This window comes from Notamacropus eugenii, chromosome 5 (genome assembly GCF_028372415.1).
Source record: "Notamacropus eugenii isolate mMacEug1 chromosome 5, mMacEug1.pri_v2, whole genome shotgun sequence".
Lineage (NCBI taxonomy): Eukaryota > Metazoa > Chordata > Mammalia > Diprotodontia > Macropodidae > Notamacropus > Notamacropus eugenii.
The window spans coordinates 262,434,682-262,506,770 of NC_092876.1; positions in this window are offsets into that span (position 1 = coordinate 262,434,682).

Below are 72,089 nucleotides of genomic sequence, written 5' to 3' on the forward strand. Positions count from 1 at the left end.
TCCTGTATTGATCTCATTATGTCTATATAACTGTGAATAATAATTTTCATCCTATAGTGTGTCTATTTTTGAAAAACCTCCTCATTACTTTTTTAAAAAAAATTTTCTCCCCTGAGCACATCAGAGGCTGGTGGGGGTGAGTGGAATAGTAATCTATTAAAAGTTTCATATTTTGAATAATAAAGAAACATGAAAAGTATCATTATAGTGGGTCAGAGTCCTCAAACATCTGACATTAGAATGTCTACTAGAATAAGGAAATATTAGGAAGATGTTATAAGTGAATTGACTAACATTGACCTTGTGACAACAATTCATCACTGCCCAAGCTCTCTGTTGTTCTCTTTGTCCAAGACTTTGACTAGGCCATTATGCAGCTTGGGTGACAAAGTTCATAAATTTGATAACTATATAACCTATTTACCTTAAACATCACTGAATCCAAACCCCAACATGACTCGTTTGTTTTCTCATAGCTAACCAGTGAGAAATCTAGGATTCTAAACCAGGTCTGATTCCAAGGCTGGTATTTTATTGTTTTATTTATTTCCTGATTAGTATTTAGGATGCATACCAAGATAGACATAGAAAGCCATTGAGGAACAAAGTCTGGAATTCCACTGTGCCATCACAAACAAGTCTTAATTAAGTGGTTTACTATCTGTTCATTATTTCATGATTATTACCTCTTCAACTGTGGTATAATGGGCTAATCTAAAATAATACCCAGACATCCTGCTTTTGCCTAAAGGCAGATTCAGGGAGGGAAAGAGACTGAAACTGAATTTAGGGATATTGACTACAACTGCTGTTAATCTGTTAGCTCTGAAGTTTGGTTTAGCTGGCTCCTAATGTGGTGACTATCTTGGCATTGTAAGGTCTGTCCTGTCATTCCCCCTCATAAGAGGAGGGTAGGGTTTGGCCATCCAAGCTCCTTAACAGGAATTAGATTAAATCTTCAAAAGGCTTTCTTGCTCCTCATTAGTCACCTCTTCCTGGGCTAGCAGTGCTACAGAACTAAAGAAAGTATTGCATCTTCAATCTCAATGATTCCCCTCCCTCCAAACTGAGTCTTTTTGTTTGTTTATTTGTTTGTTTTTTTGATATACCTTCCTTGCTAACTTTCTGTTGGACTACTGAGTGAGGTGTGCTAAGGACAAATTTTATTATTCACTACAAATATTCTCTCTTTCTATACCTTCTGAGTCCTGCACAGTGGAATGAGCAGTTGGTTCTTTTGTATTATTTTTCTAGAGTCTCTCCCCTTCAAGTAAAGGCTAAATTGTAAAAGTCTTATGCTTCAGACTTTTATCCTCATTGTTACAATACATACGTATTGACTGGAGAATCACATGATATGGAGAATCCTGGTCAATTTAAATGATTTCCTAGACCTCATCTAGGTCTTTTACTTTTATTTATTCAAACAATATTTACTCATCAACTTGATGGAATTTTAGAACAAGCCTTTCTTTTGCAGCATTGTAGGGACTTATTGCAATAATTTGTGAGTACAGTGAGGTTATAGGAAACTCTTGATGACTAGTTGGCTGAGAAGCCAGAATATAGAATCTTGTCAGAGGAGTTACTACTCTCCATGATTTAGAAATAATTTAGAAACTTGACAGACCAGGACACATACAATATTTATATCACTGTCTTTCTGTGTCTCTATTTTTCTATGTCTCTCTCTCTCTCTGTTTTTCTCTCTTTCTCTCTCTGTCTCTATCACTCTTTCTCTCTTTCTCTGTCTCTCTCTGTGTCTGTGTGTGTGTATTCCTCCTCCCATTTTGAGAAGATGGACCAGCATAAAACTGGATGGACTTGACCTGTATACCACGTGGGGTGTGATCTGCTTTTGCCCATACAAGGTATCCTCTGCAAGAAACTAGAAAAAATAGCTGTAGCTATCTTGGTTTAGGAGAAAAACAAAGTTACATGTGCTTACCCACAGCTTTGGCAAAGCAAGTTGTTGGATGTACTTTCTTAGCCAAAATGATAGCAGCACCTGGAGCATTCATGTTCTGAAGAACATGCCAGTAGCATACCCTATGTTTCCAAACTAATATGCAGTTCAAGAGCTCTTAAACTTAGCACTTCCCAAGTTTTTGTATGCTCAAGTTTGAGAGAATCTGGTATTCAACAATAAGAGAGATAAGGATTTTGTGATATAATATGCTCCTTGGAGAAAGAAAAGAATTCTTCATATAGTTCTTGCTAAGAACAGCAGAAGCTATAAATTGCTTAAAAGGAGAAAGTCCATTGGGATAGAGTTACTTCTTCAGTCTCTTAAATATGTTATCCTCCCAAAAGAATTCTAATTATAGTTCAATACTTTGAGTTTTCAAAGGATGTTTTCAAGCTCTCTGGAGAAGAGAGATTTATCAAAACATTTCTGAGTTGCCCCAGGAGTATGAGATGATGGATAAATAAGAGTGATATAAGTTGAAGATGGATTGGAGTGGAGAAGGACTTAGACATGGAACTGGCTATAAAGGCGATTACAGTGGTCTAGGAGAGAGATGATGAGAGCCTTTACTTGTTTTGAGATTATGTGAATTGCAGAGAAAGAGAACCCATATGAATGATGTCATGAAGGTAGAAATGACAAAACAGTATTTTGATTGTGTTGGGTTGATGAGAGTAAGGATCTCAAAATGACACCAAGTTTGTGTGACTGAGAGGATGGCAATGCCATCAGGAGTAGTAGGAAAATAAAGAAAGAGTGCATGTGGAACATAATGATGATGATTTTTCTTTCAATTATAGTGAGTTTGAGATGCCTATAAGATACCTAGTTTAAGATATTCCAAAATTATTTGGAGATGTTTAATTATAGCTCAGGAGAGAGTTTAGGATTAGCAATAGAGAACTAAGGATTATCTACATGGAAAAGAATTATCACATTAGAGCTCATGGGATCAGCATTTGAAACAATTATAGAATGAAAAGAAATGAGGTCTCAAGTGAGAACCTTGGGAAATTAGACCTTAAAAATATTCATTTATTAGATGAGGGTACTAGACTAATAACATCTCCAATCTCTTTCACTGCTGCCAGGGGTCTTCCAAGTGGAAGAATAGCTTCTCATTTTTTTTTAACGGAGTCAACAAATCCCTTACAAATGTATAGAAAAGGGTACATACCAAAGGCATGAATGGTAAGAGCTAACAGTTTTAAGTCCCTTTGCTTTTCTGCCTTATTGTTTGATTTCCAAAAGGCAATTTAAAGAATAGATGATATTATTCAACTTTATATCTTGGTAAGTTATGGTGAATATTTTAATGTCCATATTAATAGAGAGGAAAAACTAGTATTGATAATACCTGAAAAAAATCTAATCTTGCCCTGTATTTTATAGACTATTAAGATGCACTGGTGAAAAATGCAGGATTTTGGGCTTATCTAGGATAGAGTCACTCTTAGTAACTATCTAGTCAAGTAGATAGGTGAGAAGTTCAAGGACTATTGAAGAGGCTAGAGGCATAAATCAACCACAGTCCTTTATTTCACATAAATGTATGAATGGTTCAATCCAAAAGGGTAGGAGAAATGGAAAGGAAGGGAACTTGGATTTATTAAGTTCCTAATTTGGATCAGGGATTGTGTGAAATGCTTTACAAGCATTATTTTGCTGGATCCTCACAAGAACCTTGAGAAATAAGTTCTATTTCTGTCTTCTTTTTTACAGCTGAGGAAACTGAAACAGATAGAAATCAAGTGACTTGCTCAGGGTCACATAGCTACTTAGTTTGAGGCAGTATTTTAATATGGGGTCTTCCTGACTCTAGACCCAGGACTCTATCCATTGCTTTACTCAGCTGTAGAAGCAAGCTGCACTTAGGATGCTGAAACAGCTTTGGTTGGGTAGAAAATATTCCTTAATCCATATTTCAATCACAATCCACTTTGCTAAAGATTATTTTTATGGCAATGATGCAAGTTTCACTACTAACTGCGGTATTAATGTCACTGGGCTGAGAGCCTTTTCTGTCATTGCCTATTTTATTTACTCATGGATTTTGACAAAAATGTCATCAAAACAGAAATGTTGGAAGTGATTAGATTATGCTAGCCCAAATGTTGTTGATCTAGTTTTCAAAAGCTGTTTCATTCTGAGGTTTAAGTACTTTCTGTCCTTAAGTTGTCATTTTTTTTTTTAAAGAACATGATCATTTCCCTGCCTGAGTTGGAAGTTGGAGATGGTGTGTGACAAATGGTTCTACAAAAGCTATGACACTTGTATCTCTTGTTTCTAAAATAAAAAGGGAAGATTTCACTTATATTTTTAAAAATACATATCCATGCAGTGCATCCAGAATTCTCACATGCTTAAGAAAAATGCAAAGTATATTAAAATTCTCATTGCAATGTGAATTCTTTTATTAAAGTTCCGTTGGTAGGTCTGAAAGATAACTTATTCACATTATGTGTTTTGAGTTTTATCTATAGTTGTCTCACTTGTAAAATTAAGAACCTGGAATTAGAGGAACACAAATCCAAATTCTGTCATCTACTTTATGTGTGGAATTGAGAAGTTCCTTTTATCACTATTGGATCAATTTTCTCATCTGTAAAATCATGAGGTGGGACTGGATGACCTCCTGACATACATTGCCAGTACTGAATCCACTCTACCTTGACCATAAGAAGGAAGTGATAGACACACTGGAAACTGCCTATTTTATACAGGATCAAGAGTATTGTATTGTATGTACACAGGATATCAGTAAACTAGACAGTATTCAAAGAAGGGCAACCAAAATAGTAGAGTCCTGATAGCATACCAAGAGGAATGATAGATATGCAGTCTAAAAAAACAAAGACTTGGTCATGAAGAATATTATAGCCATCTTCACAAAATTAAAGGGTCACTAAGTAGAACAGGATTGGATTTGTTTTGACTTACCCTGAAAGACAGATCTTGTAGCAATGGGAAGAAAGTGATAAAGGGGAAGGCTTAAGTTAGCTATACAAAAAAAAATAATTCTGAATCACCAAGATTTTCCCAAGGTAGAATGAGCCAGCTGAGTAGGTAGCAAGAGTCCCTTCAATAGACACATTTAAGTCAAAACTAGATGATCACTTGTCAGGTATGTGGCAGAAACAATTAATGCTTTAAATATAGGGAGGAATTGGATAGCTTCAGAGCGATGTTCAAAGGCATAGGCCTTAAATGGAACATAAACCTTTTTATGCCTCTCACCACATTCATCAGGCCTTATTTCCCATTGTTAAGACTATTACTGATATTGGGCTAGCTCACTTCAGTCTCTCCTCTCTCCAGTCTCTTCTTCACACAGCTGCACATGTTTCTAAGTCACAGGTCTGATAATTTTATTTGCTTAATCAGAAGATTCAGTGGTTACCAAGTGCTTCACGTAAACTCCTCAGCTTAGCATGAAAGGGCATGACATTGGGAGCCCAACTTTCCCTTCCAGGCTTATTAACAGAATCACAGAATCTCAGAATGGGAAGAGAACTAATGCAGGGGCACTCTAGGATCCCCCTTGCAACATGCTACATAGAGAGCCCTAGGGCAGAGCCAACCTAGCTGAGCAGGAGTACCTGGATGGGTCATGCCTTCTTGCTCATTGTTAATATAGTTTTATTTCTTAATGGAAATATCTTCCCCACCCATTAATGGGCCAGCCCATTAAGGAGAGTTTGATAAGGAGAGATTTGTAGGTTAATGGGGCACTGGTTCTCATGGGTGGTGATGCCCTCTGGCTCTGAAAAGGGTATAAATGCTATGAGGTGAGGTTTTACTTTGAGGCTTACTGATTGGAAGTGTTTGTATGGGCAGACTAGATTCTGGGCAGCTGCTTAGGAGCCCCTGGCGTTAAAAACCCAGATACTGGTGCTTCTCTCTCTGGTAACTATGTATATTATGGTCAGACAGTTGGATCTGTTTGTTGATCTATTATGTATGTATTGCTTATGTCAGGCAGCTGGAAGCCCTGTCTGCTAATTTCGATTTCTTTGTATTTTCTCTGAAGTTCTGGGTGTTGACTTTTTCCTCTGAACTAAGTGAATGGTATATGTGCTTGATTAAAGTGATTGTTGACCCCTTAAAAGTTTCCTTTTCTTTTAGAAATGCAGATCTAAGAAACTGTGATAGCAGGCCCTCCTGTGCATGCCAGGGTCCTTGCTTTACAGTACTTCAAACTGGCAACATTACTCAATAACCACCCTGAATTCCAGGATTCCTTTTATCCCTAACTTTACTCTCAGTCAAGACCAGTCAGTGAAACCTGAACTTCCACCTGAGGCATATCCTGTCTACCTTCCCTTTGGGCTTCTTTATGAAATTAAAATTATCTTTGCAACAGTGAAGGACATGGCAAGTGACATACTGTAGTGAAGGACTGATTGCCTTATGGCTGTACTCAATGTACTTCAGAGGTTTAGATTGCCCAGACTAAAACTGTCCTTCATATTAATTAGAATTACAGACTTTCTCACCCTGAAATTATTTAATTATTTAGACTTCACCAGTCTCTCTCTCTCTCTCTCTCTCTCTCTCTCTCTCTCTCTCTCTCTCTCTCTCTCTCTCTCTCTCTCTCTCTCTCTCCTTCAGACATATGTATATACACACATATACACACATAGGAGAAAATTGTTCATGTTCTTCACCCACAATAACCTATAACCTATAATAACTTATCCCTCAAAGGATAACCTATTTTGCTTTGTCTTGGTCTCCCCAGCACTTGACACAGTGGCAGTCGTATTGCAGATGCTTAATAAATACTTGTTAAACTGAATTATCTAGTTATTCTTTGAAAATCTCTACAGAAATGAGGAAGGAAACTATTCTTTCTCTAGTGGTTCTTCCAATTTGAGGAGAGTTCCAATTGTTAGGCAATTTTTCCTCATAGTAGTATGCTTAAATATGCTTTGGTGAAAATTCTATCTTTTTTCTGCTAGCTCTGGCTTCTTGGGACAAGCAAAAGAAATGTAAACCCACTTCCAAATTATATCCATGAAAAGTGCTTATAAACAACTAACAGTCTGCTACCCCTCCTCCAATCGTGTCTTATTCTGAACAGATCTCATCACTTCCTGTAAATGATTTTTATTTAGCATGATTTCAAGATTTTCACCAGTCTGCTAGTCTTATTCAGGATCCTATTCAGTTTACCAAAATCCTAAGTTATATGTGGCTCCCAGATTTAAACACAGTGTTCTACATTTTTCCTATCTAGGGAAGAATTCTGTGAAATGGTTTTATTCACTTTCTGGACTTTACGTCTCTCAGTTCAGGCCAAAACTCTATTAGTATTATTAGCTGCCACATCACACACATTGACTCATATACAGCTTGTCATATCTTAAAACCACTAGACCTTATTCAGAGATTAGGCTGTCTAACCATAAATCCTTTATATACGTGCTTTGAAGTCATTTAAAAAAAAATCAAAGTGTTAGTTTACATTTATCCTTCTTTACTTCATCTGATTAGTTTTGTTGCAACATTAGAGCCTGTTAAGAGGTTTGGGGAACTTGACTATTAATGAGATTTCCAAATTTTCTCCAATAATTATATGGCTAATCACATTCTCTAAAAACATCCTAAATCTGTTTTAAAAAATGTACTCATCATCTAGGGATTTTCCTTGGTAGAAGATTCTTAGAGATCCATGAGGGAAGAAGAGTACTAAATAAGCAAACAAAAATTGTGCATGCACGCACATATGAAAAGGACAAAAAAAAGGGAGACAGAGAGAGGGAGACAGAGAGAGAGAGAGAGAGAGAGAGAGAGAGAGAGAGAGAGAGAGAGAGAGAGAGAGTTAATGAGGACTTTCATAGAAATGGAGTATTAGGAGAAAATCTGTAATTATATACAAGCATCCAGATCCATATAGAAATCACTTCTTTATGCTGAGAATAAGGCCTTTAATAATAATAATAGCAACAATACTAAAGCAATATCCATGAACAATCATTTCTGAAAAGAAAATGAAAAAAAAAAACTTTACCTCTTTTAGTACTCATTTTGTACTATATTGAAATCAGACCATGTCACCTCCCAAATTTCAAGCAGAGAAGAAATTAGTAAATGAAAAGAATGATACAGGTGAGAGGAGGAGAAACAACTGGTCCCAATAGAAGAGTCATTCATTGTTACCCTCAATGAATGTAAAAATTCATGAAGTTCTTTCCTGCTCCATTTTTCCCACAAAAGGGACAGGAAAGGCAGAAGACTTTTAAGTCCTTTGAGTCAGAAAGAGAAATAGACACCAAAACAAAGCCTATGATTTTCTGCTCAGACAGAAGGGAAGAAAATGAGCTAAGATGACCCCAGAAGATCTTTGTATTCAGTTTTTGGTTTGGTTTCCTTATCAAAACTATTCACTAAGCTCTAACTTATTTGCAATTTTGAAACGACATATCCGTAGTTGAATATATCTTTTAACTGTGGTTGGTTTGTCTGTGTTCCTATAATACTTCTTTAGACTACGAACGTAACTGATTTTCTCCAGCATCTCACACATGAACAAATAATGATGTCTGTCTTTTCATGTCATGGGATCATAACATATAAAGATGGATGTGACTTTAGAGATTATTTACTCCAATTCCCTTATGTAGTATGAGGGAAAAATGAGTCGCAGAGAGTTTTGTGACCTATACTTGGACACACAATGCATCAGCAAAAGAAATAATATTTGAATCTAAGTTGTCTAATAAAAAATTAAGTGCTCTTTCCACAATCCTATACATTATTGTATTCAAATCTGATATTCTGTGTTGCATGGATACAATATCTAACTTGGAAATATCTTCAGCCTGGACTTATGAATTGGTGACTGGTTTATCTGCCTTTTGGTATTGCCACCTTGGAGTTATTTCACTTAAAATATAAATAAATATTTAGGCTCATACTAATTAACCACACTGTCTATGAGTTTGTATCTATATAGAAAAGACAAAATAATCATCTTTTAAAAAATGGATAAAAAAGAATGGGAAGATTAGATAATGAAAATATTTTTCAATACAATGAATGTTTTAAAATCTTTACTTAACAAAGGGAGAAGAGATGTAGATAATAATTTAAAAGGTCTAACTATGCCATACCCTTATTCAAACTTCAGAGGCATCCTAATGCCTCCAGAAAGAAATATAAAATGCTATTTGGCATTCAAAGTACCTTCTAATGTAGCAGCCTTTTACTTTTCCAGTCTTCTTCCACCTTACTCCCCTACCAGATGATCTTTGATTGACTGAAACTAGCTTCCTGGTTGTTCCACAAACAAGATACTCCATATCTTGACTCTGGGAACTCTCTCTGACTTTTCCCTGCTCCCCAAAATGTCTGGAATGCCCTCCCTCTCCCCATTCCAACTACTGATCTTCATGGTTTCCATTAAGTCCCAACAAAAATCCTGCCTTCTACAGGATACCTTCTTCAAGCACTCTTAGTTCCAATGTCTTCTTTCTGTTGATTATTTTCTATTTATCCTGTATAAGGCTTTCTTTGTATATATTTGGTTGCATTATTTCTCTTGCTTGAGAATGTAAGGGCAGACATGCCTCCTTTTGTATCCCCAACATGTACCAGAGTACCTGGTACATAAAAGGTATTTAATAAATAGTTATTAATTGATTGATGATAGCTAATAAGTGATTCTGAGACTGCTGAAAAATTTATCATACTGGTACTGTCTACCTGGGTTTCAACCATAGCCATCATCTAGTCAATAGGACAGCTATGGCATTTCTGTAGACATTTTACTTAGACTCAAATCTGATATGACATTGATATTACATTGTGCTAGTTTCTCATGATGTGTTGTTTTTATTGACTTATCAGTTTGATCTGAATATTTTTTAAAAAATAATTTGTCTTGGCTACTCTACGCCCTAGAGAAAGAAATAGGAAGTTTATTCAATAGACTTCTACTGAAAATAAATCAGTTCGTTAAATATAACCTGAATAATAACAAAAAAAAGAAATCATATTAATCAAAACATTTCTACTTGAAAAGAGATTTAGCAACTTTTGTAGAAAGTAGATCCTTCTCTCTCCTTTCCCTCCATTTGTTTTTATTTTTCTTTCTAAAATGCTTCTCTGTATTAGTTTTACTTAATGGAACTTTTCAGTTTCAAGAAAAAAATGGTTGCATTCCTAGGTCTTTATCAATTATGAATTCTTCTTTAGTATTCCTTGTAGGACAAAATTCCTTGCAGCCACAATCATATAAAATATAAACACAACTAGAATTATATGAACTTAAACTCCAGTGATGAATTATTGCCTAGTTAGAGTGGCTTGAATTTCATAACTATTCATTTTTTATTTTGGAAAAAATAAACATTTTAAACATACCAAGTTCTAAGAGAGTGTGGGGAAATGATCGCAGGAGGCATTTTTGTTTGTTCTAAATAGAAAGTTGTTGTCACTTTATAATAGATTGAACTATCTTGTTTGCTAAACGTTCAAATTTATTGATATGGGCATTCCTGGAAAGGGACATATTATAACATCTATTGCCACTTGCAAATTTTCTTGTTTTGTATGTATCTTGTTTTTGTTTTTGTGTTTGTTTGTTTTGCTTATAACAGCGATTTCAGAATGATCTTGGAAACTCATTCCACTGAAGCAAGTTGACAAATTGTTTGCAACTTACAGACTTTGAGACTTTAAAAAAAATTCTGGGGGAGCACTGGAAGGTTAAGTGACTTTCCCTTTGTGACAGTGTTAGTGTATTTATCAGAAGACCTGGACTCAGGTCTTTCTGATTCTAAGACTGACTCACAAAGCAAAATGCTACCTCAGCTCTCTTTTTGTACATCTTTTCCCATAATCTTCTATGAAGAACATACAAAATGTGTTGTGCCTTTCCTTTTGGTCTCAACATCAAGTAGTATCAATGAAACAAACAGTTTACACACCTCTTATCCCTCATTCTCATTATACAAACTATTTACCTTGTTGAGACACACTTCTTTTAGATTATACACCTTATACTAATTCTTCTAAATAATCTTTTTTCTTTATTTTAAAATAATACTTTTTATTTGGTTTACTGATATCTTTTATTCTATCACATTCATTTTCTTTTTTCCAATTTTTTTTTATTTTTCGTTCTCAACATTAATTTCCACAAGATTTTGAGTTTCAAATTTTCTCCCCATTTCTCCCCTTCCCACACCCCCAAACACCATGCATTCTATTACCTCTTCCCCCAATCTTCCCTCCCTTCTATCACACCCCTTCCTTCCCTTATCTCCATCTTCTCCCTTTTCTTGTAGGGCAAGACAGATATCTATACCCCATTACTTGTATTTCTTATTTCCCAGTTACATGCAACAACAATTCTCAACATTCGTTCCTAAAACTCTGAGTTCCAACTATTTGCCCTTCCTCCCTCACCACTGTGAAGTCAAGCAACTCAATATAGGCTATACATGGGGAGTTTTGCTAAAGACCTACCTAGTAGTCATGTTGTAAAAGACTAACTATATTTCCCTCCATCCTATCCTGCCCCCCCATTTATTCTAGTCTCTCTTTTGATCTTGTCCCTCCCCCGAAGTGTTTACTTCTAATTACCCCCCTCCTCTCATTTGCCCTTGCTTCTATCATCCCACCATACCCCACTTATCCCTTTCTTTCCTACTTTCCTGTAATGTAAGATAGATTTTCATACCAAATTGAGTGTGCATGTTATTCCCTCCTTAAGGCAAATGTGATGAGAGGAAGCTAAATAATCTTTTAGTAGCAGTTGGTGCCAATCTGTATAAGCATACTATGTATTTCTTTATTTCCCTTTGAGTGACCTATATTTTGATTCTTTGTAAATAGAAGTATTCTATGATCCATAGCCATATAGTAATAGCATTTCAAAAAAAAAAAAGCATTAGTATTGAAAGTTGAATCTTTGGTTCAAGAAAAATGAAACAATGTAATATAATCTGGACATAAATGATTATGATTGTTTTCTGTACTTCTAAGAAAATTTACCTTGACATAACAAAGTTGAAGCAATTGTATTTAAGATGTGAATATAATTTTAGACTTACAGAAATACAATATCAAAACTAACAATTAGGTTGTCTTTGATTTTGAACTAGCCTGAAAATTTTGACACAATAATTCATTTCAGAAATACTCCTTAAATGCCTATACTTGTAGAGAAACAAATATTAATTGACAGTCACTGTCCTTATGAAACTTACAATCTAGTAACTGGAAATCTGGTAGTGGAAATACAATAGCATTGCTTAATTTCCCAAAGAAATAACTAAAGGAGCAGATGATGTCCAAATTATTTCTAAAAATATTCACTGAACTTTTTAACATAGGTATTAATGGAAGGATGAATTAGGACTGATGATATTCCAAAAGAGATATCGATATAGATAAATATTACTAAAACATAATTAGACTCTACTACTGTTTGAACATTGTGACCAAACAACAAACAATAACATAGGTCAATACTGTGACATGTAATAAAGTTTTCATTGTTTTGTAAAAGAAAAAATGTATTTTCTTTTATACCATTTTTAACTCAGATACTTAATTGTATCTAGATTGTCACTTACCTTCATTCATATCTCAACTTGTATCCCATCTGGTTAGGGTCTGTGATTTGAGAAATAAGACCTGAAATCGCTATATATTAAATTGAAAGGAGGTTCCAGATCACTACATATACCTAAGTAAGGGTAGTTACTTTACCTCTGTTGCACTGCCTAGTTTCAACACCAGGAAACAAAATGTCTCCCCCAGGATAAAATCGTCATTTCTAAACTCACCACAGCTCCTAACTCAAGCTTTGATAGTGACACCACCTCTCATCTTCCTCTCCCCTCTGATTGGATGTCTGGAGGGTGGAGTACGGAACTTTCCCCTCCCACTTCTTGCTTTTCCATAAACCCATCCTAGAGAGTAGAAAATTGGTCTCAGCTCACTCTATTTTGCATCAGTTGTTCTGCCTAGTCTGTAATCTGCAGAAGATGCACCTCAGATGGGATACCCTTTGGTTTCCTGTCTTCCTCCCCCTTTTCCTTCCTCCTTTAGTGTGTGGTCTTCCCTCATTAAATTATAAGTTCCTTTCCAACAGGGACTGCCTTTCCTTTGTATTAATTATATCCCAGCTGCTTAGCACATTGCCTGGCAATAATAGGTGCTTAATAAATGTTTGTTGGATTGGACTGGAAAACAAACAAAACAAAATAATGAATCCAAACTCAAAAATGCATTTAATATAGAAATAATTTTAAAAAATCATTTTTATTTCATTGGTGTAGGGAGTTCCCTTATAAGGAAACACTATCTCCTAATTCACATCAGCAACTCCTTCTGGGATTTATAACCTCAGAGATTTGTCCAAGTAATGAGGTCATGTGATTTTCCCAGAGTTGCAGTCAGTTTGTGTCAGAGAAAGGACTTCAGATTTCCTGACTTTGAGACCCAGTGCCTAAGATTTCTATGCACTAAGACACTTTAGTAATCCTGTCTCACACCTCCACCCCACCAAGTGAAAGTGCCTGCAATCCCAAACTATTGTTTTTAACTATTCTGTGTGCATTTAATAACCTCATGTTAATTCTGTATGTTTTTTCTGTTTACTTCTTATCTCTTCCATTAAATATAAGCTGTGAATAAGGACTATTTCTACTTTTATGTATATGTCCTAGCATATAGGGGATGTTTGACTAATTGACTAACTGAATTAATAGAGTCTCCTCCAGGCATCAGATAGACAGAGTATGAGACAGTGGTCTGGTGAGTACTGCTGTCCCACCTCCTTATCCTCCATTGGTTATGATTTCAGTTCCAAGATAAGGTCTCAGCTTTCAATGGAAGCATTTATTTTAAGACAAAGAATTTAAGACAGAAAAGGGAAAAAACAGCAGGAAAGTGAGTAAGAGATTGGAAGGAATATTGGAGGCCATTAAATTCAAGACCAATTTAAAGATGAGGAAATTGAGGCACAGAGAGTTTAAGTGACTTGCTCAAGATAACACAGAAAGTGTTGAAACGGGATTATGAATCCAGGTCTTCCTGACTCCAAGTCCAGTCCTTTTGCACTACATCAAACTGTGTTTTACAATTGCTGTTATCTTTCCTCCTCCAGGACAGTGAGAATGATATTCCCCTCTTTGATCCCTGATAGAGCAGTACAAAGTTTCTGGGGGGAAAAATCAGTGATCCTCTGAGATACTTTATCTAAATTTCTTTCTGCTACTGCTAGGTTTTTTGTTTTGTTTTGTTTTGTGAGGACAATGTCTTTGTCTTAACATTCATTATCCCTTTTTTCATTTTTCTGTAGATAATAAATATAGATGAAAATATAGAGACAGAGAAACCTACCTATATATGCAGAGAGATAGTAAGAGGAAGTGAAAAAAGGAAAAAAGTGAAATACAAAATATCCTTAATCTGTATCTCTTCTCTGATATCATTATTTCTGTGGTGTTTTGATAATTTTCAATGAATTTCACAATAACCTGATCTATTCCAAAAAAACACAGGAATCCAAGATATGTTTTACTACAGACTCAGAATTTTACTTTTTACTAAAGAATGGCCTTACAATTTAGATAATAGTTAAGTTAAGGATAGTTTGTATTTCTTTTTTTCTTTTTTCACTTCCTCTTAATACCTCTCTGTATATATATATATATATATATCTTCATCTATATTTATTTTCTATATAAAAATGAAAAGGGGGATAATAAATGTTCTTAAGACAAAGACATTGTACTCATAAAACAAAACAAAACAAAAAACCTAGCAGTAGCAGAAAGAAATTTAGATAAAGTATCTCAGAGGATCACCCATTTTTTCCCCAGAAACTTTGTACTGCTCTATCAGGGATCAAAGGGGGAAGTGTCATTCTCACTGTCCTGGAGGTGGAAAGATGACAGTAATTTAAAAAATCAGTTTGGTATAGTGAAAAAGGACTGGACTTGGAGTCAGGAAGACCTGGATTCATAATCCTACCTCAAATACTTGCTGTATCACCTTGAGCAAGTCATTTAAACTTTCTGTGCCTCAATTTCCTCATCTTTAAATTGGTCTTGGATTTAATGGCCCCTAATATTCCTTCCACTCTCTTATTCATTTTTTCTGCTTTTTTTTTCCCTTTTCTGTTTTTAAATTCTTTATCTTAAAATAACTGCTTCAATTGAAAGATGAGACTTTACCTTGGAAGTGAAATCATAATCAATGGAGAAGGCTAGGGAGGTGGGACGTCAGTACTCACCAGACCACTGTCTCATACTCTGTCTATTTGATGCCTGGAGGAGCCTCTATCGATTCAATTAGTTAATTAATCAAATTTTCAATGGAATATTGTTAAGAAGAAATTCTCAGCTAGCAAAGTCCAACTGCCTACTAGATACCTATATCAGGAAATCTTACCAGACCCTCTGCTCACCTAAAACTGAACCTAACATCTTCATACCTGCCTCTTCATAGCTATTCCTTTCCATCCCTTGGCCTACTGCCTTGAAACTTCTAACTCATCTTTTACATTTCCCTGCTTAATCTCCACATCCTGTCAATTTCCAGATCCTATCTACTCTACTTTCATAGCATATGGTTCAAACCTTTAATCTGTTTCCTGAGCTAGATAAGTACCAATCCAATAATTTCTCTGATCCATTCTTTTTAATCCATCATACAAAGTGCTAACATCTTTACATACTTAAAATATTACACTGCTCTAATTTTTCCTCTTACTTAAAATTTTATAGATGGTTCCTATTGCTTACCAAATTTAAAAAAAAATTCTTAGTTTAACCTCTGCACCCTGACACCATCCTTTGCAATGTTAATGCAAAACACAATTCTTTATATACTCTATGTTCCTACTACAGAGCATGAATGGGAGTGCTCACCATTCTCCATAATTGTCCTGCTCTCTTGTCAATATATTTGCTTACAGTCCTACAAATTTACAAGTACAGCCTCCGCATCCCCTCCTCTTTGAATTCTAGCTATTGCTTAAGGTGCAGCAAAGTGATACTTCCTCCATGAAGTCTTTTATTTTTAATTAAGCATTCTTTTTATGGTGGATTTTACCACCATAAAGAGAACATTTTAATATTCAAAAACTGCCAGAGGGTTTATAAGAAACTGATGTTTTATATACATTTACATGTATTGACACAGAGACAACACACACATGTACACACATATTTCTAAGCAGCTAGGTAGCTCAGTGGGTAGATTGCTGGAGTCAGGAAGACTCATCTTCCTGAGTTCAAAGCTAGTCTCAGACATTTATTAGCTATGTGACTCTGGGCAAGTTATTTAACCCTGTTTGCCTCAGTTTCTTCATCTATAAAAGAAGCTGGAGAAAGAATTGGAAAACCACTCCAGCATCGTTGCAAAGGTAATACACACATTCTCTCTCTCTCTCTCTCTCTCTTTCTCTGTATATGTGTGTATATGTGCATATATACATATGTACACATATACAAATATGTATGTATGTGTATGTATATACACATACACATACAAACTTGCATAAACATCATCTCAAAGCATCAAGCCTTTCAATGCTGAGACATTGAAGTTGCAACAGTAGTTGCATTGAACACTCAATCTCCAAAGAAATTCAAAGAAAAAAAAATTGGGACATTAGCTGCTGAGAGGAAAGGAAAAGCTGCATGTTTCATATACTGATTGAGTGAAGTTGTAAAATAAACAAGATATTCTAAAAGACATAGGTAAATATGGAAAGCATTTCAGGCATAAGGCATTCCCAGTGCAAAGGTACAGAAAGTGAGATAAATTATCATGTGTGAGGAACAGCACAAAAAAAATAAGTTTGGTTAGAATTTACAGTGTGGGAAAGGGAGTAATACATAACAAAGCTGGAAATGTAGAGTAGGCTCAGGGTGTGAAGGAATTTATTTTTCTTTTCATAGTGTTTTCTTTTCCAATAGCATGTAAAGACAATTTTTAACATTTAATAATATTTGGGTTCCAAATTTTCTCCCTTCCTCCCTTACCTATCTCCTCCCTAAGCTATTTGATATAGCTTATATATCTACAATCATGTAAAACATATTTCCAAATTAGTCATGTTGTAAAAGAAGTAACATGCCAAAAGGGAAAAAAAGCACAAAAAATAAAGTGAAAATCTGGGTTCAGACTCCATCAGTTCTTTGTGTGGATACGGATAGCATTTTCCATCATGAGTCCTTTGAAATTGTCTTGCATCATTGTATCACTGAGAAGAGCTAAGTCATTCATAGTTGAGCTTTGTACAATGCTGCTCATACTGTGCTTTATGTTCTGGTTCTGTTCAATTCACTTTGCATCAATTCTTGTAAATCTTTGTGAAAAACTTTAAAAGTTAAATGGAAGTGCATGTATTTGATCACAGAGGCGAAAGAGATGTGTTGGAGTTTAATATGTTGGGGAGTACCATGAACATTAGGGAAATTACTTTGACTTGAATGGAAAATGGGTCAGAGAGGGGAAAGAAAAGGCAAGGAGACAAATTAGAAAACTACTGGAGTAATTCAAATGAAAGGTTATGAGCACTCGAACTAGGCTGGTGGTTGTATAAATAAATTGAAGTGGATAGATGCAAGATAAATTGACAGGAGAAGGAATGAAATTTTCCAACTTATTGGATCTATTGGGTGAATGCTAGTGAATATTAGTGGATAATACCCAAATTGAGAATCTATGTGATTGGAATGATGATGGTGTCTTCAATACAAATAAAAAAGTCTAAAAGATATGAAGACAAGGTTGTATCGGTAATGTTTAAAAAAAAATGACTGTCAGAAAATAAAAGTTCTTCATTATTAGCATTTTCTCCATCACTTTCTTTAGAAAATCAACAAAACAATAAATCCAAGGTGATTTGTAGCTTTTATTGATATCTAAAGTGTAAATATTCACACTGAAAATTTAATGGCTCAGTATGAAAGATAGTTGGAGCTTGACAGACTTCCCAATGTAAGTTTGAAGGAAAAAAACTTTATAAAACTTTAAACTCACTTATAATGAAGGACTTTTTTTAATCATTTAAAAAATAAAATTAGTATTCCCTACTGGGGAAAAAGGTCTTTTGGCATAAGGATTATAATGATTCCAAATTTTTCCACATATATTTAAATCACATGAGATAAATAAGCTCAATTTAAAAGAAAACTGGCAAAATATTAAAGATAATTGTATGCTTTCAATGCACTTGTCTATAATGACTGATGACAAATTATTAAATGCATCAACTGTTGGATTGAAGTTTCTCTTATTGATTCCATTTAAAAAGCTACAGAAAATTACTATTCATTTGAAGCATAGTAATTGGACAATTACATTAAATGAAGAAGAAATTTACTAATTTTATACTCCACTGATATTTCTACAAAGAATCTGCCCTTGTTCAACAAGGCATTTTGGTCAGTCCTTTCATTTGATAGAATATTTGATATTTTCTAAGTGAATTTTCTATTTGTATTTGGCTTCAAATGCTATTATGCAGCACCTGACATTTTGTTAGAAGAAATATTGGTTATGCAGCCATAGATTTCTCTGAATTTATGTATAGAGATCTAATTCCTACATATTTAGACAAAAAAGAATGCTAAGAACATCATAAAAGGGATAATACAGAATACTGGAAATGACTGGGGTGTGTGTCTGGGGGAGAGAATACTTGCAGTTAGAATGCAGAATCAAAATCTAGAGATGTTTAGCTCTCCTATATAAACCCCAACAAATACCTGAGAATGATGAATGACAAGTAAATCTGAAAAGAATCCTATAGAAATGCACATATCCATATGGAAACTACATAAAAAGTTGGTCAGGCACCAGGGGAAACAGAGAGTTTCCCCTTGGGAAGTTACCACAAGCTTAAGTAAACTTGGTAGCTTGCAGAGTCAGGGAGATGAGTTGTACCAGGCTTTCTAGCTCATTCTTCAGCAAATTTATCTGAAGCCAATCAGCAAAATGAACAGAGTGAAACCTAAAAATTAGGATAGGAATCCAGATCCCACCACTTGCTATCAGTTCAGAAGTGAGGACAAAGAAGGTACTCATAGATTGCTGGTTAGATAGACAGCCTTGTACTTCTTAGAGCACTGGGAGCCGTAATAAAAAACAGGGTGAACCCAGTTTCAGGGGATATTTGAAGGAGGCCTGAGACCAGAGTTATACCTAGCACCCCACTACATGCATCAACTTCTGATTAGTGATTCTACAAGGAAAAGAAGGCAGTCTGACTATAGGCAAAAAAATCAATAGACCAACAGGTGACTGAGATAGAAGCCAGAAACAGAGACAGAAGGTGGGGACTAATTAGAGATTTGATAAAGCCAGTTCAGACCAGCTCCTGAGAGTCAATTGTTAAATTTTCATTGTCAGTATTTAATTTCAGAAATCCAGAAAGGTTACAAAGTCAAAGTTTGTTTTTTGATTATCTATACTAAAGAAGATTATGGAGAAAATGACAATGCAGATTAAATTTAATGATATGTTTTTCAGAGAACTGGTTATTAAATATTTACCAGCATACCAACTGGCCTAATACCAGCCACTCCATCCAGGCCTACAGCAGTAGTGGCATCTAGAATATAGGCAGGACAGGATGAAATGAGGCTTTTGCTAGCCATCCAGGAATGAACAGGAATATCTTAGCTTAAAACCTGGATTATATAAATATTAGGAAAATTAACTACACGGGAAAATAAGGTGAGTTAAGAGTTGGCATTTTTTAAAGGATAAGGGCTAGATTATGAGAAAGAAAATAAAGGCCATCCACTTGATTGTAGGGTAGGTGTAATGCTTCTTAATTTCATGACTCCAGTCTGGGAAGAAAAGATAACAAACATACTAGATGGAAAAACAAAATTTAAAAGAAAAAGCATATCCTGGGACACTGGGTCAAATCTAACAGGTGAAATTGAATAGGGATGAAATAGTGAAATTTTGGACATTTTTTATCAGAAAATCAATTTCTCAAGTACCAGATAATAATCACCTGGCTATCATTCAGTTTATCTATAAAATTATCTGGGGAGATTTAATGGACTACAAGTTCAATGTGTGTAAACAGGATGATGTGTCAACAAAATAAAAGCAAAACACATATTTGGTTGCATTAAGAGAAGTATACTTTCCAGGCAAAGGGTCATGATAATCTTGTATTTTGCCCTTTTCCGAACTCATTTGTACCATTGTGTTTAGGAATGGCATTGATTAGCTCAATACTCTTCAGAAAAAGTCAACCAGAATGATGAAGGAACTTGAGTTCATGACATAAGAGGACTGACTGAAAGGATTGGCAGTGTTTTCGCTAGAGAAAAGAAGATAGAGTGAGCAGAAGAGAGATCTTCACATGTATTTGAAAGGTGTCATATAGAAGATAGATTAGAGTTGTTCTACTACTTCCCAGGGGCAAAATAAGTAACAGTGGGCAGATGGAGCAAAAAGATTCAGTTAGGCTTGGCATAAGCAATGATTTCCTAACTGTTAGAGCAATCCACAAATGTAATTTTTGATTGTTTATGGTATTTAAGCACTTATTAGGTATATTTTACAGGGGACCTTTGTTCATTTGAGTCAATCAGCAGTTAGAAACTGTGTGGCATGGTGGTTAGACAGCTGGATTCAAAGGATGGAAGACCTGGGTTCACATCTCAAATCTGAAACATACTTTCTGTGTGGCAAGTCACTTAACCTTGCCTGGGTTGTCTATCAGTTTCAAAGATGGCACTAACCTTCATAAGTAGAAGAATTTCATCTTTAGGAAGTTCCTTATACCAATGAAGTCATAAGTCTAGTTTCTGTCTCTGTCCCTACTATATGCCAAATATCATGCTAAATACTGGGAACATAAGACGGAAGTGAAACTGCTCCTTGACTATAGACAGCTCACATTCTGAAGTAAGAAACAGCATATTCATATTTAAGTATATGTGTTGTTGTTTAGTCATTTCAGTCATGTCCAACTCTTCATGACCTCGTTTGAAGTTTTCTTGGCAGAAGTACTGGAGTGATTTGCCATTTATTCTTGCCCTCATTTTATAGATGAAGAGCTGAGGCAAATAATGTTAAGTGACTTACCCAGGATCACAATTAGGAATTGTCTGAGGCCAGATTTGAACTCAGGAAGATGTCTTCCTGACTCCAGGACCTGCACTCTATCCACTGTTATCACTTAGCTAGCAAGTATATGTAGGATGATTTTTTTAAAAATGAGTCCAAATTAATTTTGGCAAAAGACTGAGCTGCTAAAGGTGAGTGTGAGAGACCAGAAAAATATGTTGTGGAGAATTGGTGGCAGTTGTGCTGTCTTGAAGGCAAACAAGAAACATAAGATACTGAGGTTAAGAAGGAATACAGAAGTGGACATAGATATCATGTATGAAGAACAAGAAGGCTGGTTTGGAGAAAAGATAAGTTACATTGGCCAGGTAGAAAAGGGTCAAGTTAACATAAGTGTTGGACTGGATGTCCTCAATGGTCCTTTCCAGCATTGAGATTCATTTCTATTCTGATCCTGTTTGGCTACTTGGTAAGACATGACTTATTTAAGAATTTTTCTCATGTAGGAAAAACACAGGAGAGCTTATTAATAAAAAAAAAAAAAAAAACAAGAACAAAACACTGAAGGACACTTGGTCCTTCATTTAGTTATTCACAAAATCATAGAATTTCAAACTTAGAAATGACCTCAGAGGCCATTAAGTACAATATTGAGCAGATTAGCAACCCCTATTATGATATCCCTTGCGAGAAATCCTCTAGGTTTCACAAGAAGGCCTCTGGGGGAATATTTAATGAAGATCTCAAGACTTAGAAAATCTACTCTCTATTGAATTGTTCATTCCACTCTGAGGCATTTCACATTTATAGGATGATTTTCCTTAAATAAATTCCAAATAAATTCTTCTTTTCAGCAGGCAGAGAACTAATCCCTAATATATATTTCAATCTATACCCCACTTGCTTTAAGGTACCAATCAAAATGATTTCTCATCTTGAAGTAACCTTTATCGCAGGTTACAAAATACCTCTCTTTCCTGGGAATGTGTCAGTACATTTGGCAGGGAGTTGGAAGGTGGGAGGGGATGAGGAGGGTTGATTCTGAGAAAAACTCAGGAATCCTCATTATTCAAGTCTGTCTACTGATTAGCTCATGTTGGAGTGTTAATGACTGAGCAAAGGTTAGATTCCTAGATAACTTTAAAACTGCTACATTTTCACATTCCTGAGATTGTCACACCTTCCTTCCCATCATAGTCACATGTTGTGACTTTGTTGTAATCGTTACTGTTGTTCCCTCTCCACTTTTGTCCATCTTCCAACACTGTTTCCAAACTTAGGATAGTTCTTTCAATTACAATATTATTTATTGAATGCCCTAAAATATGAATTCATTTGACCTATTTAATGTCTAGATTGCAATTTTCTTGGGACCAGTGATTGTATCATTTATTTTTCCTTTCTTAGAATTATCAGCACCTGGAATAGTATTTTCTATCTAAGTTTGATACCTTCATATGTATGTAATAAATGAATGAATGAATGGATACATAAAGGTATTTGCTTACTTTTCACCCATTCCTTTTTTTTCTTTTCTATGTATAAATAAGCAAGTTATCCCTATTTGTCTGGTTATATGCAATATCACTGATAGAGCCTCTTGATGTATTGTGAATTAAAGACAAAAAACCAGTTGTATTCTGCCCAAAACTATCCTATGAAGTAGAGGCTGAACTTGCATAGTTGCTTACTTTAATATCTTTGAATGTATTCCCACTCATGGGTAGAGTTTTATCTTAGAATTGTGAATCCAAACATCCTGATCCCTTATTTATAAGTGCTGAAAAATTTAATGTCAGGGGATATTATTCATGATTGATTTAAGTCATCTAGTTTTACAAAGGTGTATAAGATCCTAGGATTGAACTTAATATGCTCAAGAGAAAATAAAAATATTTGCTGACACAATTGGGGAGTGATGAGCAAGTGCTTACTTTTATGCTTTATCTAGAGCTTTTGTAACAACACTGTGGGCAGGTAGGGAGATTATTTTTATTTTTCTGATGAAATTTAGGCATAGGGAGGTCAATTGCCTTCACCAAATCTTGGAGATGAGAACTTAGAAGGTATCTAGATGACCCATACTGGACTAAGAATCCCTCCTTCAAAATCATGGACAGAAAGTAATTCAAGTGCCATTTCAAATCTTCCAGATATAAGCACTTTCTGAGAGAGCCCATTCCACCCTTGGTCAGCTATAATTGTTATGGAGTATTTCCTTACAGGACAGAGAAGTGACATAGTCAATAGAGCATTGGCCTGGAGTCAGGAAGGCTGAGGTCAAATCCTGCCTCAGACACTAGCTGCAGGATCCTGGGCAAGTCACTTAACAATGATTACCTCATTTTTCTCATCTGTAAAATGAGTTAGAGCACCAGTGCAGGAGTCAGGAGGACCTGAGTTCAAATCTCACCTCAGACACTTGACACTCACTGTATGATCTTGGGCAAGTCACTTAACCCCAGTTGCCTCATCCTGGGTCATCTTCAGTCATCCTGATGAATATCTGGTCACTGAATTCAGATGGCTCTGGAGGAGAAGTGAGGCTGGTAATCTGCACATCCCTCCTTCACTCAAAACAAAGTCAAGTGTAAGTCATATCATTATTTCTCTGATGGTATGGTCTTCTTTGGCAATGAAGAATGAACACACACACACACACACACACACACACACACACACACACACAAGATGAGTTAGAGAAATTAATGAAAAACCACTACTGTGTCTTTGCCAGGAAAATCCCCAGTGGGGTCATAAAGAGTCAGATATGATTGAAATGATTGAGCAACAACAACAAAATTCTTTGCATTGAATTAACTTCTATATCTTTTCATCTAATTGTGTCTAATTTTGCTTTCTTAGACCAGATATAACAAGTCTATTCGATCTTTCACATGATGCTCAGTAAACAACATTTTTTAAGCTTATTATTTGACAAGTTCAGTATTATGCATCTGGATAGAAAGAAAGGTGAAAAGTCCCTGCCCTTAAAGAGAGATCACATTCTAATAGGGGAGACAATATTTCATCAAAGGAAAAGACACATACTTAATATGTTATACAGTCTAGATATAAAGTAATAGCCAAGGGAAAGTTTGTGGTTGGGGTGAGGGAGGACCAAGGATAAATTCCATAGAAACTTGGACTTGAGAATGACCTTTAAGGAAACTGGAGGTACAAAGAGCCAGACTGGAAGAGGCAGAGCATTCTGGGCTTACTTGGAGGATATAACTCATCAACAGACAAGTCTGTGAAGCACAATTTAAAGAAAAGAGCACAAGAAACTGAGATGATAAGATTTCTTGTAGAAGCTAGTACATATTAGTTCTGATTATTACACAAAGCTCGAGACACTAAGAGGTGGAGGAAAGGAGGGCTGCATTCATTCATTCTAGATATGAGAAACAGCTTATTCAAAATTGGGAAGGCAACAAGCGTTATTAATCCTTTAGTATATACCATACACTTTGAAAGACATTCACAAATATCATGTCATTTAATCCTCACAACAACCCTGTCAAGTGGATCATATTATGATGCCTATTCTACAGCAAAGAATACTGAGGCAGATAAGAGATTTGACCTTGTCTTCCTAACTCTTAGCCCTCTCTCCTAGTCCTGATTTTATCCATTGTACCACCTACTACTTTATTCATTGTACCTTTCTTTCCAATTAATCTAAAAAGGTAAGCTTGGAGCCAGATTGTGAAAAGCTTTATATGATAAAATAAAGAATTCATATTTTATCCTAGAAACAACCTAGGACCACCAAAATGTCCTAAGGCACAAGAGAGCTATGGTTAAATTTGTGCTTTAGGAAGATAATTTCAACAACTATATTGGGGTGCATTGTAGATGTCCTACTAGAAGCCAGGAGGCTAAACAAGAGAGTGTTGTGATAAACAAAGAGAGACAGGAGGACAGCATAAACTACAGGTGATAGCTATGAAAAGGGAGAGAAAGGGACAGATGAAAGAAATATTGAGAAAATAAAATGAATAAGATAGCAACTGATTTTATGTGGAGGTGGAGGAGAAAGGAACATGGATGATAATACCAAGTTCCGTAACCTGAATGACTAGATTATAGAACCTTCACCAGAAATATGAACCTCTGGAGGAGGGTGAGTTTAGGAGAAAAAGATTCTATTATGTTATGTTGGGGTCAATTAAATTCCTTAAATGCCAGTGTGAGGAGTCTGGAAATTGTCTGATAAACATATTAACTGTGTCTTATATGTGCAGTGATATTCACATAAGTGACAAATAGGGACAATCCTGGAAGAAACGATTTATTAAGCTGAATTTTTTTAAGAAAGGAAGCTTGTAGTTTATTTAGCACAAAGACTTTGCTAAATTTATTTATTTATTTAGGTATGCATTTATTTATGTGTTTGAATGACCAGAAACTTCTTATCAAAATTTTTATTATTAGTCTGTCAAAAACTCATTTACCTTGACTGAAAGAAATAGAATTAACAACTATTCTTCCTATATTCAAAATAAGATCATAAACTTTGTAAGCTGAGGTACCATTTAAAATAACACATTTTTGAACATGGAATCAAAGGGGAAAATTCAATAAAGGAGAAAGGGCAAAATGACTTTGGAAAGGATTAGCCCACTTATGGGTAGTGGCATCACTGAATGCAACTGGATCCTAACCAAGAAGTGTATGAAACGTTTATGTCCAACATTTTATAGGCTTGCATTACCTCACCTTATCACAGAAATCACACCCCGCTTTTGGATCAATTCCATCAGACTTTCTTAATAAACCATATAAAACTTCAATACAATTTGTAATAATGTAGCATTTATAAATGTTTAACTGCGGCAAATAACCATCTTGGCTGTGCCAATCAGGAGTAGAGTCTTCACTGAGTAAAGGTATTGAGCAAGCTGGTGGATAAGATTTGATTCAGGAAATAGTTGTAACAAAACAAATGTCCATAGGCCAAGGCTGTGGAGTCATCTGAGGGGCCTTTAAGACACATCTTCATTTCAAATAGCATGAAAAGTGGGGTTACATTGGTCTGTGTGTCTGTGTGGGGTGGAACCATGGGGTGTCTGTATGGTAAATTGCAAAGAAAGTATAACTTATTTACTTCACTTTTTAATCTGGAAGAGTCAAGATTTTTGTTTAACAAAAAATTAGTCCCTTCAGAAACTTTGCTGTGAAATAAACAAAGGCATTGGTTTCTATAAAGCTGAATGACACATTGAGTGTAATTTGTCCCATTTCACATCCATTTTAGGATAGTGAATTTCCCAAGATTTTCAAGCTATGTGAAGCAATTATTTCTAGCTTAAAAAAGAATATAAAAGCTTTTTTTGAACAAGTTCATAGAACCCTTCCCCCTGCAAAGCCACTTTTAAAGCATGTTTTAGGATTAATCCAAAATGAGTGAGGCTTGCCAGATCTATTGACCACTAACAGTCATTAAAAATCCCATGGAACTCTTTGCAGTAGCAGAGGTATTAACCCTGGAGTTCTGGCCAGATTCCAGATATAGTAATTAAATTCTGCCTACCTTAAATTCCCTATATATTTCCAATTAGGTAAATTATTTTTTTCATTTCTCCTTGAAATTACTGCTGGGAAATGTTTTTGGCACAAGTCACCTGTGCCTTTTCTCTCCTGGATTCTAACCCTGACCCCACTTAAAGGTTCGAAAATTCAAGATAAAAGAGGTCTTTTGAATGGATGTCACCAGCCTTAGCCTACAAACATAAGTTGTGGGAACAATCCCATTGAACATAAACATGGAACAAATAAAACGTGACTTCCTCCTGTACTTTCCTAGCCAGGGAAGATTTTTAGAGAAGCAAGTAAATTGAGTGGTAATTTCCAGGATATAATAATATGGAGGGAAAGCAGAAGTTGATGCTTGTCAACACGGAGCTAGGAAGAGCCAATGTTGCTTTTTTATCCTCCTCTCGTTTTAAAATCCTACAGCTGGCAATGTGCTGGAAAGAGCAGATGGGATGAATTATATATTTGAAAAGTCTTTGACTTCACATCAAACACCTTGGATTTCATTTTATGAAATAAGTTCTGCTATTTTTTTCACCTTTTGCTCTTAAGATAAAACTTGAGTACATATATTCACATGGATGTAGAACAGTGAAAAACTATGATATATGGTATAATATTTTAAGCGATTGTTAAAGGAAAAGTATTAGACTACACTAATCCAACTAATACTGAGGTCATTTCCCTCCTGGTATTTGAATAACATGATCTTCATTTGAAAAGGGGAGAATGCTATCCTTCCATTTTCTTTCATCATTCAGCACATATTAAAGGTGTGTCTAGCTGAGACACTTAATCATTGCATGGGAAGGGACCAATACCTATAAGGTACTGCCTATAATCCTGTCTGCACAACAATGAAATATAATCTCTTGCTAATTGCTAACACTTATATAGCATTTTTAGGTTTTCAAGGTTCTTTTCAAGTGTTATCTTTTTGATCATCAACCCTATGAGCCTGGTGCTACTATTTATCCCACTTTACAAATGAGGAAATTATGGCTAAAAGAACTTAATTGATTTGCCCTGGATTACACAGCTAGAAAATATTTCAGGTAGGATTTCAACCCAGGTCATCCTAACTCCAAAGTGAATACTATCCACTGAGTTGTATAGCTATAGTCATATAGAACCTTGGGATGCCCTTAATAAAGGTAATGTTTGAGGCAGCAGTATTTGAGGCTAATGCCTCAGTCAAATAGTTAAAAATTATTTCACAAAGGAGAAGGTAATGCTGAGGTAGAGTGTAGTCTCATACATGGGACAGGAAGTAGGGAGAGGACAGGAATGGGGTAGAGTGAATAGGTGCTGCTGTGTGGGAAATGGGGCAGACTATCCCCCATAAAAATCTACTGAGCTCCTATAGGGAGACTGGCTACAGCTCCTGCAGGGAAATTGGGTTGGGGAGGGCATGTCATCAGCAACTTGACGCTGGGTGTTCACAGGACATGGTAGACTCACTGAAGAAACTGCATTGGGCTATTCAGATGATGGCTATGGAACACAAGGCATCTGCTAGGCATGGACCAGTTTCTGAATGGTTAAAGAGAAGTATTCCTTCCTATAGATGAAATGATCTCCTATATCAATGCCCTGGAGTAAAGTCCCAGTGATGCTCCCCTACTTATGATTTTAATCAAGGTAAAAAGAACTTCCAGTCTTCTTTGAGTGATTAAAAGTCCACATCTCTTAATGTGAGCAAGTATATAATGCTCTGTATATGATACCTAGCTTCTCTTCTTTTCCTTCAAAAAGTGCAGAAAGATAAAAAAAAAAATATAGGCCTGGTGAAAGTACTAGAAAGTAGTTTCTTAAGAGCTCATCATCTTTGTCCCCTTTTTCTTTTAATTTTTTTTTTGTATCTTGCTCTATAATATTCAAAAAACACATTCAGGATATAAAGTAAAAATTTTCCAAGGATAGATAACAGTAGTCCATATATTTAAAAAGATACTCACTTATTCCATATTTCAAATAGATAATTAGGATTATTAAGAATCGTAAGAAAATTTTAGAATTGGAAAGAACTTTAGAGATAATCTCTACCAACTCACTTATTTAAAACATGAGGAAACTGAGTCCCATAGAAAGTAAATGAAGAGTCAAATTCAATGGCTAAAGCAAGATTAGAATCCAGGAACTCTGATTGAAAGGCCAGGGTTCACTGGGGCTTCTATATGATTTCCTGTCAACTACCATATAAAAGCAGTTGAATAGAATACACAATTAAACAATATATAACAGTATTTGAATACTTTGGAAATACATTTCCACATATGGTTAAAAATATGAAAGGGACAGAAAGAGGAGGGAGTAAGGGAGGGAGACACAGAGAGAGACACAGAGACAGAGGCAGAGAGAGACACAGAGACGCAAAGAGGTTCACACTATGACAAATCACTGTTTAGCTCATTTATATCATAAGAACAACACAGCTCCACAGAGCTATCAATAGATTGTCCAGAGTATTCTCTTTGTGACTGAATTCTTATAAGGCGGGAAACATAATACTATTACATCAAAATTTAGCCCTTCTACCTATTTGTCTCACGTTTCATTTTCTCTATGACTTCATTCATAAATTGAAAAGATTAGCGTCTAATCGGACAAAGCACTCTTAGCCAAGTTATATATCACTTTATGATACCTTGAATATTGCAGGAATAAAGGTTAGGGTCACAGTAGGACTTTAAGGAGACTACAAATAAATAGCAGTTTAGGCAGCAGTTTTATCCAATGCTAGCAATGAAATGACTTCTGGCATCCAGACTTAGGAAAAAGCCTTTGAAAAATTTTGCTTTGCCCAAGCCTGTCACCAACTGGTCAACAATCATTAAAGTCCTGTAGCAAGGTCACACCTCCCTCCAGATTCATATACATAGGACCATAGATCCAGAAATATAAACAAAATTAGAAGTCATCAATTTCTACTTACTCATTGTACTAATGAGAAAACTGAGACCCATTAAGAATGAGACTTGCCAAATGTCCTAAGAATAAGTGTCACAGGTAGCATTTGAGCCCAGGTCCTCTGACTTAAAAGCCAGCCTGCTTCCCACTACATTGTTCAGTTTTAGAATTTCGTTTAGGAATTTCTAATATCTAAGGAGGTTTTCATTGTTTCCAAAACAGCTTCTCTCCATGACTAACCTAAATATAATTTTATTATTTAATTGTAAAATAATTCTTTAATATCTTGAGGAATGAACAAGGTGACTTACCACACCTCAGTGAATTCAGAGTAAAATGTAGCAATTTATTGCAAAACTAAAATTGCTATTCTTTAGGGAAAGTGAATATTCCATCTTAGAAATCATGATGGAGAAGAAGAAATTAAGGAATAGTCAGAATAGTTCAAAGTAAGACTCAATTTTAAAAGGATTAGAATGAGATTGTAAAGAAACGACTAAAATTCTTCAGGCGAAGTTGATCTAAAATGGTTGAGAAGCTCTAAACAATAAAATTCTATAGATATGAGAAAAAATTATTCTGACAAAAAATAAAGGAGTAGCTCTCTACATTAGGCCCTTAGGAAAACGGTGGGAGCTGATGGACTACTTCCAATTTCAAATAAAAAAATTGGAACAATTTCACTTGAAGGCATCTTGTGAGAATGGAAGCCACAATTTCCTGACTCTAGTTGATTTTTAAAGTTGTTAGGGAATTTTTCTCTTATACTGAGGATAAAATTGCCTCCTCCAAATCCTACTTTTAATTCTGTGCACTGAAACTAAGTACAACAAGCCTAATTTCTTTTCTTTCAATTGCCTTGAAGAAAGCTATCATTCTCTCTCCACTCTTCCCGATGCACCATTAGAAAAGTAAAGACAGACAAAATTTAAATACAAGAGCATCATGGTCTTATACAAAAAGAGTAATGATGATTAAATTCGCAAGGAACAGTGTGTGAATATTTCCAAGTTATATTGAGGATAAGAGGAGGATGGAAGATAGAATAGGGCTACTGATTGAAGTTCACTGGTCATTGAAAAGAGATAATAGAAAAGATGCATAATTTTCTAAAATTTTATTTTGCTTCTGTTTTGTGACTTTTTTACAAGCGTGATAATTTTTGAACAAAGAATGGAAGAAAAATGACTAGTTGCACATTAATATATATATATACATATATGAAAATAACAAGATAATATTTAATTGCTCTTGAGTTTGTCATTAGATTCTGCAAACTATATCCCAGGGTAGAAAAACTAGTGGTACCTCTGTTTTGTGAGCAACAGTCAGTGATCATTAAAAGATGGAACAAAGGAGGAGATGTATAGAGATGGACAAAGGTAAACTCAAGCAGGCCACTCAAGAACCCAATAACCCAGCTGAGGAGGAACCTGGCCTTAGAAGTACACTGATTCAGGCACTAAAGTTGAAGAGATGAGCAAATTAAGTCAAAGAAAACAATGACCAATTTATATAGAGATAGAGATAGGGATAGCAATAGAGAGAAAGATAGATATGTGTATGTACACATATGTGTGTGTGTGTGGGGGGGGAGTTCCCACCCAAAAAGGAGAGAAAGTCTGACAAAAAAGTTAAAAAGCTGATTTTCTATAATAAATACCTAGGAAAAATGAAGAAAGAATTCTAGGTACTATGAACTACATAGAATGAAGCGACTAGAACCTGGAGAACAGTCACAAAAAGTTATTAGTCTTGTAAAGAAGCAAAATTTTGAATTTCTTAAGGACTCCAATCAATGCAATAAGCAATCAGTTTCAAGAAGAATCATGATGGGGAATGGTGTTGATATTTAACTCGACAAAAAGAACATGTAGATATGATACAGAGAAATAATCACTCCTGCTAGACTTTGCTATACTTCACTTATTGATTACAAGGATTTTGTTCTCCCCCTTCCCACCATTCAATTTTTTTTAATTGGTTGAGTTGATTTTGGGGCAAGTAAGTTTGCAGTCATGATGTCGGCTCCTTCTGCCTCCCCAAAAGAGAACCTTGAAACATTTTTTAATTCACAAAAGAGAACAGAAACAAGGACAAAAGGAAGCAAAACTATGTAGGACAGATTCAGAAAGTAATAAAATTTATTATATACTTTAAAAGATATGAAAAGCCTGAAAAATTCTTACCTGGAATATAGAATTTTCACTTTATGTTCTGCTGTGTGTATGAAAATGTACTTTATGGAGTATTTAAGTTCAGAATAAATAATCTAATAAATGTAATAGAGAAGAGCAACAGATGTAAAATAAGTATTCCAGTCCTTAGAAAAAGGTCTGAAATTTCAATAGCTTGATCATATATAAATAGGACAGTAGCCCTCATGGGGAGTCATGAGGTATAATGTCACGATGATAGCTGACCAAAGGATGCCTTTTGAGAGCAGTAGAAACTGCTGGATCCAATTTACATACATCAATGTAGATAAGGGGAGAGGGTAAGCCCAGAGGAAGGATGTATTACATTTTAAAAAATGTGTATATGTGTATTTATGTGTGTCTTTTTTAGTAGAGTGTTAATTCTACAATGGTTAAGACCATGTTTTATTTACCTCACATCTCCCATAGTTCCCAGCACTATATGCCTTATTAAGTAATCAATACATTTTTATTCTTAATTTAATGGATATTGTCTCATGCTCGTGTGGAAAACATTACTTATCATAAGGGGAGAGAGTTTAATATACTTAGGTAGAAACTAATAAGGCTGATTTTATTACTGTTTGTTCTACATAATATTTGACAATCTGTTCTAAAACTGCCCAATCAGTAAGCCATATTTACAATTATAATATTTCAATTAGGCAGCTTTTTTTTAGTTAAAATGAAATGTGCCGATAATTCAGAATGAAATATATGCAACAGACCGCACACAATAAGGCACTTTTTGAAAATATAATTGAAGATGATAAACTGCTGTCAAAGTCAGTATATGAATGTTATGAAACAAAAGGAAAGTAGTATTTTTACTGACAATTTGAGGGGAGTCACACATTTTGTATTTTTTAGCATTTTTTTAATTACTAGCACATAGTACAGTGCCTACTACTCACTTAATACACATTTTTTGATTGGATGACCAAAAGTAAATTCAATGATTATTACAATGATATTGTCCATTTAAAAATGTTTATGTTGAATATCTGTCACAACTTGAAGATGCGATTTCTCTAAGTCCAGACACAAAACCCTTATAACACCCCCCCAAAAATCCCTGAATATGCACACTGTGTTACACAGATCACATATTCTGTTCTTCTGTTCAAGTTCTGAATTACTATCATCTTTTTCTTATCTGCACCCCACCTCTTGGATTTGGTCCTTTGGCTTATCAAGCCCTTATATCAAATCACTTTCTGATGATACATCTCTGGCTCTTTACAAACAATTTAATTTTTATAGCATCTCTGTAAGTGGATAAACTTCTAATCTCAGTCACGCCCAATCCCTAACTGAGGAATTCTCAGTCTTACTTACTGAAGACCTTCTTTCATAGTCTATGACATAGTGTTCATAGCTCCTGTCTTAGACAGAACAGCACATTTGGGTCTTCAGCTGCATAATTTGCTGCATTAATTACACACATACACACATTTTGAATCCACATTTTAAAATAAATCTTTTATTTTTTTGACGAAATAAAAAAGGCTTACAAGAAATGTATTCCTTTGTTCATGTATATTTTAATTATAGTTTTTTATTCTCTTGATTTTTCCACTTTCTGACAACTTCTATACATTTTAAACAAATTTCAATATAATTATACCTTTCTTATTCTTTCTCTCTGTTTGTTTATCTGTTCCTTGTAAAACTGACACATCTACTGATTGGCGAGAGCAAAGAACCTTCATTAGATATTCCACATCATGCCATGCACCTTTAAAAAGTAACAGGAAGAAGGTCAGAAAGAACAGAGCAAATTCACAACTCCATATGTGTGTATTATACATATATGTGTGCATATGTATGCACACACAAAGATATGCATAGACATACATACACATATTTAGAGCAACTACATATATGCATACATATATATATTTATATACATGCAAACATATGTGTGTAATACATGTCTGTATGTATTTATACACATTGCTAGCTACATATACATTTACACACATATATATGGGTATGTATGTGTGTGTGTAGTTCCTTCATATTTCAGTACTTTCTCTGTGTGACCTCCTACCTTTAACCTCCTGCTGGGACCGAAAATCCCATCATCTCTTTCTCAATGGATTACAAGAAAAAAAGGGAATATTAGTAATAAATTATGCAATTCATTATCTGAGCTGAGGCAAAAAAAGTAGGCAGGAGGCAGTCCAACTTCAAATGAATAACAAACTGACTTCTCACATTTTGCTTGTAACTGACAGATATGTAGGTAGAAAGTAGAGGAGGCCAATCACCAATCACAGTATTTTTCCTCAAAGGCTAAATGAAATATAGAAGTGCTTCAGGAATAGTTATTGCTTTTCCATTAAAAATTGGTTATTATCTCACAAGAATGGTTTAGCAATAGCCCTACATCAATTTACTTTCCAAATAACAGATTTCAATACACAGTGAATAAACAAAGAAAGGAGAGCTATGAATTAAACATTTTGTCTTTCCAGCCTCATTGTCACTTACATCCCTGACTATTATCCTTCAGGATTAAACAGGTTTTCTTTAGCCCTTGATATGAAGATCATTGCTACTTGATAATTAGTTTACACTATCTTCTTAGGAGCTGCAATCCCAGAGTATCACCTAAATGTGATATTATAATTTATTTCTGAAAAACCTTCCAGTGAAGTTAACTGATTTTCTATATAATAATGTACCTTTTAATTGGCCCCTAAACAATTCTCCCATAACCTTGGAACTTAAGATATCTCTAGCTGGTCAAAATGGCTCCTTGGTTGACTTGGTGGTCATAAATTCCTTAACAAATATTCAATTTAGACACAGGGAAATAGAAGAGTACTTTGTAAATCTGTCGCACAAAATGTTTGGGATATGGAAAGAAAACTTAAAAGTAAGAAGCAATGATAAGAAGATTCTTTTTTAAAAATGTGAATATAGCATTTATGACCAGTGAAAGCTGGTTGGTAATTTTATTTTTGGACAAAATAATATTTTCTTTTGTTTACAATAAGGCAATGTAGCAAGACGAACTTGTAACTGGAATTCAGGGAAAGTGAGTGATAGTATTCCTCTACAGTTAAATAATTGCATATACAGTACTTCAATATTCTGTTTAACCATTCTGAGACTCACTTTCTCAGATTAAGGTAATATCCTAGATAAGCTCTAAGGTCTCTACCATCTCTGACATTTTATGAGTGTCCCATATATTTGCACCAACAGCAAATATGGTTAATTTAATTGCAGTGAGTTCATAATTGAGATCACTGAAGGCCAAGATCCTTAATTATCCTCAGACTTCAACACCCCATCTCTCTAATGTGCAAGGACTGACATCCCTAATTGTCTTCATAAATTATATTATCACAAGCTAAAAAAGTTTTCTGAACCAGATTTGAATTTATTTTTAGACTATCTATCAATCCTTGGTTATACAAATGCTAAAAGTATTTATGATAATTTTTTTTTGTTGAAAATTGCCATATCATATACTATATTCGCTACTTTATTTCTTTGATGCTTCAATGGATGCATGATTTCAACAAGGTGGGTTTTCATTAATATGATTCTTGTCCACATTTTTTTATACAAGTCCTCTACAAGGAATCTAAGCACTCTAGCAGAGAATTTTATCTTATTCTTTTAATATCTGTTGTCTATTCATGGTCATTTTCTTACCAAATTAGCAGACCACTATTATTCCAGTCATAAATGCATTTTTTCTTCTTTCATGAAAACCATTAATATCATAGTCTACTACACCTACTCAGTATCATTCCATTGCCTTTTTATTTGTCTAACAATCATACTAAAAAAATAAAAACAATATAGACATTGACTTGAACCGTGTAAAATGAATTAAAAACAACAACAGCTTAATGATGCATATGTATCAGAAAAAGGATTATGGAAGAACGGGTATGTAATAGAACATCTGGGTCAAATTTTTGTGATTTAATTCAAATAATTTTCAAGAAATAATGAATCAATTCAGAGTTCAACAAACACAGAATTAACCCCATTTTTAAAAAAATCTTTTAACTTCTTTTCAAGTTTAAGGAATGGGAAGTGTATATATACGTATAATTTCAAAACTGTTAGTAGTGATTTTGAAGATATGTAGGTAATAAATGGGTACTTTTGTGGATTTATCTTGAAAACTTTTAGTACAATTTGACCAATTGTATATTAAAGATTAGGTATGATTTGTGCTATTTTTTATTTTTGATGTACCTCATTTTGACAAAGTTATTTCTAGTTTAACAATTTATCTGATTTTAGTATGCTTTAGTAAAATTATGACAGTGTTTGGAGTTTTCCAAATATTTAATTTCCTTGATTTCATGTATTGTAATAAGAAAATTTGAAGAATAATTCATTTATATCATTTATATAAGGACAGATTGAATGAAGCATCTCTCTATGTTTTAAATATGTCACCTCTGCCTAATACTAACCAGGGTTATTTCTTTTATTTCCCGTTATATACTGCAAAACAACAAAGAAGTGAATTCCTTATTAATATCTGTTGTACAAAATGCAGTTGTTGTTTTTTCTGAGATAGTGAATTCAATTTTTCTATAAAAAGTATTGCTCTTGTCTAGCTCATTGAAGCTACTCCCAAGCAATTCTGTGATGTTCTTTATAGAGCTGGCCCATTCTGTAGGGATATTATTAAGTCATAACACTTTTTATTTTTTCAGTCATTTCAGTCATGTTTGACTCTTTGTGACCCCATTTGAGGTATTCTTGGCAAAGATACTGGAGCAGTTTTCTATTTCCTTCTCCAGTCATTTTATAGATGAGGAAACTTAACCCTGTTAAGTGGCTTGTCTAGGGTCACACAGCTAGCAAATGTCTGAGGGTGCATTTAAAATCATGTCTTACTGATTCTAGGTCCACACTCTATCCACTCTACCACCTAACTGCCCTTGACTTAACACTAGTTTTATAAATTTAAATTCCCTCTTACTTGGCTTATCTATAATTTTAATATAACTAATTTTTTTTACTACATATCAAATTTTCTTGATTTTGTTTTCTCCAGTCTATATCTAGAAGCACAGTGTTCAACATGGATATTAATCCAATCTGTTCATAGTTGAAATTATGTTTAAATAGTTAATATGTTAACCAGTTTGATTACACACACACACAAACACACATATATACACACACACATGCACACACACAGACATATATACATACATATATATATATATATTCAATATCATGAATTATATTAGCCTTATATCTTAAAATGAATTGAATGACAGAGAAGAGCCAGGAAGTTGCCTGAGCTTTCCCTCGTCTCCTTTGGAAACAGAATTAAGTCAAGTCTCTAAACATTTTCTGGAGTGACAGAACCTATAAAAAGATGGACTGGAACAATTTCTCAGCTGAAGATAACTTAGAAGGACTTAAGGAAAAGTCTGCCTTACTTGCGTAAAAGGAGAGGACAGTCCAGCACAAAGAGTGTTAAGGCAAGCCAGTGGGAAGTTCTTTGCCACAGCACAGAAAGCAACCAAGACCCTGTGGTCCAGTCCCAGTGGGCCCATTGCACATCAGGGCAGCTGTGAGGCTGACAACCCCAATGCAGAAGGCAAATTGCCAGGCTTAGAACTGAGGTTAAAATAGGCATAACTACACTGGACCTTTCTACTACAGCAGGCAAGCTACCAGCATGTGAAGCCCTGGTGTAGAAATCTGATGAACAGGACCATAGTTCCCAGCACAAGAAGCTAGGGTTAGTGCTCCCAGTGCCTCAGAAGCAGAGCTCAAATTTAAAAGCCACAAAATAGGCTAAAAAATGAACAGAAAAAGAATAGAAGAGACCTGAACATAAAAAGCTATCATGTCAAGGGTGAAGAACAAAACACAAATTCAGAAGAGAACAATGTAAATTGCTTACATGTGAAACCAGAAAGGAGAATATAAATTCATCTCAAGCCCAAAAAGTCTCTTTAGAAGAGCTCAAAAAGAATTTTAAAAACCAAATAAGAGAGGTAGAAGAAAAAATGGGAAAAGAAACAAGAGGTATTCAAGAGTTAACAGCATGGAGAAGGAGGGACAAAATTTGACTAAAAAAATGATTCCTTGAAAAAATACACTTAGACAAATGGAAAATAAATCTACTGAAGAAACCAAACAACTCCTTAAAAAGTAGAACTGGTCAAATGAAAGAGGTACAAAAGCCAACAAAAAAAATAATTCCTAAAAAATTAAGATTTGGCAAGTGGAAGTTAAAGGCTCTATAAGACACTAAGAATCAGTCAAACAAAATCTTAAAATAGTGTAAAATGAGAAATACCTCACTAGAAAAAAGAAACTGACCTGGAAAACAGACACAGAAGAGGTCATTTAAGAATTATTGGATAACCTGAAAGCCAAGATAAAATAAGAGCTTAGACACATCTTTCAAGAAATTATCAAGAAAAATTTCTCTGATAACCTAGAACCAATCATCAAAAGAATCCACTGATACCTTCCCAAAAGAGATACCAAAAGGAAAATTCCCGAGAATATTGTAGCTAAATTCCAGAACTATCAGTAAAGAAGAAAATACTGCAAGCAGTCAGAAAGAAACAATTCAGATATCAAGGAGACAGAGGATTGCACAGATTTAGCAACTTCCACATTAAAGGATCTGAGTGGTTGGAATATGATATTCCAGAAGACAGAGGACCTTGGATTACAACCAAGAATCAAACAGCCTGCAAAATTGATCATGATCTTTCAGGAGAAAACATTGATATTCAATGAAATAGAGACCTTTCAAACTTTCCTGATGAAAAGACAAGAGCTGAACAGATTATCTGATCTTCAAATACAAGATTCAGAAAAGCATACGAAGCTAAACAGGAAAGAAAGAAAAACTTTATCCAATAAGATTAAATTCTTTGCAGCCCTATATGGAAAGATAATGCTTGTAACTCTTGAGAACTTTGTCTCTATTTGGTCAGTTAGAAGGAGTATACATAGACAGAGAATGTGGATTAAGTTGGCTTTGATGTGATAACATAAAAAAAAAAATTAAAGGTTTAAAAAGATTGCACTGGGAGAAGAGGAAAGAGAGAGGTAGAATTGGATAAATTGCATCACATGAAGAGGCAAAAAGACCTATTAAAGTAGAGGAAAAGAAGGGAGGGGGTGAATGTTGTTTGAACCTTACTCTCATCACATGTGGATGAAAGGGCGGACAACATTTAGATTCATTTTGATACAGAAATTTATCTTACCTATAAGGAAATAGGAGGGGAAAGGGGAAAAAAAAGAGAATGGGGGATGATAAAAGGGAGGGCAGATTAAAGGAGTCGGTGATCAGAAGCAAAACACTGGTTAGGGGGGACAGGGTGAAAAGTGGAATAAAAGTATAAATGGTGGAAGAGGTCATAGGACATAAGGAAATATACAGGTGATAATTATACCTGTAAATGTCAATGGCATGAATTCTTCCATAAAACAGAAGCAGATACCAGGATGGATGAAAAACCAGAATCATACAATATATTGTTTGCAAGAAACACATCTGCCCAGCTTCTGGGATAAGAACTCACTGTTCGACAAAAAATTGCTGGGAAAACTGGATAACAGTGTGGCAGAAACTAGGCAGAGACCAAGGCCTGACACCATACACAACAATAAAATCCAAATGGATACATGATCTACATATAAAGGTTTATACTATAAACAAATTAGTGGAGCAAGGAATAGCAGAAAACTGGGAAAGAATTTTTGCAACTAGTGTCTATGATGAAGGCCTCATTTCTAAAACATATAGAGAACTGAGTCAAATGTACAAAAATCCAAGTCATCCCCCAACTGATAAATGGTCAAAGGATATGAACAGGCAGTTTTCAGAGGAAGAAATTAAAGATATCTATAGCCATATGAAAAAATGCTCTAAATCACTATTGATTAGAGAGATGCAAATCAAAACACCTCTGAGATACTCTATCACACCTATCAGATTAACTAACATGACAGAACAGGAAGATAGTAAATGTTGGAGATGTGGGAGAGTTGGAACACTAATCCATTGTTGGTGGAGCTATGAGCTGATCCAAACTATCTGGAGAGCAATTTGTAACTATAGCCAAAGGGCTACAAAAATGTGCACACCCTTTGACCCAGCAATATTGCTTCTAGAACTGTAAACCAAAAAAATGATAAAAATGGGAAAGGGCCCCACATGTACAAAAATATTTATAGTAGCACTCTTTGTGGTGGCCAAAAACTGGAAATAAAGAGGATGTCCATCAATTGGGAAATGGCTTAAGAAATTATGGTATATGAATGTAATGGAATACTATTGTGCTATATGAAATGACGAGCAGGAAGACTTCAGAGAGGCCTGGAAAGACTTGAACTGATGCTGAGTGAGAGGAGCACAACCAGGAGAACATTGTACACAGATACGACCACAGTGTGTGAGGATTTTTTCTGGTAGACTTAGAACTTCATGACAATGCAAGGATTTAAAAAATTCCCATTGGTCTTTTAAGGCAAAATGCCCTCCACATCCAGAGAAAGAAGTATGGAATTACATCTCAGAATGTAGCAGATCATCTTCTTTCGTATTATATTTTGGTTTGTTATATGATTTCTCACATTCATTTTAATTCTTCTATGAAACATGACCATGGTGAAAATGTATTTAATAGGAATGTATATGTAGAACCTATGTAAAATTGTATGCCATCTCAGAGAGGGAGGTGAGAGAGAGGGGAAAAAAATCTAAGTTATATGCTAATGGTTGTAGAACGCTAAAAAGAAAAAAAAGAAAAAGTAATAAGAGAAACACATCTGAAGCAAGGAGATGCACACAGAGTACAGGTAAAAGGCTGAAGTAGAACATATTATGCTTCAGCTGAAGTAAAAAAAAAAAAAAAAAAGCAGGGGTAGCAATCCTGATCTCAGATAAAGTAAAAGCAAAAATAGATCTAATTAAAAAAGACAAGAAAGGAAACTACATCTTGCCAAAAGCCACCACAGACAATGAAGTAATATCAATACTAACCAAATATACACTAAGTGACATAGCATCCAACCTCTTAGAGGAGAAATTAAGTGAGTTACTGGAAAAAGGAGACAGCCAAACCATACTAGTAGAGGACCTCAAAATCCCCCTCTCTGAACTAGATAAATCTAACCATAAAAGAAACAACATATTGGAAATTGAGGGGATGCCCACCAACATGGGAATGGCTACAGAAGCTGTGTTATATGAATGTAATGGAATACTATTGTTCAATAAGAAATAATGAACAAGCAGATTTCATAAAATCCTAGAAATACTTGTATCGCGATGCAAAGTGAAATGAACAGAACCATGAAAAAACATTGTAGACAGTATCAGCAACATTTTGCGATGATCAATTACAAATGACTCGACTCTTCTCAGCAACACAATGGTCCAAGACAATAACAAAAGACTGCTGAAAGAAAATTCCATCCAAGTCCAAATAAAGCACTGATGTTCTCTGGATAAACATCTAGGCGTACTTTTTTTTTTTTCCACTTTATTATTTTTTGTCTTTTTCTCTTTTGATCTGTTTCTTCTTTCATAACTGTGGTTAATATAGAAATATAGCTTACATAATGGCACATACGTGCTCTATATCAAATTGTTACCATGTTAAGAAGAGGGGAGGGAAGAGTAGAAGGGAGAAAAATGTTGAACTCAATATCTTATAAAAATTAATGCTAAGAATTGTTTTGACATGTAATTGGGGGAAAATAAAATACTATAAACAAAATAAATTCAAGGAAAAAATACAAAATAGGTATATGATTTAGCTGTAAAGGGTGATACCATCAGCAAATTAGGAAAAAAAGAAGTAGTTTCCCTGTCAGATCTATACAGAAGGGAAAATGTTATGACCAAACAAGAGAAAGAGCATATGATGAAATGCAAAAGGAGTAATTTTGATTACATTGAGGTAAATTGTTTGCACAAGGCCATTTCAACAAGATTAGAAGGAAAGCAGAAAACAGGAAAACTATTTCTACAGTCATTGTTTCTGATAAATTTCTCATTTTTCAAAACTATAGAGAACTGAGTAAAATTTAACAGATAGTTTTCAGATGAAGAAATTAAAGTTACAGACACATAAAATTCTCTAAATCATTATTGACTAGAGACATATACATTAAACAACTTTGAAGTACCACCTCATGTCTATAGGTTTGGCTAATATGACAAAAAAGGAAAATGATACATTTTGGAGATATAGGAAAATTGGAACACTGATGCATTGTTAGTAGAGTTTTGAACTGATCCAACCATTCTGGAGAACAAGTTAGAACACTGTGAAATATTCAAATATGTTAGACTCAGATCTTTTCAACAATATGATGATCTAAGATAATTTCAAAAGATTTATGATGGAAAATATTATCTCAATTCAGGGAAAAACTATGAGTCTGAATGCAGATCAAAGCATACTGCTTTCACTTTTTCTTTCTCTTTCTCTTGGTTTCTCCCTTTTGTTCTAATGTTTCTTTCACAACATGATTAATGTGGAGATATGTTCAATATGATTGCACATGTATGACCTAAATCAAGTACTTGCTATGGAGGGGGAATGTGAAAGAGTGAGAGAGAAAAAAAAACTGGAAATCAAAATATTATAAAAGTGAATGTTAAAAACTGTCTACATGTAATTGGAAAAAAATAATAAACTCTTAATTGGGGGGAGAGACTTGTGATTTTCTTTCTCTGCTTAATTGCTTCCTAATTTGGCTATTAAGAATTAGTTGTCTCACAAAAGAATTTTGGTAAAATGTCTGCTTGCTCTATTTTTCCAAATTTGTTTTTCACTAAAATTTGTGAATCCCTCTATATCAAGAGGCTTACCCTACACCTGGATAGTTCATTTGTAGTTTATTTTAATTTATTTTCTAAGAGTGAATTAGAAACTTCATTTTCTTTTTAATTAATGTGGTGTATTTTGAAATATTTATTAATTTCATTTATTTTATGTTTACTGGTCTATATTTAATGTAGTAAATATTAATAATTTTTCCATTCATTATTAATTTTCTCTTCTGATTTTTTATTATGGCAATTTGCTTTTCCTATGTTTTTTTTTTAAAATCCACATTAACTATACTAAAATAGATATTGCTGTTAAAATTTCAAAATCAATTACTTTCAGTTTTATCTTTTTGATATTCTGAGTTTCTACTTCTACACTTGCTTAAAGGTTATTTATTTATGAGTTTTTTGTTTTTGCATGTTAATTTGTTTTATTTTTCTTTTGTGTTGTTATGAGTTTTGTGAGATGCAAATTTTCCTCAGAATACTGCATTAATTTTAACCCACAAACTTAGTCTCATGTATTCCATTTCATTTAACATGGTTACTTATAATTTCTTGATTTGTTATTTTGCCTAGTCACTTAATGGAATAACTATTTAGATTTTGTCCTTTTTTATATTTCTTTCAGTTATTTTTCAATTGCATTATTATTTGTAAAGAATAATTTGAGGGGGGCAGAGCCAAGATGGCGGAGTAGAAACACACAAATACGCTAGCTCTGAACCCACAGCCGATGAAATATCTGTAGTAAAGAGCTGCCAATAAATTCGGGAGCAGGAGAAGCCACATAACAGCAGAGCAGATAAAATTTCTGTTCCAGAGAGCCTGAAAAGCTCTCGCAAAAGGTTCTTCGTGCAGGGGACTGGGAGCCCTGCGACGGCCGCCCGGGGCCGAGAGGAGCAGATCCGAGCAGGGAGCAGATCCGAGTGGGGAGCAGATCCGAGCAGGCTTCAGGGACAGAATCTCCAGCAGCCACGCGGGTCCCTCCACCCACAGGTGACAAGGGTTGGTGAGAGGGTCTCTTTGGTGGGTCAAGAGGGGAGTGGGGAGCCCCCATGACTCAGGCCCCCTTGGGAGGCACCAGCGGAGGTGGGAGCAGACTGGGGCTCCCCAAGCAGTCAGGAGCCTGGATCCACTGTTGAAGGTCTCTGCATAAACCCCCTGAGGGAACTGAGCCCATGAGGTGGCCCTGCCCCCACCTGGGCAGTTGAACTTGATCTCACACTGAATTACAGCCCTGCCCCCACCCAAAGCCCTGAGGCTGGGAAGCAACATTTGAGACTCAGACCCCAAGCACTGGCTGGGAGGATTGGGAGGCGAGGTGGGTGTGAGGAGAATATTCAGAGGTCAAGTCACTGGCTGGGAAAATGCCCAGAAAAGGGAAAAAAAACCAAGACTATAGAGGGTTACTTTCTTGGTGAGCAGGTTTCTCCTCCCCTCCTTTCTGATGAGGAAGAGCGGTGCTCACCATCATGAGAAGACACGGAAGTCAGTGCTTCTACATCCCAGCCCACTCAATGAGATCACACCTGGGAAAATCTCATAAAGAGCTTAAAAAATTTTCAAAATTATGTTAGAGAGGTGGAGGAAAAACTGGGAAGAGCAATTAATGACTTGCAAGCAAAGTATGAACAACAGATCAGCACTCTGCTAAAGGAGACCCAAAATAATGCTGAAGAAAATAACACCCTGAAAAATAGGCTAACTCAATTGGCAAAGGAGGTTCAAGAAGCCAATGAGGAGAAGAATGCTTTCAAAAGCAGAATCAGCCAAATGGAAAAGGAGATTCAAAAGCTCACTGAAGAAAATAGTTCTTTCAACATTAGAATGGAACACATGGAGGCTAATGACTTTATGAGAAACCAAGAAATCACAAAACAAAACCAAAAGAATGAAAAAATGGAAGATAATGTGAAATATCTCATTTGAAAAACAACTGACCTGGAAAATAGATCCAGGAGAGACAATTTAAAAATTATGGGCCTACCTGAAAGCCATGATCAAAAAAAGAGCCTAGACATCATCTTTCATGAAATTATCAAGGAAAACTGCCCTGAGATTCTAGAACCAGAGGGCAAAATAAATATTGAAAGAATCCACCTATCACCACCTGAAAAAGATCCAAAAAGAGAAACTTCTAGAAATATTGTGGCCAAATTCCAGAATTTCCAGGTCAAGGAGAAAATATTTCAAGCAGCTAGAAAGAAACAATTCAAGTATTGTGGAAATACAATCAGGATAACACAAGATCTAGCAGCTTCCACATTAAGGGATCGAAGGGCGTGGAATAGGATATTCCAGAAGTCAAAGGAACTAGGACTAAAACCAAGAATCACCTACCCAGAAAAAGTATTATACTTCAGGGGATAGATTGGCCTTTCAATGAAATCGAGGGCTTTCAAGCATTTTTGATGAAAAGACCATAGCTAAAAAGAAAATTTGACTTTCAAACACAAGAATGAAGAGAAACATGAAAAGGTAAACAGGAAAGAGAAGTCATAAGGGACTTTAAAAAGTTGAACTGTTTACACCCCTACATAGAAAGACAATATTAGTAACTCTTGAAACTATTCAGTATCTGGGTACTTGGTGGGATTACATACACACACACATGCACATGCACACACTCATAGAGACAGAGTGCGCAGAGTGAATTGAATAGGATTAGATCATATCTTAAAAAAAATGAAATCAAGCAGTAAGAGGGAAATATATGGGAGGAGAAAGGGAGAAATGGAATGGGGCAAATTATCTCTCATAAAAGAGGCAAGCAAAAGATTTTTTTTTAGTTTGGGGAAAAAGAGGGGAGGTGAGAGAAAAACATGAAGTTTACTCTCATCACATCCCACGAAAGGAAGGAATAAAAAACACAGCATTTTGGTATGAAAACCTATCTTACAATACAAGAAGGTGGGGGACCAGGGGATAAACAGGGTTGGGGGGACGATGGAGGGGAGGGCATGGGGAGGAGGGTACAATTTGAGGTCGACACTCATGGGGAGGGACAGGATCAAAAGAGAGAATAGAAGTAATTGGAGGCAGGATAGCATAGAGGGAAATATAGTTAGTCTTATACAACACGACTATTATGGAAGTCATTTGCAAAACTACACAGATTTAGCCTATATTGAATTTCTTGCCTTCCAAAGGGAGGGAGTGGGGAGGGAGGGAGGAAAAGAAGTTGGAACTCAAAGTTTTAGAAATAACTGTCAAGTACTGTTCTTGCCGCTAGGAAATAAGAAATACAGGTAAAGGGGTATAGAAAGTTATTTGGCACAACAGGACAGAGGAGAGGATGGAGACAAAGGCAGAGAAGAATAATGGAGGAGAGAGCGGAGTGGTGATGGGGGCAATTGGAATGCTCGGTGTTTTGGGGTGGGGGGAGGGGACAAGGAGGGAGAAAATTTGAAGCCCAAAAATTCTGTGAAAATGAATGTTAAAAGTGAAATAAATAAATTAAAATTAAAAAAAAGAATAATTTGATTAATGTATCCCTTTCTCTACTTTCCATAATCATTTATAAATTAGTATGTACATATGCATTTTTATGAATGTATATGTATATGTATACAGATATGTATGCATTTGTCTTAATTTGAAATTAATGAGCCCTCTATAATCCTCACCATTTCTATATTTTTTTCTAGAGTCTGAAGGATAATCAACACAATAATACCCTTGCCCTATCCCAAGACCAAAGACAGATTACAAGCTTCACTTCACTCTGTGAAAGAAATAAACTACATTTTTCCACTTTCAAGGAAAACCACAGATATTTTGTGAAATTTGAACTACACTTGATTTCCTTTCCTTATTTTATATTGTATATAAAATAATACATTTCTTATAATCATAGCCAACTTGCAATGCAAAAGTTTGTGTGTGAGCTAATTGATGATTCCCTCTCAGATGGTTTGTAATAAACATAAAGATTCCTCAAAACTTTTGCATTTTAAATTTTGAGATTTTTACCAGAACAATAGAGATTATTTGCTCCTTTCCTCTTGACTTGATTATAATACTTTTTGTTTTATCACATTTTTGAGGTTCAGTGTCCTATATTATTTTCCCCCTTGTTGCCAATAGAGTTGCAAAGATTTTCTAGCTGTGTTTCCCCTTTATAGACTGTTCTGTTTTTTTAGGAACTCTAATTTCATTCCTTATCTTTTCCTCCAATTCTTTTATTACCAATAACTCCTACCATTCTTGTAACCATTCCATTATCTACTCAGGGGTTCTGTGTCATTATTTTATAATTAATATCTTCATCTACAAAATGAGAATTTTGTATAAGGAAAGAAATGTCTGGAGTAATGAATCCATTGTTGTGTGAAATGCTTAATGTGAAAATTCATTCTACTGATGCAGGTCACCAATTCTAGAGAAATCCCTAGAGCACTGGGACATTGATATGCCCAGCTTCACAAAACATATATCAGAGGCAGAAATTCAGCCTCATCTTCCTTGATCCTAGAGATGTTTCAATGATGTCCTTTATTTCATTCTTTTTTGGGGCATCATGATCACTACTTCTGTGCTTTACCCCTTTCCCCCCGAAGGGGGAACTAGCACAATTAAAATAACAAATATACAGTCACACAAAATAAATTCACATTTTACACAATTTTACACAATTCCAAAATTATGTCAAATGAATCTTTGACTCTTTACTGCTCTAAAAGGAGATGGGCAGCATGTTTCATCACTGATCCTATGGAGCTGTCATTGCAATAACAGTTATTAAACTTTTAGTACTTAAAACTTAGCATTAATGGATCGACTGCCCACAAAGGAAGAGACATTGTATGGAATAGTAGATAGAGAATGGCTTCAAAGCCATGAAAATCTAAGTTAACATCCTGCCTCTTCCATATAATGACTATGTGACCATTGTCAAGTCACTTTATCTCTCAGTGTTCTAGAAAATCATCTAAGCCATTAAAAGAAAATATCAATCTAGCTAGATTAATAAAAGGTATATTGTTTGCTGGGATTTCCCTATAACCACAAAGCTCAAGTCCAATTACTATATAACAAGAAGAACATAGCTTTCAGAATGAATAATTATGTAAAATCCAACAATAATTTTCCTTCAAACAACTATGGAATAGCTGACTCAAGAAACATGAAGTTGCAATGATTACTCCAGAAAAAATTGAATTAAAAATGAACAACATTGCAAATAAATCATGATTAATGGAAGGATCAAAAGAGAAAGTATATTCAATATATATTGAATAGCTAGCATTTGAGGTCTACAAAATGCTTTACAATTATTTTATTTTATCTTTGCAACAACCATGGTAGGCAGATACTATTGTCATATTCTTTCTATGAGTGAGAAAACTGATGTAGAAAAATGTTATGACTTTCCCATGGTTACATAGCTAATAAGTGCTTGAAGTTGGATTTGAACTCAGGTATTCCTGTCTCCTGTGACTCATAGCTGCCTATTATTAAATATATATGCACCAATGAAATAGAAATGATAATTTATTATTTTAGAGAAGCAAAATAAGTAAATATTTAAAGGCTCCAGATGGAAAGGCATTAATAGGAAGAACTTTCAGCACATCACTTTTGGAACACTCAGTCAAATATAAACGTACAAAAAGAAATGGGAGAAATGAATCAAGAGGTAGAGAATTATATGTAATAGTTCTAAAGAGAGAGCTGAATGGGCTTACTAGATATTTTATTTTTATTAAAAGAGCTTGGAAAATTTATTACTATTAATAATACTCTAAAATATAAAGAACTTTTTGGCAAATACAGAAAAGCAGACATTTTAAAATACAACTTTCATCATATAATCCAATCATAATAAAATTTAAAGAATAGTCAATAATTAAAACATTATTTTTAAAGTTTAACTTCAAAAGGGAGTTTAAAAATTATTTGCTTAGGAATATTAGGTCAGTGACTAAATTATTATAGTAATTTATCTTTGTAATATAATATCAATAATAATAAAGATATTAAAGCATGAGATATTTTAGGAAAGGCTCAAGTCATGTTTTAAATCATTCATTCTTTGACTCTGTTTGGTATATTCTTGCCTCTCTTCACTTGCTGCATTTTTACCCCTCAAAAAACTTCTTTCTTGGAGCCCTCCTTTTCTCCTTGGTACTTCACTATCTCCACTGGAGAACCATTTTAAGAATGACTCCAAACATACTTTCCCTTAATCATCTCTTGATGGTTTTGAGAAATCTCATTTCTCTCTTTCTTTGATGTATCATCAAACCCTGCAATATCTCTCAATTTATTATTTCCCCCAAATAGAATGAATACACACACACACACACACACACACACACACACACACACATATATACACACACACACAGTAGGAGAGGCATTATCTTGATTGTTTGTAAGCTGTGTCCCAAGTATTTACCATAGAGATTGGCAGATATTAAGTTCTGAGTAATTTATCTATCTATCTACCAACAACAAATTGTCCTCAGAAGCAAATTTATTTCCAAAATTCCAAAATTCCAGAATTCCAAAAATTCTTTTATTTGCCAAACAGAAAAAAGCAAAATATGATGCATTGGTTTTGAGGTTAAAAATGGAGAAAAACAAGTTAAAACACTGGAAGAACCACGCATGTCAAGTGATTTTAATACTTCTCTATCTCTCTGTCTCCCTGTGTCCTACTGAAAATATATTCAGTGGGACTCTACTAGACTACCATATAAAATAAAATTAAAAAAAACACCATGATCATATGCATTTGTGTGTAGATTCCATTAAATACTTTAAAAGTAATTAACTTACTCTAAAATGTATGTAAAAAATAGAGAATAAATGAAATTGCCTCATTTTTTTCTAGAAATTAAATTGAGTTCTGATATATAAACTAAGAGAAGGCAATATAAAATATTAATTCGTTTTAATGCAAACATTAAACAAAAATTACAAAAATTGTAAAAAGCATTATGTAAAGTAGCTATTTTGAGAAAATCACATCTAGAACAGGAAGGCAAAGATGATTGAATAACAGGAAAAAAAATTAAGCACTTATTAAGTGCATACTATGCACTTAATAAGTTAGGCATTGTTCTAACACTTTATGCATATTATCTTACCTTAGAGAAGACTTGCATTTATGGCGGATGGCATGGATATTGTTCTTGACAAGTAAAATCAGAAGGAGTATCCAGGAAAATAGGAGGAAACTAAAAGGCAACAAGGTAAAATAAAAAGAATATCCAGGAAGAAAGGTGGTATCAAGTACTACACAGAGTTCAAGAAGGATGAGAACCAAAAAAAAACTCTAAGTTCTGTTTGGGGCATGTTGAGCACTAGATATCCTCTATCCAAGTGAAAACATTCAGCAGACAGTTGATATTACAGAACTGGAAATAACAAATATAGAGAATTGTAAGTCATCATTACAAAGATGTTAATTAAGACCATAGAAGGTAATCAGTATTTGTAAGTGAAGGAATTGATTTCAAATTCATGCTTTGCCATTTATAATCTGTCATGTTGGGCTCCCTTGAATCTCAATTTTCTGCTAGAGTCACAAAGGTAGGGCATATAAAAGGTCAAAGTCAATATGGTTCTGCCTTAAGATACAGGAGTCTTTTTGTTATGCTGTTATGCATTATAATACCAGCACACTATTCAGGCACTCTTGGCTATACCAGTGTTCTCCCAGGATACAGATGCCTACTGTGGTGTCTCCCACTGACAAAGTACTTTCCCTTGTGCTAATTCAAAGATTACATCTAATTTGTAAATAACAAGTCTCAGGAAGAGCAAGCACTTTTAGTTCTGATGTAAGAAACATTGAAATGATGATTTACAATGTTTTACAATGAATAATTACATTTGGAAATATAAATTGTATGGAATTTTGGTGTAGCATATTCTTATATGTCTATAAAAGTACAAATTTATAGCAAATACAAAAATATTCTAAAGTTAATTAATGATGGCATTAATCACTAGAATATTATTCAGAAGTATATAGAAATAATGTAGTAACTGAATGAACACTATTAAATTCATATATCAAAAGAAGAGAACATCTCTTCATTTAATACTAATGATTATATAGCACCAATGGTAAATTCAGTAAAACCTTAGAGCTTCTATAGTACTTCATGTAAATGGAAATTAAAGCATTGTTATGTTAATACTCTGGTTCATCTCTAATTTTAATGCTTTTTTTATATGAGTTTGGCCATGAAGTAATATAAAAAATGGTGAAAACATGAAGTACGAGCAAAGTTAACACACTAAGTTTCTAAACCAAGTGAGAGATGTAAATTTAAAGCTAAGCATAAGGAATCCACCAGCAGTTCCCCATTACCTCTGTTGGGGACGTGAAAAGAAGTTCAGATAACCTATGAATGAAAAAAAAAAAAAGAGCAAAACAAACTTATCTTTGGGAATCAGGTAGAGAGGTCCAAGTTATTGAACACTGACACCAGTATGGTAAAACAGCAACAATGACCCAAAACTAACACATTTTCAAATGCCAAATTAATCTATTGCCAATTTAACCTAATATGAGAAGTTAATTCAGTGTATTATGCGACATCATAATATATAACTACCACAATAATAACAAAAACAACCTTAGTAATAACTAATATATATGTATATATATATGTCTGAAGTAACAACCCCATAAAATAGGCAGTATAAGCATCATTTCTATTCAGCAGATGAGAAAACAGAGATATGGAGAGATTAAATAAATTGATCCAGGATGCAGTCACATTAATGAAATGAAAGAACTGGCATTTAACATAAAATTGGCTGACCTAAATCCAATAGGCTTTCCATTATGTGGCAGTCACCAAGTCACCAAATCCTAAAGATATGAGAACACTCTTAAGGGTCTTTGTGTTCAAAAATATATAGTAGCAGTACGAGTAGTGGTGGCAGATTTCAAACCGCAGCTCTCAATATGATGGAAAAAATAAATATCAATATTTTAGAAAGTATAGATCATTCTCCAAAGAGTTACTTTTTGAAACCTAAAATGTATGGGGTATATCTACCTTTCATGAAAAAGTAACAAAGATGAACGTGTCTAGGATTTCAATGTGGAAATATTAACATAGAACTAAGCGTTTTAATTTAAAAAAAAATCTAAAACTGGGAATTCATCATTGTAGAGAGAACTCAGTAGTAGGTACTCCTACCAATGAATATCAGCATTTTTTTTTGTATCTGACAGACCTAGAGAGCATCATGGGACATTGAATGGTTGAGTTACTTGTTCAGAGTTAGATTGAAATATTTTCAGGGATGCAACTATGTTTTAAGTTAAATTATCTAATATGTTGTGCCATGAGATTATTCAAAAAACTTACACAAATTGTGCTTTTTGTAATTCTTTTGAGAGGAAGCTTAGGTAGCAAAGGAAAATACTTACTATTTATGCACATTTATGCAAATGCTTATATTTGATTGCTTGGTTTTTCTGAGTGACAGTCCTAGAGAATGTAGTGTGAGAAAAATGATGCTTAATGTCAGTCAGAATTGAGAGATTTTAGAGAGCATGTTTATATCTTCACCTTGGATTGCTATATCTAAAGTTAATAAAGACTGTTTTGGAGTCTATATGACAATATTTTAAAAATTTGAACAAATTAGTGTAGCCTCAGGCTTACTGGCCCATCACTATAGAGTTGCAATGGAATCAATGTTTAGAGCAAATTTCTCAGACAGAATTATCTGTCACTTAATTTTCATTCTTTAATGGTTTTATTACATACAAGGAGACCAAAGTTAGACATGCCATGTTATGTCTATTCACATATTTGTAAAGCTTGTGCTATGTACTAGAATGATTTATTCCTAAAATTATGTTTTTATTTCTTTTCTCCATATATAATGTTTTGGTTGTCTTAATCTGACTGTTTTGTCTAAAAATCAGGTAATCAGAATATAATAAAGTTTTTGTAAACATTTTTATCTACCTATATAAACTAACCAGTATTTCCAAACATCTAAATGATTAATTACTTTTTTAAATTTTGCTTTACTTGTTATTTATGCTGCATTTAAATAAAGATTTGACACATTTTTATAGTTGTTTAGCGCAGAATGTTGGGAGATTTTGGCTTAAATGATACCTTTATTTCTCTATCTTGGCTCCATTAAGACTTTTAAAAAAATAAATTTTAAATAAAAGTAATTCAAATGAAAATTTTTGAAATTCTTTAATAACATCTGTCATCAATATAAAGCTATTCATTGAAAGACTGAAGATGTCTTTGAGGGAAAACTTGTTTTGATTTTTTAAGTAAAAATTGAGCAAACTCTTCATTGGGGGGTGTATGAATCAATCAATCAATTAAATAAAACCTTGCCATTTGAAGAACACATTTTACTGATGTAAGGCATATCAGGCTCTTTATCCCCCAATCCTCTCTATGTATCCTGATGAAAACAGTATCAGTAAAAGCTGAGAAAGACTATACAGTACAGTCTAACACTCAGGAAACAATTGTCTCAATAACAAACTGTTGAAACAATAGTCCACTTGAATCCTGGACTGTTTTACATATTCCTAAAATAAATTATGACTAAATATCACTGCCTACCTTTGCCACACTGCTAACATATTTCTTCAGCCTATTTCCTAACCTCTTACTTCCCCTAACATTTTTTTTCTGGTCCATATAAATCTCTCTTCATCACAAACTCTTCCTATACAATTACCTTTATGCTGCTCATGCTCACATATTCCAAGGTTCATTTCACCTAATTAAAGCCACACTTACTTTTTCTACTTTGCACTTTCTTTGTAATTTATAACTCATATCCTTTTAAGAACAAATTCCCCTTCATCATAATAGTTATTTCTCCCACTGAAACTTTTTTTAGAGGAACCAGAGAAGAGGAACCTCACTTCTAGTTCCATTATATTTTAAACTCCTTGAGGACAGGAATTGTCTCTTTTCTCTTTTTTTTTTCTCCAAAGAGCTTAGCACAATACATGGCTCATAGCAGGTGCTTAATAATTTTTTTTATTGATTTATCAAAAGAATTACTCAAGTACTATTAGTCAACAACTTTTGACTTCTAAAAATCATGTTCTGTGCTTAGATCCACAGAGTGGGCAACTAAACTATCTCAACACTCACATTTATGATACGACCATTCCCTCATGTCTTCTCAATTGTCATGAATCGATTTCCCATTTCCATTCTAGTCTCATTCTAGCTACACTCAAATTTCATCTCATTGTTACTAATAAGAACTTCAACTCTAAAACCCATAAATCTCCAAAATCTATTCTCTATTCCTTATATACTAATCACTTTTTAGCTATATCTTTCCCATTCATCTAACTCTTCACAACAAAGCTGACTTCTAGTCCATCAAGTTTTCTCTGTTCTCTAAAACCAATACTGCTGTTCTAGATGTATTTCATTTTCTAGCCAGTCACCCAAATGATATACTCATGGCTACTTTAGAATTAAATGACCTAAATTTTGTCTTCTACACAGCTTGATCTTCCCACTTTTCATTTCTTCCCTCAGTTTCACAAGAACTCCCCAATGGTGGTCATTTTTTCTCTATTCCAGCTATAAGTTTCCTATTAAATGAAAACATTTCAAAAATTAAATTCTTTATCATCCTAACTATGCCTAAAAGCATGGGTTTTAGTTTCCTGCTTTTATATGTAAAATATAGGACACAGGAAAATGTTAGGTCAGACTAAGGTTGACTGTACTAAGATTCTATGTCTCCTATACTACATCCTCCTACTTTACCTGTGTAATAAGTTTCTAGGTCCAAATAATTCAACCACTAAAAGGATTCAAGAGCTAAGGAAGGTCTTGAACCCAAGTCTTCATGACTAAAACCCTTGCTTGATATCCCTTCACATTGTACATTTTCTCTCTTGTATATAATCATAAAATTACTAAGTATTATAATTTCATATAATAATAATTATTATTATGTGTGTACTGATTTATGACTGCTATTCACTTATAAACACTTAAATGGAAAGAATCTTGCATCTTCATGCACTCTTCATGCCAAGCAGCATCATGTACAATGCTTAGCACATAATATCATAATATGTACTTTCTAAATATGTATAGAGTTTATTGAATTGTATTAAGCAAAACAGTAACTGATGAAACAATTACTCAGGGAAAGGCATTTCAGCAAAAAAATGGAATCCTTCCAATAAATTTTAGATTTCCTTACTGAAAATCTAAGATTAACCATGCATATCATATAATATAATAAAGGAAATAATAAATTTATTATTCTCTTATTAAATTACTATTCTATTTAATTTCAAAATGAATTTTTTAGAAGAAATGTGGAGTAATGGATAGAGAGCTGGCCTTGGAAATGGAAGGAAGATCTAGTTCTAAGACTAGACTAAGCATACTATTTATTTGACTTTGAGTAAGTCTCTTAATTTTTCATTCCTCTCTCACCCTCTGCAACATCTTGTTGTTATGTTTTATAAATGAATGGTCGATCGGTATTTTCAGAGAGAGTTCCAATATCTGAAATTTCTCAAATTTATGAAATAATAGAACCAGATCTTTCTAATGAGAGACATAGATTTATGAAATATATAGAACCAGATCTTTCTAATGAGAGTGAGACATAGAGAGAATGAGAAAAGGGGGGAATGGATGTAATTTGTACATAACGATCAAGTTAAAAATTACATCAAATAGAGAGAGTAACAATTAGGCGAATTCAACTTTTTTTTTTCTCATTTACTGTGTCTTTTCCTTTTATTTAAGTTCTATTTCTTTCTTTTTTCACACTTTGCTATTACCTCTACTCTTGCTGTTTCTTTTCTTGTGTAAAATTTTTCACTTAGTGGTTTCAGTCCCCATTTCTGATCTACAAAAGCAAAGTAAAAAATAGTTTTGTTATTTGAGAAAACAGGGTACATAACTCATCCTTTCCCTTCTTTTTGAAGGACTTAGAAATTTAGCTCTACTAACTCATATGTCCTAAGGGTTTTTAATCTTACATTGAACCAATGATGTGTATTTTTTGACAACACTTTTATCTCATGTAGTTCCATAGATCTAAATTTAGCTGGTTGGTTTTTGTCCTTCTTCTTTGAAGAGGACTAAAATGACATCACCATTGTAGATTGAAATTTCAGTGTGTCTGGCTGTGGCTGATCAGACTAATATGAGCTCAGAATTGCCCTACCACTGGTTGGGCACACATAGTCTGTATGAATATTTGGGGTGGATATCTCAAATTTGTGCATCCTGCATTTGCTTTGTGCTGTCTCGATTCTGCTTTGCTCAAAGAGCACAGCAACTTTTCTTATGTGGGCGCGCCATACTGAGCAGTCCTGTGCCAGTGTCTCCCGTATTGCACAGTTAAATCCAAAGTTCTTGAGAGAGACCTTCAGAGTGTTCTTGTATCGTTTCTTCTGGCCACCATGTGATCACCTGCCTCATGCAAATTCTCCATGAAATAGTCTTTTTGGCAAGTGTACATTTTGCATTCAAACAACATGCCCAGTCCATCCAACCTTCTGAAGCATAGTTTGAATACTTGGCAGTTCACCTTGAGCAAAGACTTCAGTGTCTGGTACATTATCCTGCCAGATGATTCTCAAAATCCTCCTAAGACAGTTCAGATGGAAACAATTCAGTTTCCTGGTATGGCGCTGGTAGACTCTCCATGTTTCACAAGCATGTAACAATGAGGTCAGCACAACGACTCTGTAGACCTTCAATTTGGTAGTCAGTCTAATACCTCTTCTCTCCCAAACCTTTCTTTGGAATCTCCCAAACCCTGAGCTCTGGAAACATGTGCTTCAACATCATTGTCAGTGTGTACATCCCTGGAAAGTACACTATCAAGGTAGGTGAACTTATGCACAGCATTCAAAACTTCTCTATTTGTTGTTACAGATGGTTCCACTTATGGATGGTGTAGTGGTGGCTGATGGAACACCTGTATTTTTTTGGTGTTAGTTATTAGGCCAAAATTAGCACAGGCATAAAAGAATTGATCCATACTTTGTTGCAACTCAGCTTCAGAGACTGCATCAAGTACACAATCATCTGCAAACAGAAAATCATGCACTAGCACTCCCTCCACTTTGGTCTTGGCTTGTAGACTTTTCATATTGAAGAACTTGCCATCAGTACTGTAGTTGACCTTGATGCTGTGTTCATCATTATTGAAAGCATTTGTCAACATGGTTGAAAACATCATGCTAAAAAGCCTGGGAGCAAGCACACAACCCGGTTTTACTCCATTGGTGACTGGGAAGGCACAAGATCTTTATCCATTATCCAGAACCTGGACAAACATGCCATCATGAAATTGATGTACAATATTGATGAACTTCTCCAGGCAACTAAATCTGGACATGATTTTCCACAAGCCTTCACGACTAACAGTGTCAAAGGCCTTGGTCAGATCTACAAACATTGTATACAGACCTCTGTTCTGCTCCTGGCATTTCTCCTGGAGTTGTCGGGCAGCAAACACCATATCGACAGGTCCTTGGCCCTTTCTGAAGCCACTCTGGCTCTCAGGTATATGACCATCTTCGGGGTGAAGGATCAGCCTATTAAGGAGGACTCTAGCAAGAATTTTGCTAGCAATGACTAAGAGAGAGATCCCCCTGTGATTGTTGCAGGACAATCTGTTCCCTTTACCCTTATATAGATGGACAGTGGAGGCATCCTTGAACTCCTGGGGGATAACTTCCTCTTGCCATATAACCTGGAAAATTTCCTTCAAAAGATGAGCAAATGTATAGTAATTGGATAGCAAAACTGAAGGAAAATTAGATTACCTCTAGATGCCGATAGTGTTCTTTAGGTCTTAAATTTATTTTGTGCTACTTTGTACAGTTGTTTGCTTTTTAATATTGCCATGATCTAATCCTTTCTAACATTTCCTGTTTTCTTATTCCTGACACCACTCTTTTCTATTCCTCCCATGAGTCACTTCATTTTGAAATTTGGGGCATTTTCGCTGGCTTTCCCCATGCATAGAATTCTCTGCCTTCTCATCTCTCTTTCCTGGCTTTCCAAACTTCTTTTGAATCCCAGCTAAAATTTCACCTTATGCAAGATTTACTGATCCTCCTTAATGCTTTTGTTTTTCACCTGTATATTATTCCTTTGCTTATGGTTGTTTTCATGTTGTCTTCTCCATTAGAATTTGAGAGTTAGGACTATTTTTTTCCCTTTATTTGAAACCCCAAGGCTTTGTAATACCTATCCCAGTGTAAGTGCTTTCTGAATGCCAAAATTAGAACAAGCAGCAGAAAATTCATCCATACTTTGTTGCAGCTCAGCTTCAGAAGCTGCAATGTGTGTACAATCATCTGCAAACAAAAAGTCATGCACCAACACTCCTTCCATTTTAGTTTTGGCTTGAATTCATAATCAGCATAGTAACTGAGCTTGATGCTATGCTCATCCTCACTGAAGGTGTTTGACAACATGACTGAAAGCATCATGCTGAAAAGCAGGGAAGCAAGCACACAGTCTTGTTTCACTCCGTTGTTGAGTGGGAAAGCAAGAGAACATTGCCCATTATCCAGAACCTTCTGGGAAAGCTATAGTAAAATTCACCTACAATACTGATGAACTTCTCCAGGTAACCAAATTTGACAATTTTACACAAACCCTCATAAATGACATCATCAAAGCCATTCATCAGATCTACAAATTTTGTATACAGATCTCTCTGTGTTCTTAGCATTTCTTCTGGAATTGTCTAGTAGCCAACACCATATCAACCATTCTCTGGCCCTTTCTGAAGTCACATTATCTCTCAAGTAAATGAGCATCTTCTAGATGAAGGATCAGCCTATTAAGAAGAATTTTGGCAAGAGTCTTGCCAGCAATGAATAAGAGGGAGACACATCTCCCACCCATGATTATCACAGGACAATCCATTTCCTTTCCTTTTATAGAGCTGGACAATGGAAGTGTCCTTGAACTCTGTGGGGAAACCTCCTCTAACTCAGAAAAATCTGTCAGTTTCTTTTACGAGCAATGGATTCCCCCCTATCTTGTAAATCTCACCTGGAACAGAATAGGTGTTTTGCCTCATGAGAGGAGTCTAATGGCATTCAAAACTGCTTCTTCAATTGGAAGTAGGGATGGATTGGCTTCAAATTGAGGCAAATGATCAGGTAGTTCAAAAGTCAAATGAATGCTTGCCAAATAGACTATTTTATGGAGAACATACACAGGGCAAGTGCTCACATGGTGGTCAGAAAAAGTGATACAAGAACACGGTCAGGGTTTCTGTTATAGACTTTGGAACTGATTGTGTGACATGAGACACACTGGCAAAGTACCACATAGAGTACAGCATCAGAGAAGATGCTGTACTCACCAAGCAAAGCAGAAGTGAAGTAGATTCAAAATAGTCCACCATGAAATGTGCACATTTAGAGAATTCACCCCAAATGTTCATGTGGACTATTTCTGCTGGATCTGTGGTAGAGCATTCTGAGCTCATATTGTCTGATCAGTCACAGTCTGACACACTGTAACTTGACTCTAACATAGTAATGCCATTTTGGTCCTTTTTCAGAAGGAAGGAACAAAACAACCAATCAAGCAGCTTTTTGAATGATTGTTTTATGTATGTAAATGTCTCGTCCTCACCTCTTTAGAATGTAATCTGCCTAAGAGCAGGACACTATTTGCTTTTCATGTCTTTGTTTATATAGTGCTTTTTTTAAAAAAAGTGGATGCTTAGTAATATTTTTAATTAAATTGCTGAGTATTCATCTAATTTTTATAGAGGAAATATAGGAATGGCACATTTTCTGTCTTTCAATGATTCAGCTTATTGTATTAAAACAATTTTATTTTTACATAATCGAATCCTTCAATTTTATTTTTAATAATTTACTCTGTTTCCTTGGTAGCTAAATAGCTCTCTGTTGGTGAGACACATTATCTATTGTTTTCTCTCCTGTCTTTTGTATGAATTTTTAAATTTATGTTTAAAGTGTTAACTGATTGGAATGGGTTATGATGGTATGATTTAAGGAATATACCCACAAACATTCTTTTTCACACATTAATTATGGTTAACACAAAGAACGCACTGAATTGATTAGGAAAAAAAGTTTCTGTACAAGATGAAGTTTTCAAAACTCATACATTGGGCTCTATTTTTTTACTTTTCTACTATTGAGTTAGTTCTTTATTTTTTTCTCCCAATCCCAGAATTAAAAAAAAAAAAACTATTTTTAAAAAGATTTTACAATGCCAGTGTCCCTTTGCCAATTTTCTTTTCATGGTTTTTAAAATTGTTGCCCTACTACTTTTCATGTGCTTTAAAAATTTTTTAAATTAATTTATTTAACTTTTAACGTTCATTTTCACAAAATTTTGGGTTCCAAATTTTCTCCCGATTTGTCCCCTCCCACCACCCCAAAACACTGAGCATTCTGATTGCCCCTATCACCAATCTGCCCTCTCTTCTATCATCCCTCCCTTCCCTTGTCCCTGTCTTCTCTTTTGTCCTGTAGGGTCAGATAACTTTCTATACCCCATTACCTATATTTCTTATTTCCTAGTAACAAGAACAGTACTCGACAGTTGTTCCTAAAACTTTGAGTTCCAACTTCTCTTCATCCCTCCCTCCCCACTCATTCCCTTTGGGAAGGCAAGCAATTCAATATAGGCCATATCTATGCAATTTTGCAAATGACTTCCATGATAGTCATGTTGTGTAAGACTAACTATATTTCCCTCCATCCTATTCTGCCCCCCATTGCTTCTATTCTCTCTTTTGATCCTGTCCCTCCCCAAGAGTGTTGACTTCAAATTGCTCTCTCCTACCATTGCCCTCCCTTCCATCATCCTCCCCACCCTGCTTATCCCCTTCTCCCCCACTTTCCTGTATTGTAAGATAGGTTTTCATACCAAAATGAGTGTGCATTTTATTCCTTCTTTTAGTCAAATTGATGAGAGTAACTTCATGTTTTTCTCTCACCTCCACTCTTTTTCCCTCCACTACAAAGTCTTTTGCTTGCCTCTTTTATGAGAGATAATTTGCCCCATTCCATTTCTCCCTTTCTCCTCCCAATACATTTCTCTCTCACTGCTTGATTTCATTTTTTTTTTTAGATATGATCCCATCCTATTCAATTCACTCTGTGCTCTTTCTCTCTGTGTGTGTGCATGTGTGTGCATGTGTGTGTGTGTGTGTGTATGTAATCCCACCCACTACCCAGATACTGAAAAGTTTCAAGAGTTACAAATATTGTCTTTCCATGTAGGAATGTAAACAGTTCAACTTTAGTAAGTCCCTTATGACTTCTCTTTGCTGTTCACCTTTTCATGGTTCTCTTCATTCTTGTGTTTGAAAGTCAAATTTTCTTTTCAGCTCTGGTTTTTTCATCAAGAATGCTTGAAAGTCCTCTATTTCATCGAAAGACCAATCTATCCCCTGAAGTATTATACTCAGTTTTGCTGGGTAGGTGATTCTTGGTTTTAGTCCTAGTTCTTTTGACTTATGGAATATCCTATTTCACGCCCTTCGATCCCTTAATGTAGAAGCTGCTAGATCTTGTGTTATCCTGATTGTATTTCCACAGTACTTGTTTCTTTCTAGCTGCTTGCAATATTTTCTCCTTGACCTGAGAACTCTGGAATTTGGCCACAATGTTCCTAGGAGTTTCTCTTTTTGGATCTCTTTCAAGCAGTGATTGGTGGATTCCTTGAATACTTATTTTTGCCCTCTGGTTCTAGAATCTCAGGGCAGTTTTCCTTGATAATTTCATGAAAGATGATGTCTAGGGTCTTTTTTTGATCATGGCTTTCAGGTAGTCCCATAATTTTTAAATTGTCTCTCCTGGATCTATTTTCCAGGTCAGTTGTTTTTCCAATGAGATATTTCACATTATCTTCCATTTTTTCATTCCTTTTGTTTTGTTTTGTGATTTCTTGGTTTCTTATAAAGTCATTAGCCTCCATCTGTTCCATTCTAATTTTGAAAGAACTATTTTATTCAGTGAGCTTTTGAAGCTCCTTTTCCATTTGGCTAATTCTGCTTTTGAAAGCATTCTTCTCCTCATTGGCTTTTTGAACCTCTTTTGCCGATTGAGGTAGCCTATTTTTCAAGGTGTTATTTTCTTCAGCATTTTTTGGGTCTCCTTTAGCAAGGTATTGACCTGCTTTTCATGCTTTTCTTGCATGTCTCTCATTTTTCTTCCTAGTTTTTCTCCACCTCTCTAACTTGATTTTCAAAATCCTTTTTGAGCTCTTCCATGGCCTGAGCCCATTCAATATTTCTTTTGGATGTTTGGGATATAGAAGGCTTGATTTCTACTTCTTTCCCTAATGGTAAGCATTGTTCTTCCTCATCAGAAAGGATGGGAGGAGATATCCATTCACTAAGAAAGTAGCCTTCTATGGTCTTATTTTTTTTCCCTTTTCTGGGTATTTTCCCAGCCAGTAACTTGACCTCTGAGTGTCCTCTCCACACACCTCGCCTCCATATCTGCCCAGTTAGTGCTTGGGGTCTGAGATTCAAATGCTGCTTCCCAGCCTTAAGGCTTTGGGGGGGGGGGGGGCAGGGCTGCTATTCAGTGTGAGATTAAGTTTAGGTGCTCAGGTAGGGGCAAGGCCACCACAAGGGGCTCAGTTCCCTCAAGGAGTTTATGTGGAGACCTTCAACAATGGATCCGATCTCCTGCCTGCTCTGGGAGCCCCTGTCTGCTGCCGCCTCCGCTGCTGCCTTCCAAGGGGGGTTGAGTCATGGGGACACCCCCGCTCCCCTCTTGGCCAGCCAAAAAGACTCTCTCACTGACCTTTGCACCTGTGGGTAGAGAGACCTGCGTGGTGCTGGAGATTCTGTCCCTGAAGCCTGCTCAGATCTCCTCCTCTCGTTGCTGTGCAGCCAAGACAGGGCTGTGCTCTGCTCCAGGTCTGGTGTGCGACAGACCTTTGGTGTCAGTTTTTCAGGTCTCTCTGGAACAGAAATCTCCTCAGCTCCATTGTTCTGTGGCTTCTGCTGCTCCAGAATTTGTTGGGAGTTCTTCTTTACAGGTATTTTATGGGCTGTGGGTTAGGAGCTAGCATATGTGTATCTTTCTACTCTGCCATCTTGGCTCCTCCCCCCATGTTTTTTTTTTTTAAATTGATGAAAGACTAATCTCTTGTTTTTCTCTAAGTTCAATTTCTTACCTTTCTCATTCCTCATCATCACCTCTACCATTTCTTCCCATATAAAATCCCTTACAGTGGCTTTAGTGGTCATTTTTGACCTATGGAAGCAAAGCACAAAAGTTATTTTATTACAATGTACTAACTATAGAATCAGAAGACTTAAGTTTATATCCTGTAGAAATACTCTGAACCCCAGTGTTTTTCTCTGTAAAATGATGGTGCTGTTTTTTGGTCCCTTACAGCTCTAAATGTATGATTCTATATAATTCTGTGAAACAACCTATTTTTAAATTTTGATTGGCATGCCATTAAAATTGTCACTTTCAAGAATATTGCTACTCATATTTTTTTTCTATTTAACAATAAACAAAATATAACTCTATGTGCACAGTCCTTCTTAATTTCTATTAGTGGCCAAATGCTCTGTACACATAGAGCTTTGAAGTTGAAGGTGTTTGAGCAATGTGCATTGTGATTGTCAGAGGAACTTTACACAGGATTTAAAGGAATTGGTAAGACTGAGAGAACCATATGACCTTATTTGTGAGACTTTAATAATCATGCGTTTGTTTCCCAGAAGGGGAAACACTCCAGTTCTGCCCACTATCATATATGCAGGGGTACAATTAAATGTGTAGCTATGATGAAGATAATGAAAGTTGGAATAATGGAAAAGTCAATCTAGTTTGAATTATAAAATTATACTGTCACATTTAACATGAAGTAAGCTTCAATTAATATGACTCATGAACTACCTGAGGTTTTAATAGGCCATTGAATTTTTAGTGCGTACTTGCCTATTTGTTATGTGTGGATGTGATATGCTATTGCATACTATGTTATTGAATGGCTGCTGATTTTAATAAAATGTTTAAGATAATATTTTAAATAAGTAAATAAAATGTTAAAATGAAAAGAAGGAAGAATACTTCAAATGGAAACACTGACAGAAAAATGGAAGAAATTAGTTATTACATTAGATATTATCATGGTCATACTAGGTCAAAAACACAAAGAGATGTTGAAAGGGCTGAATAAATGGTATGGTATAGTTTAAAACATTGATAGATAAAGGAAAAAGACAAAGCTGCATCAGCTTCTTAATGTTTGCAAACTATGGGGAATACAAAAATTATAAAGACAGAGATAGAGCATCTTTTAGTTGCATAGATTTGCTATTACAATCAAAATGCATTCTTTTTAACACAGCAGACATTCAGACAAAAGTATAAGGCTTATTTAAATCAGTGAGACTGCAAGTATTGTCTAGTTCAATCACCTTAAAAATCAAATTCAGTTGCATAATATTAAAATTACCAGATATGCCTATTGCAAGTGTGGATCCAGCTGCTAAATATCTCAAAGACAATAATCAGAGAAGGTGGATAGTCATCTAAAAATTTTTAATGTGAATTAAGATGCCTTCCACAACCCACATGTCTAAGACAGGGAAAAAGAAAAAAAAAACTGAACCTGCGTTTAAACTAAGAATCACCTAAAAATTTTATTGGAACCCATGCTGAAGGAAATTTTAAGTTAAAAGTGAAAACTGTTTATTGTTCTAGAAATCAGAGGGTTACAATCACTATTTACAGCTCTTTGAAAGCCAAATTAAAAAAAAATTAGGTGATTAAAGCCATTTTGTAAGATTGATTTTTCCAGTTACTTTATTCTAGCTATTGAAAAATATTGCAAGGACAAAAATATCATGTTGACATTAATGATTTTAGAAAATTTCCTGTCACCTAGTTATAGGTAGGTGATAGTCTAAAATGTGAACATGCAAATTATCTGAAATACAGATAGCCTAGATCAAGCTCTTTGTACTCAATATCATATGTATGAAGATTTAATGAAAAAGAAGACAATTCAGTCCATTCTACAAAACATTTTACAGTATTTCCAATATTGTAAGTATATAATTATCTTTAAGTATGATATTTAGTAGTTTTTTTTTACTTTGCTTTCAATAGCTACTCTATTTCTTTTTAACAAATTAATCAAAATGCAATTTGTTATAATTTGCTAGTATATCAATAGACAGATAAAAACTGGTTTGTCTTTTGAAGTTTTCATTGAATATTTCCTTTGGACTAGAAGCAATGACTACATTTTACTTGTAACTTCAAATAGCAAAAATTCAAATAATGCTCCCACAGTATACGACTTGTTATTTGCAGTAATTGTGACCAATGGGGGCAACTCTCTAAGGTTATAAATTTTAATCACTGATTAATATTAATAGAATGAATTTCCACACTAGAAGTTCCCCATAAAATGTTACAAAATATCCAAGTAACACTGGTTCATTTAAAAAATAGGGGCAGCTTGGTGGGTGCAGTTAATAGAGCACTGACCTTGGAGTCAGGAGGACCTGAGTTCAAATCCAGCCTCACACACTTGACACTTATTAACTGTGTGACCTTGGGCAAGTCACTTAATCCCAAATGCCTTGCCTTCCCTCCTCCAAAAAAAGGTGATGGCTGCCATCTTCACCACTGGAAGAAATATTCACATTTACTGAAGAAATACATACATTTATTGGACCACAGTTCCATACTGAAATATTCATTAATTATTTTGATTTATATGTTTTTTTACTTTGTGTTTTCCTCTTTTTGTTTTTGTTCAATTCAACAATAAAGACATTATTTAAATTTTACTAAAAAATGGTAAGTTAGCATATGTCTCTGTTTTAAAATAAACACATGGTGTAGAAATTACTTTTCTTTAAAAAATAATGTTTGATAGAGAAATGAACAGCCAAGATGTCAGAATTAGAGGAAGCAATGAGCTCAACTCAGTCTAAACGTACTCCAAAAATGATCAAAGAGTAGGGAATAACCCACAGGGGCTCATCTTTCCAGAGGTCACAAATGCAATACCTGATCAAGTGAACAGGAGGGGAATTATGAAACATGCGTTGTCCTGAATTATAATCATACACCTGGAGCAGAAATGTCTTCAGTGCAGTTTCTCCTATCATTCAAAGTGTTGGGAATCTTAATCTTATTGCCTAGAAACAAACACTACCAACATGTTGCTTAACCCAGGAGAGAGGGTCTAGAAACTAAAATCAAGGAAGGGAAGAGGGCTATGCCAATGTTTTTCTGACTTTAGTGACTGAATTACAGAAAAGAGAAGTCAGAACTTTAGAAATCAACAGCCTTACCAGAAATGCACAAGGTCTAGCCCTCACACAAAGTCCCAATTGGAGAAGTAAGACTGGAAGCACAAATAACCAAAAAAATGTAAGAAGGTATCAGTATTTAAAGGACTCCCAATATATGTCTTAAAAAGAATTTCAAAATATTTTCAGAGAAAGACAAAAAGATAATTCATTCAAAAAATTTTAAAATTATTTTTATTTCAATAAATATTTCCTAATTACATGCAAAATTTAATATTTAAAAAAAACTTTTACATTCCAAATTCTTTCCCTTTCTCCTGGACATTCACTTTTTGTAGGCAGGCAAGCAACTTGATATTGACTATACATGTGATGTTGCAAAAGGAAACACCAACAAAATATAATAAAAATAATGAAAGCAAAAAGCTGTCATTCAATCTGCATTCAGAACTCATCAGCTCTCTCTGTTTCTATCTCTCTATCTATCTCTGTCTCCCTCCTCTCTTTGTGTGTGTGTGTGTGTGTGTGTGTGTGTGTGTGTGTGTGTGTATGTGTGTGTGGTAACATATTTTTTAAAAAATAATATGTCCTTTGGAATTGTCTTATATCATTGTCTTAATTGGAGTAACTCTTTCCCTTTTGATCCATACTTACAATATTGCTATTACTGTGTATAATATTCTCCTGTTTCTGCTCACTTGACTGTGCATCAGTTTATATAATTCCTCTCAGGCTTTTCTGAAACCATCCTACTCATCAATTCTTATGCCAAAATAGTATTCCATCACAATCATATACAACAACTTGTTCAACTATTTCCCAGTTGATAGGCATCTCCTCAATTTCTATTGCTTTGTCACCACAAAAAGAGGTGCTATAGATATTTGTTTTTTGTAGAAATGGGTCATCCCTACCCCCTTTATCTCTTTTGGAATATAGACCTAGTAGTAGTATTGATAGGTCAAAGAATATGTACAGTTTGGTAACCTTTTGGGAATACTTTCAGGTTGTTCTCCACAATGGTTGGACTACTTCACAACTTCACCAACAGTTTACCAGTGTCTTAATTTTTCCACATCCTCTTCCCCCACCCCAGTATTTGTTATTTTTCTTTTCTGTCATGTTTACCAATCTGATAAGTGTGAGCTGGTATCACAGAACTGTTTAAATTTGCATTTCTGTAATTGGTAGCAATTTTGAGCATTCTGTCATGTGACAATTGAAACCTTTAATTTATTCTGAAAACTGTTCATATTATTTGACTATGAATTTCTATTGTTTTTAAAATTTGTGGAATAAAAGAAGCATTTCTATAATATAGTACAATCAAAAGATGATTATACATGAAACTGCAAATCCACTATGGACAAATTCCTATTACATTCAAATATACAACACTATTATATAACTTTCTTTTTTTTTTCTTCTCTCCTCCTCACAAGAGATGGCAACCATTAGACATAAACACATAAATAAAATTATTCTATGTAGACTTCTATTTATCAGTTCCTCCTCTGGATGTATATGGTATCTTTCTTCATATTCCCTTCACAGTTTCACCCCCATAATATAGTACAGTAACATACATCTTTTTAACAGTTCTTTGTCTGGATGCAAGTAGTGTCTTCATATGTCCTTTGTAATTATTTTGGGTATTTATAATAGTCAAAATAACTTATTTGCCCAAAGTTGTTCTTAAAACAATATTGCTATTACTACATATAATGTCTTCTTGATTCTGATCATTTCACTCTTCATTATTTCATGCAAGAATTTCCATGCTTTTCTAAAATCGTTGAGCTCATCATTTCATATAGCAGTGTAGTATTCTATCACAATCATATACCACAACCTGTTCAGACATTCCCCAATTGACAGGCATATCTTCAACTTCCAGTTTTTGCTACCACAAAAAGAGCAGCTATAAACATTTTAGAATGTATAGATTTTATTCCTTTTTCCATAATCATCTTTGGACCAAGTAGTGGTATCTTTATAAATTGGCTCAGTTCTTTTAGAGATGAGCTCTTTGTCAGAGAAAACTGCTATAACTAACTTCTCTCAGTTTACTCTTTTCTTTTTAATTGATTGAATTAGTTTGGTTTCTGCAAAAGCTTTTCCAAAAAAAAAAAATAACATAATTCAAATTCCTTCAGAAGTTTCTTTCTATCTCTTGTTTGGTCATAGGTTCTTCCTTTATCCAAAGATTTGACAGGCATTATTTTCCTCATTCTTTTTTTAATGTACTTAAAATATCATCCTTTATGTCTAAATCATTTATACATTTTACCATATTTTGATATATAGAGTGAGATATTGGTCTATGCCTAGTTTCGGCCAAACGGCTTTCCATTTTCCCAACATATTTTTTGCGTGTGAAATTGTCAGTTCTTACCCCAAAAATGTGAATCATTGGGTTTATCAACCACTATATTATTATGTTCATTTACTACTGTGTATTGTGCACTAATACAGTGTTGATTGACAAGTAAATCAGCATCATACTTTTGGGGATGCAAATAAAGTGACTAAAAAGTTCAAACATTTTTATCCCAGAGATTATATTATTATTATAAAGCTTATATTGTAGAGACCTTTAATAAGAAGAAAGTTCCCACATGGAACTTTGGAAAGTTCCCACACTTATACCAGCATTTTTTTCTGGTAACAATGAGAAGCAAAGAAGGTGCCCATTAACTGGGGATTGATAAACCATTTAGGGCACATGGATATGATAGAATATGACTGTGTTATGAGAAATTATAAAATATATAATATGTGAATGAAAGATCTATATAAACTAGAATAATATACAATGACTACAACAATGTAAAAGGAAAGAACAAGCACACATGTACATTAAAAAATCAAAAGTGAATGTGATGAAAAAAACTAAAGAAGCATGGATGAAAAGGAAAAAAAAATGTGAAAAGAGTCCCACCATATGCTTTGTCAAAGTTATGAGGTCTACAAGTCTTGTACTTTGCAGTTATTTTCATACTTTTTCAATGTATGATGAATTATATTGATTTTTCCCCTGTTTTTCATTTATCTTTAAAAACACTATTTGCTGTATGAAATGGATCTCTGGGAGAAGAATATTGGTGTAATTAAACTAATGTAAAACAAAGTAAAAGCTATCAATCAAAATTTATTTCTAAAAAATGTGCTAAAGCAACTTCTTTACCAATGTTTATCTAGTACTTAAAAGTTTGACTTTTAATAAAGAAAGGTATTTTTAATAAAAAGTAGAAAATTAAATTAGCCATGAGAAATCCCATATTAATCTCAAGCAAAACATAACCTATATTTTATGTCCTGTGACCTGGGTCTCATCATCTTGTGGAAATTCCTTAATTCTACGTTTTAAGATTCAATTTTCTAAAGGTTAAATATGAAAAGGAAAATTGAAAAGGCTACTAGGTGGCACAGCGGATAAAGTGCCAGGCCAGAAGTCAAGAAGATAAATCTTGAATTCAAATGTGGCCTCAGACATTTATTAGCTGTGTGACCCTGGGCAAGCTACTTAATTCTGTTTACCTCAGTTTCCTGATCTGTAAAATGAGCAGTAGAAGGAAATGGCAAACTACTCTAATATTGTTGCCAAGAAAATGGTGTCATAAAGAATGAAATATGATTGAAATGACTCAATAACAACAACAAAATTAATTAAAAGAAAATATGTTCAGAATTCAAATATAAATGCAATCATATTTTAAGGGGGAATTCTCATTTTAATCGAATTTGTCTGAAAAACACTGAAAGTTAAATATAAAAATGTCAATAGGTAAAATTAAAATCGTGTCAAGTAATTGTATTGTTTTATTACTACTGCAGTCTTTTCTGAGGCTATAATGATATTGTGTGAATTAGTGCATTCTATTTTCACTCAATGATTTCAGTAAAGAAATATGAATGTATTTATGTGTATTTTCATAAAAAGCAAAGGATAGATCTTCTGTATAGAGTGAAAGGGTATGGAAAGGAGGATTCTATAATCACTATCTCACTTTTCCTATAGAAATTCTTAGATGTATAATGGTGATAACATGTAGATGTCAGCTAAATCATGGAGGTTCTTTAGTTTTCATTGTTATGAGAAAAAAATCTATCTTCTATAATTTAGCAATGAGTTCATAAGACAGTGTATAGAAGAGAGGGCTGGACCTAAAGTTAGGAAAGCCTTAATTCAAATTCAGTCTCATAAACTAACCAGCTGTGTGACCCCACACAAGACACTCATCCTCTGCCTTCCTCAGTTTCCTCAGCTGTAAAATGGGAGTTATAATAACATCTATCTCTCATGGAAGTTATGAGGGTAAAGCGAAGTGTTTATAAAATGTTTCAAAATCCTTAAATTGCTATATAAATACAAAGTAGCAGCAGTAGCACAAATACTCAGGTACTCATAGAAATAGGATCAGTGACTTCACTAAGCTATGGAGCGACAAAGTGAGAAAAGTCTCTCCACCAGTAGATCAGCATCATAACAATTTGTAGTTTTAGAAGTTTCTTAGAGAATGAGATGTTTACACACACACACACACACACACACACACACGTGTGTGTGTGTGTGTGTGTGTGTGTGTGTATAAAACCAGGGTGATAAGCTAAGCATACATCAAAAGGGAGACTTGAATCCAGATTTCAGTCATATGTAGAAGTATCTCTATCCACGATGCCACACTGCGATTTCTATTATTTACAAATTGGATATGAAATTTTCATAAATATTATGAAAGTTTTTAGTATTTTAATTAGAAGTTTTGTTAAAACAGAGAAATTTCTTTTGTATTTTAATTATATATAGTAAATAAATATATTAATATTTTAAGCACTTTATAACATTGTTTATACCTAATAGATACATACATTTTATTTAACTTTATAACAAAACATATCTTGAAAATAATTAAATTGTTTCCAGTATTCAAAATATGCATCATTTTCTCTTCTGTTTTTGTCATGGGCTAATATTTGTGACTGTACATCTTTCACTTTTTATCTATTTTCTCTCAACAATAGAGCACTTTGAAGGGAAGGAGTATGGAGAATAATGTCCAACAACCTAAGCACATATACAATATTCGTGTTTAGTTTAACATGAATGAAAAATAAAGATTTACAAACATTAAAAATGTGAAATTGAAATACTTATGATCCCTATAACTTAATTGTTACTACTTGGATGAGTAGAGCCAAGGAATTATGTGGAAAAAAACCCACATGTAACGGTCAATAGAGAATGTTTTGTGTTATTCTTGTAGAGCTCTTCTTATTTAAATCTAAGAGAATGTTGGTGTTTTATACTCTAATGGTTCACAGGTTCCAGTTAATATTTGGAGGAATAATAAAAGTTTGCTTCAAGAATCTAGATAGGCATTAAAGAAAAGTAAGCAGAAAAGCATTTTTGACTTACTGCTCAAAAAGAAAAAAAAATCTGCAGTTTATTTCAGTCATTGAAGTAGAAGAAATTAAGACCACTATGAATGAGTACTGAGAATGAAGAGTTTAAAATTATAGTCTACTTTGAACCCTATAGTTAAAATAGGAGTGTATTGGAGTATGTCCCTGGGTGTCTGTTGTTTTGAGTTATCACAAGTATCATGTGAACTTTCAATCACCTTCCCTGCCCCACCCCCAAAGAAAGAAAAACCTGAAATAATAATTTTCTATAAATGAAGCATAGACATGTGTATATTTTACAAAGTCTATATGTAAATAGTAGTTTATGTGTTTTACTTCCCATATCTTTCTTTGCAATCAAAAATCAGACTTTTTAATACAAATATTGTCTTCATGATGCCATACAACTGTGAAGCACTGAACACCATATCTAACAGGAATCAAAATTGTAAGTCACCCAAAAGTCAGTGGAGAGGCACATAGCTACCGGAAGCAAGCTACATACAAGAAAAGTTATAAAAAGTTTACCAAGGAAATACATGTTTGGAAAAAAAGGTGAACTGGTTATGTAGTGAGAGGGATCCTTGAAAAGTAATGCTTCACTATCCCTCCAAAAAAAATTCTAAGAGAAAGACCTAGAGGGAGACACCTACAACACTGATTAGATCCTCCATAAAGGATTACAAGAGGATGTGGACAATAAATGTGAGGGAAAAGAAGGCATAGATAGATAGGGTCTTGCACCAAATGTGGACTTCCTACATCAATGAAATCAAACCACTTTTGAAGCAACTAAATACTGAAATATCTTTTTCCATATCAACACTGTCTGTCTTAGATTGTAAACTGCCCACAAAGGATTTTCAAAGGAAATTGTTTTATGAGCAAAAGCAGAGTAAGTTGACATGGCTAT